The sequence below is a fragment of the Hordeum vulgare genome, chromosome 2H (assembly GCF_904849725.1).
Source record: "Hordeum vulgare subsp. vulgare chromosome 2H, MorexV3_pseudomolecules_assembly, whole genome shotgun sequence".
In the NCBI taxonomy this organism is placed as follows: domain Eukaryota; kingdom Viridiplantae; phylum Streptophyta; class Magnoliopsida; order Poales; family Poaceae; genus Hordeum; species Hordeum vulgare.
The window spans coordinates 19131673-19203761 of record NC_058519.1 but is presented as its reverse complement, the minus strand read 5'-3'; the positions used below and the strand labels follow the sequence as shown (position 1 = coordinate 19203761).

The window sequence follows — 72089 nt, the reverse complement described above, 5'->3', positions numbered from 1 at the left end:
GATCTGCTAGATAAAGGCATCGTACCTGAACCACTCCGTGATGAGTGGGAATTGAGAGCAAGAAATTGGTTCCTTACGCATGGTGGTTCGTACGACGAAGAAATAGGGGACCTCATCTGCAGTGACGGTCTTAGGATACCCAGTGAGAATTGGAAAAGGATAGTGAAAGAAATTAAGGAGGGAAAAAGAAAGTTCACTGCAGATAGAGATAAAGATTTGCTCACACTGGTCCTCGGCAATGACGAACATGGAGGACGAACGCGAGGCTTCGGTCCTTCTTACCCGTGGTGGCTTGGGTTTGCCAAAGACCAAGACACTTACAGAAGCCGAGAGAGAGCAAAGAAGCGGCAGCAGGATGAGGAGAATGACAAGTTCAACCAGTTGCTTGCCAGGATTAACGAGCAACAGAAGCAGATTGATGAGCTTAGAGGAGTAGCGCGCCAGGAATATCTTGCACTTGATATTACCGGCGCCCCATCTAAGCAGAAAAGCAGCGTGGCTGAATATGAGGCCCCGCCCGACGATGCACGAAGAATGATAGAGGGCGGTCCCGGCTACCCCGTGGATGGAATCAAGGAGTCAACATCATGTGAACTCCATCAGAAATTCAAGAACATATCCATGAAGGTGGCCATCGAACAAGCTTTACCTTCTGGCCCTGATGCACGCTGGCATGGCCGTGAGAATCCAGCTGGCTTTGCTAAAGTCGGGGTGGATGAAATCATGACGGGGTTTCATGATATGGAGCTCGACATAGCTGGACCCGAAGATGAGAGGACACTCGGAGAAGTACTGGGTGGAGTCATCCTATGGGACAAGAACTACATCAAGCTTCCAGGCTCGGCCCCAAGGACAACACCGCCTCCGAGTCGTCGCATGTCACCTACACCTCCATTACCTCCAAGCCCTCCACATGACGTCGGCCAGCACAACACGAGTCCATCTCGATCACCGCCGCCGGACTTGGGTCGTCCGGCTCCGCCGTCGCCCGCTCCGGATACTAAGCGGAAGCGTGCCACCAAGAACGCTCCGCCGACGATTTCTAAGCGACGGAGCCCCCCAAAGCGCAAACGGTCGCCCCTCCCAAAGGTACCTCATGCTAATCTTCCTATCAGACCTTATGATCGTACCCCCGAGGAAAATGCCAGGATAGCAAAGGAACATCATGATGCGCAGATGAAAAAGAAGGGACCCGAGCCCCGCCCGGAATACACCGAGAAGCAAATAGCATTTGCAAAATACTTCACGAACCTTCCATCACAGTATGACTTACACCATAAGCCTGATGACTATACACGCACATTACAGAAGAAAGTGAAAAAGAGCAGATCACGTGCAAGTGCAAGTGGGAGCAAATCAAGTTCAACTACAAGCAAGAAAAAATCAGACGTTCCTCATCTTGGACAACAGGCCAAACAGTCGCCACCCCTCAAGGTGTTAACCGAGAATGTTCCCCCTCAAGATTTGGAATTAGCAAAGAAGTGGGCGGCTGAATGGGGTGTCTCGGTTGAAGATGTTCTGGCTTCCCAAGATGACAGGTTACCCAAGGCTGTGGTAGCCCCTAAACCACAGTTTGTCATGGGAGAGCCTTTGGTCAGCAAAGATGATCTCCCAACAAATATGCGTTACTTGCATACATGGTACTTAAGTGAATCAAAGGATGGGAGAACTATGATCGTGGTGAGTGTCCCACGGGAGTACTACGGCCGCCCCGAAGAAATCCATATCGACTTTGATGAACTCTTCCAGATGTACAATGGCGACGCCCTCGACAAATCGCTTATGAGTTGCTATTGTCTGTAAGTTTTTCAATTCGTTGTCTACATATAACTTGTTTAGTTATTTCAATTCGTTGTCTATATATAACTTGTACTCTATTATGCAGAATGAAGATTCTGGATTGTAAAAGTAAGAACATCCTAAATATTGGGTTTATTGACCCAGATAAAATACATATAGCGATGCTAACTGATAAACCCAAGGAGACGGAGGAAAACCTTCTAAGGTTTCTAACAGATCAAAATTTCTGTGACCACATACTGTTTCCATACAACTTCAGGTGAGGGTCTTTACTCTGTTGTGTCCATTCACTTATAAGTATAATTGATAAGTTACTGACACACACACACATATATATATATACATGTGCAGCTTTCATTGGATTCTGTTGGACATTCAAATTGATAAGGGAAGAGTTCATGCCTTCGACCCATTATCGAGACCCTTGGAACAGTTCCAAAGCCTGCAGGACATGCTCCAAGGGTAATTTCAATCATTCTTGCGCTCTATCGGTCTTTTTCGATGATTTTATGATATATCAATCAATGAAAAACTTAGCAAATCATTATCATTGTCGGGCAGGGTTTGGAAGCGGTTCAAGTGCGTGACTCCCGGTAACTTTCCTGAGAAGCTGACCTTTAGAGCGGCTCAGGTAAGTAGTAGTATGATATACTTCTATTTTCAATACATTTATGATGCTAGATTGTTATTTTGATTATATATATTCTATTCTCGTAAAGTGCGACCAGCAGCCACGGGGAACCCATCTATGCGGATACTATGTTTGCGAGACCATTCGCACGTTTACCTCTGAGCACAAGGATCACAGATTCGACGTAAGCAATGAACATTCACACCTCTATTTTTACCCGTCATTCTTTGTTATCATGATTGATATTCATATTCATCTCCTCTTCTTATATAGTACACGGCCATGAGGACGAAGGTCCTACCAGAGCAACGCGCGATTGCTGTTGCAGAGGAGCTTGCGACCTTTCTGAGGACGGAAGCTATAGATGACAAAGGACGATTTAGTGTAGCTAGGGGCCATTACTGATGTCCGTCCATGTAATCGAATAGACGGGCTCTAGTCCCGATAATTCAGATCTCCATATAATTATATATATATGCTCGCTTGTAAGATAAGTTAATCTTATATATATATATATATGCATAATTATTTCTATTTAAATTATATGAGAACTAATTCCCGAACACCAAACGAGGCATCACGTTAATCTCCCGAACACCTAAACCCTAAAACCCTAAAACCCAAAAATAATTTCATTCAAAAGAAAACCAAAAATAAATCTGAAACTCTTTAGTCCCGGTCCGTATAACGAACCGGGACTAAAGGGCCTGCCCCTGAGGGCGCAACGAGGCGGCCACGTGGAGCACCTTTGGTCCCGGCTTGGAACAGGGCCGGGGCTATAGGCCATGTCCCCACTAGTGACATGTACGCTGATCTGTTTGGATGCGGGTTGGGCCAGTTTTTGATCACATATTTGGGGATACCGATAAACTATCAGAGGCTCACAAATGATGAATGGAAACACGTCGAGGAGAGGCTGCAAAAAAGGCTTAGCAGTTGGAAGGGTAAACTGTTGTCTCTGGACGGAAGATTGGTCCTCATAAATTTAGTACTAAGTAATATGGCACTATATATGATTTCCTTCTTCCAGCTGCCAAAAGGAGTTTTACATAGATTGGATTATTTCCGATCAAGATTCTTTTGGCAAGGAGATAGGGAGAGAAAGAAATATCGACTGTCTAAATGAGTGTCGTTTGTCGTCCCAAAGAGCAAGGTGGGTCGGGCATTCATGACCTTGAGGTTAAGAATAGGGCCCTACTTGGTAAATGGTTGATTAAATTACTCACGGAAGATGGTGTATGGCAAACCCTCCTCCGGAGGAAATATGTGGGCTCCAAGGCTTTATCCCAAGTATACTGGAAGCCTGGGGATTCTCACTTTTGGGCAGGTCTAATGGCTACGAAGAAATATTTCTTCTGCCACAGATCTTTCTCGATTAAGGACGGCTCGGAAATTAGATTCTCGGAGGATAAGTGGCTAGGAAATGCCACTCTCTGGGAACAATATCCGTCTCTATACAATATTGTGCATCACAAGGGTGATACTATCGCCACCGTAATGGAATCATTTCCTCTAAATGTGACGTTCAGAAGAGATTTAATTGGACCCAGACTCCAATCCTGAAACAACTTGCTCCAACGGTTGTCCACGATGCAATTGGCACATGGGTCCGATGTTTTTCGATGGAACCTACATGAGAATGGTCAGTTCTCGGTGGAGTCTATGTATAGAGCGTTAATCCAACCTGATGTGCTAGATGATAATAACGAGAAGATCTGAAAGATGAAGATGCCACTTAAGAATAAAATATTTGCATAGTATCTTCGTTGCGGAGTCATTCTTACTAAAGATAATCTTATTAAGAGGAATTGGCATGGAAATCCACAGTGTGTTTTTTGTCACCATGATGAGACAATAAAACATTTATTCTTCCATTGCAAATTTGCTCGTTCTATATGGTCGGTCATCCAAATAGCTTATGGCTTGTATCCCCATTCTAGCATTTCTAATGTATTTGGCAATTGGCTACATGGGGTTGATCACAGGTGTAGAACTCTTCTCAGGATGGGAGCGCTTGCCGTTATTTGGTCGCTTTGGCTATGTAGAAATGATAAGTTTTTTAACGATAAAAGTAATTCTCTTATGCAGGTTATCTACAGATGTAGCGGGACTCTTTGTTTATGGTCTTCTCTACAACGCGTGGAGAATCGATACCTGTTTACGGAGGTGTCGATACCTGTTTACGGAGGTGTGTACACGATTGGAGGTTACGGCAGGGATACTTTTATCCAACATGGGTGGCAACATGATCTTAGGATTGGCCCCCCTCCGCTTTAGGCATTATACATATTCTACATGTTTCATTATATTTCGCCTTTTTATTTTTTGTTTTAGAGGAAGAGGACATTGTTTGGCTGTGTGCATTTTAACTATGCAGAGGCTGGGTGTAATGCTTAAATATTTTAAGTAATAAAGTGCCCCTTTTCAAAAAAAATAGCAATAGCATGTTTCAAGCTCAATACAACCGAAGAAAGGAACATTTCTCATAGCGGGTAACCAGTGGCTCTCCTTTTTTTTAGTGAAATGTGTCTTCGTCCTCGGGGAGTCGCCTGAGGACCAAATCTGAATGGCTAATAACCTAAATTGCAAGCTATCGGCATTTCCCACAACCTATATAGAAATGCCTCTGGCTGAGTCGAAGATCCTGGCGACGGAGTTTGAGCCCCTAGTTGGTCGGGCGGGCTTTGTGGGCTGAGCCATGGCGAGGCCTGTTTACCTCCAAAGGAAGTAAAACGGTTCTTATTAACGCTAACCTAGTGGGCCTTCCCATGTTTATGATGGAGCTGTATATCCTGCCGGAGAGTGTTCATAGCTCGTTCGATAAGGAACTCACTGGGTTCTTTTGGCAGGCCACTGATAAGTGGGAAGATATCTGCCTGCCCAAGGATCGTGGTGGTTTGGGTATCACGGCCTCCGACGTTATTAATACTGCCATCATGCTCCGCTGGGTATGGCGGATCCTTCGTAACGACGGTGGATTGTGGCTACAACTCCTTCAAGCAAAGAACCTAAGGGGTGATCCGCTCCTCGCTTGTTCCCACACGTGCGGATTCAAATTTTTGCGTGCTATCCAAAAAATAAAGGAGGAGATTCATCTAGGAATCTCCTTTAATATAGGTATGGGGAGGGAGCCCAGTTCTGCACCCATGGGTTAGGGATGAGCCACTCGGAATGGGGTTGCCTATCCTGTTTTCCATCTGCGTAGAACCATCCCTTTTGGTTTTGAACACCGTCCGCCAAGGGCAATGGGATATTAGGTTCAAGCGCTCATTCGGACCAATAGAAATGGCCGAGTGAAACCGCTTGCTAGATGCCTTGCCACACGCGCTCCTAGAGTACCCAGATTCATTGGTTTGGCGTCTATCTCCATCTAGGGAAATTTTGGTTAGTTCAACATATCAAGCCCTCTGCCGCTCCCAACATCATACCTTCGCTCTTGCCTTTATGGAAGGCTCTCCTTCCTCTGAAGATCAAAAATATTGTATGGCGGTTGCGGATCCCCTCGAAGATTGAGGTGCGTAAGCGGCACAGACCGGGAGACGACTTGTACCCTTATGCGCGATCCCAGGGATGATGACTCACGTAATATTTATGTGCACGGCGGCGAGGGCCATGTGGGAATCCATACGCCAGGCTCTGGGCCCCTACTGGGAGGCCCAGGACCTCGCGGAGTTTCTCCAAACAAGGGCCAATTACACTGGGTGGCGCCGACGCCTATTCTGGCTCATCTTTGCCGCTATGGCGTGGATCCTTTAGACGACTCGCGCTAAGTTGGTGATAGAAAGTATCTTCCCGAGGTAGGCATCTGACTCCTTCAAATTTCCTGCTTTTATGCAGCATTGGCACCCCCTCTCTAGGCAGCAAGACCGATATCATCTTGCCTCCATGTAGGACCGAGGCTCTCCTGCAACTTGGTTTTTTTCTTAGTTCTCTTATTTTCTTTGGGCTAGAATGTATCGTTGCCACGACTGCTATCTCTGACTAATCTTGTATGTGACCGTTGCTTTATCTATAAAGCGAGGCAAAAGCCTATTCGAGAGAAGAAGCATGCAAAATCATCAAACTACAATGCACAAACTGGTATCCAATAAATTTATTGATTCGATAAAAATTCTCCATGTCTAAATAGCTAGGTATAACTAACCTATTTCTCTCAACATTCAAGCATTTTCCGAAAAAGGGTTTTCCCCCGCTTTGAATTACAAAGCAACCAACCGATACAGCCAACGATATGAGGTGGGGCAGATGCAACACAGTCACACCCAAAAGAAATGAAAGAGAAAATAAAATAAATAAATGCCGACAACAGCGGATTGACAAAATTGAAGAAGCCTCATGACCACTGCACCCACCGAAGATCTCCCACCAAGCTTCAAGACTTCAAAGCGCCGATATCAATCAACACCTCCAAGAAGGAACGCAACAATGATGCCACTGCTGCCAAGGGTTTCCCGCGGTATGCGACGAGGGGAGAGGAAGGGCAGCCCCTGATGACCTCCACAGGCGCCAGTGCGTCGGTGTCGGCCAAGCCGATAGGGGTTTCCCGCGATCCCAACCTTCACCTCGAACACTCCGGAGCCTGCCAACAAACCGACCACCAACCTGCGTCAACGCAGTCTTGAAGACTCCATGTCATCTCACCATGACATCGTGAGGTGAGGTCTGCAAAGCGACGAAAAGGAGCTGGGACTAGAGGCAGTAGCATCGTTGGCACGCGGTAGGGCTCAACCTTCACCCTCAACGATGGTAGCCAACCTGACACAATATCAAGAGCATACCAGGCCCGTGGGCCCATAGTCTCGGCCGGGACCTCAGACGCCCATAAAGCTCCCGCCATCGCGTTGCAGCAGACACGCCGTCAGCGTCGCCGCCCCCGTCCGAGCTGCTCATCCACCTCACCACACATAAGAGAACGAAGCCACGCCGAGGGCCGGGCCGCTAGAACCCTAATGAGGCATGTATGGCCCACATGTGGGTCGGGGATGCGCCGCCGCCACCCCGCACCACCATGTCGTCCATCACCAAGGGGAAATGCCACCACCTCCCATGCCGTTGGCCACCACCGTTGGGTCGCCGGGCCGCCACCAAACCCAGGAACACCGTCGTCACCCCCTTCCTCGGGGAGGGGAGACATGTGCACGGGCACATGAGGTCCGCTTCCGCCGACCCCACTCGACCTAGGGTCGGGGCGCCCGCCGATTTGGCAGGGGGAAGGGAAGGAGGGGGTGGAGCACGCCGCCGCGACCACCTCCTGAGGAGGCGGCGCTAGGGCAGGACCGGGCGGAGGATGGGGGCTCGGGGGAGGGGATCCGGAGGCGCAAGCGGTGGCGGGCGGGGGGCGGCGGGGAACACTAGTGGGGGGGTCGGGGTAGCGGGGAGCGAGGGACTGGCCTTGTCCAAGATCGTCACATTCAAGCATTCCACCTCAACATGAAACATACATTCTTGGGTGTGTGTGGTGTCGTGTTGTATGCTGGTTTTATATGTTAGTTGTGGCTTCATATATAAAGAGGGGAGAAAGCCTTTTTTGGTAATAGGTCCACCTCAACATGCAATCATACATAGAAAATGCTAGCAAACATGCCCGTGCGTTGCAACGTGAGATTTTTTTTTACTTCACATACACACGCTCGAGACATAAGTAAATCTCTTGAAATCTTGCACAGTGGCACATGAAAATAAACATGATAACCGTTGTTGCGCAAAAACATATAGATGCGATAATTTTTTAAGTGTACTTAAGGTGTTTCTAGTTTATTAGATAGTAAAAATATCCACCAAGTGGCACGTATCTCCTTACGTATTTGTTATCGTTCCTCCTCCGTGATGTCCATATTTGCATTGTGATGAAAATAATAAAGTATGTTTTATTTTATTAATGTTAGCATATGCATAAAAGCATTATTTTTGTCTTGTTGACATATATGTTTGCATTTGTAATCCAAGTAAAGTCTTAATGGGTTTGCAAACATATTAAATAGCTCCATCGAAAACAATCAATTTGTTAGAACATGCATACCAAATATTCTATGTTGCATTGCATGGGCATCTTTGCTAGTTCTTAAAAAATCATTACAAAAACAATTTAAAACAATATAAAAATCAAAGTTAAATCATTGGTTTATGAAAAGCTTGTATCAGCAACATTGTATATTTTTTATACATCAGAAACATTTTCTATATACACGTTTAATATTTTCCAGTTTTATCGTCAATATTTTTTAGAACACATTAAGTTTTGATGTCTAATTTTTTATAGACATTTAAAAAAAATTGTATACATCATGAACTATTTTTATATACATGTTTGACATTCTCCAAATACATAATTAACATTTTAAAAAACATATATTTTTTATGTCTACTTTGTTATACACATTGTATAATTTTGTACAAATTTTATTATAGATCAGAACATTTTCCTATGGACATTAAAATAAAATAATTGCAATATCCATATTTTTCTAAAAATAAAAAGATCATATTATTTGTTCATACGTGCTGTACTTTTTAAATATTATTTGTTTCATACATGTTGTACCTTTTAAATATAATTTTTTTCAATTCAAGTTTGGCATTTCTTTAATGCATGATTAATATTACTTTTTTCATAGTTTGCATATAGATGATTTTTACTATTAAAATATTCAAAATATATCCAAATGAAACCAAAATATAAAAACCAAAGAAAATGTAGAAAAGTAGACAAAAGAAGTGATGAAGGCCGTGCTTAGGGCAGCCGCCCACTAGCACGAATAGAGAAAAGTCGGTGAAAAAAGAGGTGAGAGGCAGGGGTCGAACTTCGATCCCCAGGGCTAGAAGCGCAAGCTATGCATTGAGGGATCAACGCTTATTGAATCATAAGGATCAGCCGACTTCAAAAGAAAAAAGAAAAACGAATTGTTTTTTCCACTTACCGGTGGCATAGAGGCGTAATTCTTGCGAACTCTAGGGGTAAATTCGGCGACAAACGACCGGAAGCACTATTTGCTTTATTATTATAGCAAAAAAGTCTGTGCGTTGCAATGGAAGAGAAAATAACACACGCTTTGAACGTAATATATTAGTACATTTGTGTTGTCGACGATGGCCTCAGTGCTTACACAACGAAAACGCGTTTGAATGTACAATCACTCGGAATAAGATGAGAAATATGTTGTTTCTCCCCACGAGATTTTCTAAAGATGTGCATGTGTGGTTAACGATGTTTTCTTTCCTCTCAATTTGGTTTTAATTTAATGGATATTTATTACAATTCGTATGGTCGTCGGAAAGGTAGAAAAAAAGACAGTGCATTACAGATTAAGTTTGCACCGAAAATAATATTAAGAAGTATTCAACAGCTAAAAATAACATCCTATTTAGATTCTACACATTTTTTCAATCAAATTTCATATATAACATGTTAAAATCGGAGTTACGGTTTAAAAGATATGGATAATTTTGTTTTAGATAAAATATGGAGTTACGGTTCAGGTTTTTTTTTTCTTAAAACAAAAAAAACGTTTCGGCTGACTTAAATAGGGATGGCGGGTTGATTACCTGAAACATCAAGGAGTTTTCTGTAAAGTGCAAAAAAAGGGTTCGGCACCGACTAAAAGATGGACCGCGGGTTGATTATCTAAAACTGTGAGGACTTTTCTGCAAAAGGACAGAAAACGGTTCGTTCCGACTTAAAGTTGGACTGCGGGTTAATTAACTGAAACTGCGAGGGCTTTTCTGCAAAATAACCGACGACGGGCGACAGAAGCGTTGCGCGCTTTATTATTAGGGGAGATTAGGTAGAGATAAACTTGCTTCAACATGCAAATATGCATGAGAATTTTAATTCTTATGTTTAATAAATATTTCAAAACCATAAATAATCAAACACTATAAATTATACTATGTATTTTAAGTTTTAGGTCTTGTATTGTTACATCAAATATTCATGTTCCATACTATCAAATATCATTGAACTATATTGCAAAGTACTCCCGCAACAAGTGTGGGCCGATAGGCCTAAATTTTTAATCTTTTCACCAAGATGAAAAAACACACAAACAGTAATAAAACATTCAGTCACACCTTGTTCACTGAATGGTACAATACTTGGCTGTAACATTGAAGGGCAATTCGCTCCATGAATGATTCAACATTCGATGGAACACTATATGCCATACCCACCAACTATAGTTAATTTAATTCAAACCAAAACATGAGCATTTTTATTTTGTATGCAAAGGAACCACGCAATTATTTCATATTGTTCATGCATCAATACTGGAAAGGCTTTGACAAAAGTGAGTGTATGCAGGATACTGCAGCCCAGACTTACGGAAGAACGGTGCTCTGCTTGAGGGGACCAGGTTAATCCTGAAAAGAAGAATTGTAAATACTCTCATACACTCATCATAAAAATAAATGGATAACCACTGAATTTTTCCTCTGCACATTTCGCGGGAAGGATTCACATATACGTACATTGGGAAGTATCTCTTAAGTTTATCACACATATCTGTTGCAAGCAGTATCAGTATCGCTAATGTATTTTTATTGAATGTAGGACCATATATGGATATACTGAGCGGGAGGTTCTAGTCAAGTTTCAATTAATGATTGGTAGTATTTTTCTCACCATGAAGGAAGCAATTTTGTGTGTGGATATTCTCTAGCTTTAAGATAATCATAGATCCTAAGTTACTTGATTTATTTATAAGATCTGCTGTTATCAGATAAAAATAAAATGTGCTGTCAAAACCTGTAGACACTAACTAGTTGATGAGTTACTTACATTTCCTTGTCAGCGGCTAATCTTGTGTAGAATACTGCCAACGGATGTGCTGAATCCTAGAACATTCATTCAGCAACACATGGAACTCTTCAGTGATCTGAAGAAAACTTAGACGTTGGAGGGATGCAAGAAACTCAAGGCCAGGTGGAACAACCGTCAATTTTCTGAGGTTTACAAGCTGAAAAATATGGATGCTTGCAAGGGCACCTTCTTCAATCACTAGCTCATTTAGATGAGGCAAGTCCCGCAGTGCTAGAGACTTCAACTTGGAGAACCATTCTTTGCTGAATACTAATTTCCCCCCGTTGTATGCACTTGTAAGATGCATTTCTGTCAGGTTAGACAATCGCGAGATGTATGGGAGGGGATCTTCTCGGAGACACGACCAAACAAGATATAGTCCATGTAGCTTCTGCCCTCCTTCCTGGAAAAGAGGAGACTTTAATGTCCCTTCTGCCAATCTCCCTCTTAGAATGAGTTTTTGAAGGCTGTGGAGTGTCTTCAGCTTATTCAACTTAAGAACTTCATCCTCATCACTCATGCTAATATGTAACTGATTCAAGAGTTGCATCTCTAAGAGGGAGCTGCAAAACTGTTCACAGTGGGTTTCCTTCATGTTACATATCCTCAAACTCCTTAGTTGCCTCAGCTCCCCCAGCTCTTTAATAGAATCATCTTGTGCTTCAATTGTATTTAGCGTCTGCAAATTTGTCAAATTTGATAGACCCTTCCGGATGCGCATACCATGGCGACATATAAAAGATCGATGTGACGGATCTACAATTCTCTCAACAAGTGCCTCAAGTTTTTCAGCTTGACAATCCCATGTGGCAATTCTTGTATCATATTGTTGACAATATCCAATGTCAATAATTTGGAGAGCTTCTCGATAGACTTTGGGAGGATCTTCACCTTTGAATCCCGTAATCCTAAATAGCAAAGATTAAAAAGATATCCAACAGCACTTGGCACCTTCTCAACAGATAAGCCTCGTAGTTCTAGGACTACGATGTACTTAGACTTATCTGCTACAGAATCAAGTATTCTGGATGATGGCATGGCCTCATCAAATATGATGCAGGATCTAAGACGAGGTAGTTGTAAATGTAACCAAATATCATTGCGGCATTTAGATACAGCCAAGCGGCGAGTGTTTGTGTCAAGAATACCATGATTCCCATACTCATATGCAAGACCAAAACTTTCTTTCCGGGATAAATCAATTGCCAACTGACGAACAATATCATGCATTTTGCAAGATCTTATTCTGCGAAATGAGTTGCATTCCTCGGGCTGCAGCATATTTCTGTGGACAAGCTCATTCAAATAGCCTTCTGCCACTTCTTCCAATGTACTATCACCCCTTTCCTCAATGAACCCCTCTGCGATCCATAGTCTGATGAGCACCTTCCTGTGAAGAATGTAGTCCTCTGGAAACAAGGCACAATACAGAAAACAACTCTTCAGGTACGTCGGAAGGTATATGAAGCTCAGATGCAAAATATTCCTCACATGATCAAGCCCTGGGTTATACCCCAGCTCCCAACCTAGCTGGTCGTGGATCCGTTTCCATTCTGTCGGATTCTTCTCGCGCACAAACAAGAGACTTCCAACCGACACAATAGCAAGAGGCAAGCCTTTACACTTTGCCACAATCTGCTCTGAGTGGTACTTCAGCTCTGTAGGGCATTTATAATCTTCCTCCCTCCGAAAAGCTTTCCTATGGAAGAGTTCCTGTGCCTTGTCATCTGGTAAACATTCAATTTTAAGTTCACGTCCTTCAGAAGCCAGCCTAGCTACATCCGCACTGCGTGTCGTGATCACTATGCTGCTTCCTTTAGTATATGGGGCAAATGCTCCTAACAAATCACTGAATGATTCCTGTTTCCAGACATCGTCCAGCACAATCAGGTACTTTTGCGCTAGAAACTTCCTTAGTTCATCTTGAATTCCGGGAATGTCCATTGTATCGATGTCGACCGGAGCAATTGCCTCACCATGAAGAAGGTCCATAAATAGTTTCCTCAAGAGATCCTTTTGCGAATATGTTTGTGAGACAGAGATCCATGCATGGCAGTCATAATTTTTCCTCTCCCCTTTATACACATTTGCAGCTAGAGCAGTTTTGCCAAGGCCTCCCATGCCACTCAGTACTACTACAGAGCAGTCCTTCACATGATCACCTAGCCAGTCCTGTAGTTTTTTTCTGTTTTCGTCGACCCCCACAAGATCTTCGCTGATAGAACGAGAGGTGCTTGCAAGATGTTGGGACCTCTCAACAATAAAGGCAGAGTTATCAGCAGAGCCATTGTTTGGCACTGGAACCCATCGGTCTTTTACTTGGAATAGGTGCACAAGGCTGGCCTCTGCTTCCTTTATCAGGGAGACTATCCGGTTTAGAGAAAGCAAAGCTTCTGGTTGCTTGAATCCTTTGGTCAGATAAAACCTCCATCCAATGACATGTTTCGGCCCTACCAGGTGTAGATACTCATCTACTATGTCCTCAATCCGGTGTGCTACTTTCCTCACTTCCTCCATCCAAATTTCATATGCTTGGTCCTTCCGATTGCGTACATCCATTCTACAAAGAAACTCATGCATCAGCCTGAGCTCGCAACTAATACGGCTCATTCCACCTTGGAGTTCTGCTAGCTGTGCTTTGAAGTTTCTGAACAGCGAACTAGCTTTGTTTATCACTTCATTTCCCAGAGCAGTGCCAATCTTCGTCACCGTTAAAAGAATCACACCCTCTGCCATTATTCTCTATGCCAGTTAATCCACAGAATTTCACTGCTCAAAAAGGGCACATCAGAATATAGCTTGGAATCTGCAGATAGAGTCGGTTTGTGTTAGTGCCTGTTATTTCGTGCAAGAATTTGTGTGCTTCAAAGAGAAATAGAAAAGCCATACTGGCTATCAGTAGAAATCATACGCTGAAACGTTAGAATGACTAGCACAATTCCCATGTGTTGCTACCAAGCCATCCCATAAAAAAGACGAGAAATTAGAACATCAGCTTAGGAGATCGTCAAAAGATTATGGTGTCTTGGGGCTATTGCGTGATTCACAATTAAAAAGGGAGCAAAGAATATAGTAATAAATATTATGGTGCGCTCGCTGGAGAATCTTAAGCGGCCATAGTTGACCCATTGCAAAATTTATAAGTCGGACGACATTTTAAACTTGGAAAGCTGCAACATCAGCAGAAGTTAGTGGTCGTCCAGCCCATCGCGTCGTTCTCTTATTTGTTTTGTTTTTCTGACTGGAGCGTGACAAACAAATATTTAAGTGTGTGCATGTTAGTTACACAGAGGCCGGGTGTAACGCTTACTTTAAGTTGTTAAACCAATTGAGATATTGTATGTAGATAGGATACTTGTGTATCAAGTTAGGATAGATATTCGGTTAGGATCTATCTCTAGTTTAAACCGAATAGCTCTATCTCTATCTCCTTGTATTCAAACTACTTGTATGCATATCTCAGGGTTGCGCCTGCTATATAAACATGAAACCGTCGCCCTAACAGGTACGACGCTTCTAGCCAATTCTACATGGTAATCAGAGCCCATCTCTTCCACCGCATCTAGAGTTTAGCCACAGCTATCATGGCCACCTCCGCCGTCGCCAACTCTGGTCTCTCTGGCCAAGTCACCGAGCGGCTTACCCGAGCCAAACCTTCGTCTCCTTCGGATCCAGCAGCGAGCCAAGAAACGAAACCTACATATATGAGATTGCCATGGGTCTCAACCCAATATGAGTTGAGAAGAACATCCGCAGTAGATATCCAGGCGCCGATTTAGCCATTCCGACGTGGCCAACGGCGGAGACCACCACCCTGCGACGTTCGACCGCGTCTAGCATCAAATCGAGATCTGATCTAAACCCGGCGGCACCCGCAACCACATGTCTGATCCCACCACATAGTTGTCACCACGTCGTGACATGGGATCCCGCCGTTGCCGCCATGCCGTGCACAACATCGGCAAGGGTAGCCTGCCCGCCGTGCCATCAGACCCCACGTAAACACAACGCCTCCTCGGGATCCAGCCGTCCTGCGTCGGTGGAGATGCTTGAAGGGGAAGAAGTCACGCCGCCGCCCTGCTGGCTAGGCTTTGCCTGGTGGCGTTGCGGATGGCGGCGAGGAGGGTGAGAGGGGAGAGGGCTCAAGGAGGAGGGTGTCTAGGGTTTCCTCCCGGGTCACCCACGGGGGTGGCACGGGGGAGGGGGGAGAAAGGACGGTAGGTACGGTGACGGATCAATAACTCATTGTATACATGTTTTGTAGTCATCTTTGAATTACATGCAAGGTTCAAGACATTATATCAATCGTTGTACATGTTCTTAGAATTTACTTCCTTCGTTCTTAAATATAAATATTTTTAAAGATTTTGCTGCGGACTACGTATGGATGTATATAAATATATTTTAAAGTATAGATTTACTCATTTTGCTCCGTATGTAGTCTATAATGAAATCTTAAAAAAAAACTATATTTAGGAAATGAGTGAGTCGATGAGACGTTGTTACGATATATATACTAACTCCTCCATGGATGGGATCTACAAGTGGATCAAACCTTTGAATAGGAGTATCATCTTTCCTGGTTGCATCGCTGGAATGCCGGATTCGTATTCGGATTCCGCACACCAGACAACACTAGCCGAGGCTGCATCGGAGCTCTGCGGCCTGCACCACGCCAGCTTGGTCGATCTTTGCCATGTTCCAGCTCTGGTCAACGACGTACGTATAGAAGTTCTGGGGCGCGCATCCGTGCATGGAATGGATTGCTGCTTCCCCTATTGTCCACCTTCTTCGGGTCCTGGATTTGGGCATATATATAGGGCTTTCTTTGTTCTCCAGGGGCGACTGGAACCAGTATTGGTTTGGGATCTGGTTTTCCTTCTCGATGGGGCCGATTAGATCTGGTTGGAAAATTTCTCTCTTGGAGCAAGCCGCGATGTCGGTTGAACTTGCACGCAGAACTTGCAGAACCTGGCTCTGCATGAATACCGAATCGCCCCATAGATCGAGCACTAGATCTGCACTAAATACTACAGTAGTACGTGTACGTAGTACATCTCTAGAAGCACTATGTCTGTATAAATTTCCGATTTTCCTATAACTAAATAGTGCACATAAGTTGCACACCTTACAATTGCAGACTAACATCATTCCAGGTGATTAAGACTTGATTGAGTGATTGGATTGTACAATAATTATGATAAGCTGGATATATACCTGCTGCTGTATCCAAGTTTGATGGATAATCTTTCGTCTAATCAGGAACTCAAGGACTCAAGTCGTAGTGAAGACCTCCAAGCTGAAACAAAACCCCACGAAACACAATCCAAACAAGATTAAGCACGGAGCCGATTTATACAAAGTGAAGAAAGAATTATTCATGGGCAGCTTGGTGGGTAACAATACCTCCAATAAATTGCGGGATGAGACCAAATAATGGAACTGTTTCCATCCTTCTTGCGTGCCTCTAGAACTATGGCTGGTTAAGACTTGGGAACTCGCCTTCTCACATGGTTTGCGGGGCAGCAGGTCACTACGGAACATTAATCAATCATTTGTTTTTATTTAATAGTAGATGCTTCGTTGGTTCCTTCTTCCAAGTGGCAACCACTATCATTGGATTTAAGTCTTGTAAGATAATGGGATTTCAATCGTTTGTCATACCAACCACGTTACACAACGACAACGATCATTGGGAGTAATAGATTAAATAAATGTTTAATGTCAAATTGCCTCTTTCTGACATCTGTGCAGATGCATTTTTTTAAAGGAAGATGGTCCCGGCCGGGCCTATGCATCTGGATGATGCGTGCAACCATTTTATTAATTATTCATAAAGACTTTACAAATTAATACATCAGATATTCTGAAGCCACCATCTTGATAACATCTATTGTTATCCATATCCCCTTGAAGAAGGGGGTGTCGATTGTATGAGACGAATACCAAACAGACATCACATCAAAGCCTTGTTAGATAAAACGAGATCAACCAGACACGAGAGACATGGATTTTTACGTGAAAACCCTTGCGGGAGAAAACCACGGACGCACGAAGGCGCAATCACTATGAGGAGGAGTATTACAAGCACGAGACGACAGACCGTCCTTAGGTGCGACTACATGGAGTATATATGAGGGGCAATACATGAGAGTCCTTGGAGGACAAGTAAACGAGTTGTACTCGTACGCGTCGGTACCAACGCAAAGGCCCACACCGTTTGTACTACGTCTAGTCCAATACGGTAGAATTTGAATCATAATTTAACAATCTCCACCTTGAGCCAAATTCCCTCCAGTAGTCGAAGAAAGTGAATAACTCCATCCAAATCAGCTTAAACACCTTGTGCGTCAAAGTCCATAGACTAGTGAGAAATACCAACTAAGCCTGAGCAAAGCTCAAACTTATTGGTAGGAACTGGCTTTGTCATCATATCAGCTGGATTATCATGAGTACTTATCTTGCATACCTTCAAATCACCTTTAGCAACAACATCTCGAACATAGTGAAATCTGACATCAATGTGTTTTGTTCTCTCATGATACATTGGATTCTTTGTAAGATATATAGCACTTTGACTGGCAGAAAATATGGTAGAACAAGATGAATCTCCACAAAGCTCAGTGTACAAACCTCTCAACCAGATAGCTTCTTTGCATGCCTCAGAAATAGCCATATACTCGACATCAGTAGTGGAACAAGCCACAATGGACTGCAAAGTTGCTCTCCAACTCACAGCACAACCACCAATGGTGAAAACATAACCTGTGAGCGATCTTCTCTTATCCAAATCACCAGCAAAATCAGAATCAACAAAACCAACAAGTCCATCTCCAGTTTTCCCAAACTGTAAATAGGCATTAGAAGTACCTCGCAGGTATCTGAAAATCCACTGAACTGCATTCCAATGCTCTTTTCCAGGATTAGCCATGTATCTACTAACAACACTCAGTGCATAAGATAAATCCGGACGAGAACAAACCATGGCATACATAAGTGAACCAACTGCACTCGAATAGGGAACTCTAGACATGTACTCAATATCTGCATCTGACTCAGGACATAAGGCTGATGATAATTTGAAGTGTGCAGCTAACGGAGTACTTACTGGCTTGGCATTATGCATATTAAAACGACGAAGAACTTTATCAATATATCCCTTCTGACTGAGATATAATTTTTCAGACGGTCTATCTCTGGATATTTCCATGCCAAGTATTTTCTTTGCTGCACCCAAATCCTTCATCTCAAATTCATTACTCAATTGCTTCTTTAGTTCATCAATCTCTGACATGCTCTTTGCAGCCATTCTTTTCAAGTGATTCCATCTCATCATGCATAGCAGTCATCCACTTATTACTATCACCAGAAATAATAGCTTCGGAATATGAAGAAGGCTCAGCATTACCTTCAATTTCTTCTGCAACAGATAAAGCAAAAGAAACAATATTGCACTCCTCAATTAACCTCTCAGGTGCATTAATACCCCGCCTAACTCTGTCACGTGCGAGATTCCAACTGGGTGGAACAATAGGCTGATTTGGAGTGACATGTTCATCATCAAAGACGGGTTCATCATGTGCATCAACATTTTCCTTATCAGAAGTATCACCTGAATCAATAAGATGCTCCACCTGAACAGTAGGCTGCTGAACAGTAGACTGCTGTTCACTCTCAATTGGAACATTAGTAGATGCAACATCATGTAACATAGCAGATTCATTAAAGATAACGTTCCTGCAAATAACAATCTTTTGTGTTTCAGGATTCCACAATTTAAAACCTTTAACACCAGATTTGTAACCAAGAAAGATGCACTTAACAGCCCTAGGCTCCAACTTTCCATTATCAACATGAGCATAAGCAGTGCAACCAAAAACTCTCAACTGTGAATAATCAGCAGGTGAACCAGACCATACCTCGATTGGAGTTTTCTTATTAAGAGGAATAGATGGTGAACGGTTGATGAGCGGCCTCAGCCCAAAAACGCCTATGCAAACCTGCATTGGACAACATGCAACGGGCTCTGGAAATAATGGTCCTGTTCATACGCTCAGCAACACCGTTTTGTTGAGGAGTATAAGGAACGGTGTGGTGTCTGACAATGCCTTCAGACTTGCAATAATTCCCAAATTGCTTAGAACAGAATTTCATACCATTATCAGTGCGAAGTATTTTTTACCTTATTTTCAGTTTGTCTCTCAATCATAATCTTCCACTCCTTAAAGGCTGAGAAAGCTTGCCATTTATGCTTCAAGAAATAAGGCCAAACCTTTCTCGAATAATCATCAATAATAGTCAACATGTAACGAGCACCACCTAATGACCTTTTGCGAGATGGTCCCCATAAATCAGAATGCACATAATCAAGAATACCTTCAGTTGTATGAGTCGAAGTGTTGAACTTCACCCTCTTGTGCTCGCCGAAGATACAATGCTCACAAAATTTCAATTTACCAGTTTGGTATCCTTTAAGAAGACCTCTCTTATTTAACTCTGCCAAACCAAGTTCACTCATATGTTCAAGACGCATATGCCAAAGGTTAGAAGCATCACAACCAGAATTCTTTGAAATAACTGGAGTAGCGTTACCTGAAATGGTAGAACCTCGAAGGTAATAAAGACCATTGGTCGAACTTAAGTCACCTTTCATCACAATGAGAGAACCTTTGGTGACCTTCAAAACGCTATCTCCACCTGAATACTTGTACCCCTTTGCATCAAGGGCACTCACAAAGATAAGATTTCTCTTCATCTTCGGAATATACCGAACATCTGTCAAAGTTCTGATTGTGCCATCAAACATCTTGATTCGAATGGAACCAATGCCTTCAATCTTGCATGGTGAATTATCAAAACCCAAAACGGAACCAGCAGCAGTAGTAGAATCAAAAGTAGTAAACCAATCTCTATGCAGGCACATATGAAAAGTACACGCAGTGTCAAGTACCCACTCATCATTGGTCTCAGCACATCCAGCAATAACAACAAGAGCATCATCGGAACTTTCATCATGAGCAACATTAGCAGAATTTTCACCTTGTTTGTTACCTTTCGGTTTATACGTACCATTCCTTTTTTCCTTATTCTGCAACTTGAAACATTCTGAGATGTCATGCCCGTCTCTCTTGCAATACCTGCAAGACTGCTTCTTGTCTCTGGATTGCGACCGGCCCCTCTGGCCGTTCTTACTTTTGCCACGGTTTCCATTATGTGAGTTCTTCTCCTTTGTCCTGCCACGAACAGATAATCCCTCGGCTTGGGATGAACTCGAACCATCATGAGGCACCATTAATTTCATCTTCTCCTTAGAGTTCAAAGCTTCATAAACTTCATTAAGCGTGAGAGTATCACGACTGTATAATATGGTGTCTCGAAAATTGGTATAAGAACTTGGCAGCGAACAAAGTAACATTAAAGCAGTATCTTCTTCATCATACGTAACCTCCATTGCAGCTAGATCGGATATGATCTCTTTAAATTCTGAAATATGATTCAAAACGTTACCTCCCTCGGGTAACCTGTGTATGAATAATTTTTGCTTCAGATGCATCTTGCTGGTGAGATCTTTAGTCATGCAAACCCCTTCCAGCTTTAACCATACAGCGGCGGCAGTTTTCTCGCTCAAAACTTCCTGCAAAATATTATTATGCAAATGGAGTTGAATTTGTGACAAAGCCTTACGGTCCCTTCTTTTCTCCTCAGCAGTCCAATCCTCAATTCTATTTTTCCCAAAACTATCCAGTGCATCATCATAGTCGGCCTGCGCCAACAACGCCCGCATCTTGACTTGCCATAGGGTAAACCTTGTGTCACGGTCCAACAACGGAAGATCGTACTTCATGGATGCCATAATTAGATAAATCTGTGTACACAAAGTAGTACAAACCGGTAGAGAAAATTCTTGGCGGAATTAATATGCGGAGCAAAGAACTAGAAACAATATCACCTGGTAGCTTGGGTTGTGGATGTAGCAATTGAAGATGACAAAGTCAAACTAGAGCCTTGGCCAGTAGCTTCACGGGCCAAGTTGTCCAGTACGATCGGTGAATGGATGTAGCAGCGGCAACTCAGCAGCAGCAACTTGCAGACGTACTAGTAGTTTGTACTAGCACCTTCACGTGTTGATGGATGGATAAATTGAAAAATCGCCAGCAGCAGCATAGTGCACAGATCGCCTCGGGAGCGGAACTCGGCGACAACTGCTATTACTCGGCGAAACAGCGGAATAGCGCACGGCGGCACCGATTTGGACTCGAACTATACTGCCTCGGGACACAGCGAAACAGCGCACGGCTTCGGCCAAGTCGACGCAGCACGCAGCAACAACTCGACGGATTGATCGGCTGGATCGGTGGAATAGTCGCAGCAGCCAGCGGACAGTAGATTTAACAGCGGTGGCTTGTCGAACTCGGATCCGTACAGCGACACACGAAATCGATCCGGCTTCGGATCGGCGGATCGCCGACGCGGCGGCTGCGTGGAAAAGCCTAGCTCTCGTCTGAAATCTCGTATACGTAGAACCTCAGCTCTGTATACCACTTGTTAGATAAAACGAGATCAACCAGACACGAGAGACATGGATTTTTACGTGAAAAACCTTGCGGGAGAAAACCACGGACGCACGAAGGCGCAATCACTATGAGGAGGAGTATTACAAGCACGAGACGACAGACCGTCCTTAGGTGCGACTACATGGAGTATATATGAGGGGCAATACATGAGAGTCCTTGGAGGACAAGTAAACGAGTTGTACTCGTACGCGTCGGTACCAACGCAAAGGCCCACACCGTTCGTACTACGTCTAGTCCAATACGGTAGAATTTGGATCACAATTTAACAAGCCTAACATCTAAAGCCGAAGGTCCGGCCAAGTCACGTTCCTGGTTCTGGGGCACACACTGGACTGGTGCACTCTCAGAGACCGACACCGTCGTCTTCCACTGATCCATCTTCAGAGTAGTTACTGACGCATCGACCTTGTCAGACCTATCGTCGATGCCATCACGGTGCCGGACAACGCCATCATCCTGCACGTATCCGTCCATACGCATACATCAAAGCCTAATATAGCCAGAATCAATTTTTTATAATTACGTATTGATCATAACTAGAAATACCAACCACTAATAAGTATAATTCATATGAGAAATAAAATACTAATGTAAAGCATAAATTTGAGATGTTGTTTTCGATCGTTTTCGAACATGCATCTATGATATTAAGTTCATAATAAACAATGTTCAAAAAATCGTCCGATTCAGCGATTTATCGTCCGATTTATCGCTACTCGTGGGGTGAGCGATAAGATTATACCTTATCTTCACTGTTTATCTTCTAGGCCGATTTATCGCTCTCACAAGCGATTTATCAGGAATCTTCTGATAAATCAGTCCTATTCCTAGCACTATGTTTGAAAAAATTATGTTTATTTGTGTTTGTGTGGACATTGTTAAGCAATATGTACTATTTCCCGATTTTGTTTGTCATTATATGCGGATTTGGAGGCTAGTAATCAAGGTAACACTTCTGTCCAATATATTTGTTGGTGTTAAATATATCATATTTCAAGGTTGGGAACCTAGGACTTGCAAAAAATGACCGACTAATAGTCGACCGATAAAATCGATTAATCGTCTGATTTCTGATTAATCTTTAATCCCGAGCTAACCGAGACGATAATGATAAGCGATATCCTCAACATTGTAATAAACACAGTAAATTTTAGAGCAAGATGGCATAATGTAGACAAAGTAAGAGCAACTAATATGTTCACACCCCGTTGTTTTATCCTTAGCAGTAACAATACAAATACGTGCATTGCTACTCTTCCTGTCACAGAGTAAGGACACCACAAGATTGAACATACTAGCACCACTTCCTCTGAAGATCTACTGATCTACTTGGCCAAAGCAAACTTATAGATCGCAGAGCATACATAGCTATATGAAATCACACATAATAAATCTCAGATTGGATCAATTACTTTCAACGCATAATCTAAACATGAACTAACAACTCATCGGATCCCAACAAACACGCCGCAAAGATTCCATCGAATAGGTCTCAACTCACTGGATCCCAACAAACATGCTGCAAAGATTCCGTCGAATAGGTCTCACAACGAGAGAGAGAGAGAGAGGGAGGGAGGGAGAGAGAGACGGAGGGAGGGAGGGAGAGATAGATAGATTGTTTGGGTGATCCCCTAATGTTTTTAAAATATATGTGAATTTACAAGCCAGAGAAACGGTCGATCGGAGCCACAAGGGGCCACAAGGGGGAGAGCACACCCCGCCCCTCACGGCGTGCCCCATGGCCTTGTCGCCTCCTCGTGTAGCATCTGGACTCCCTAAGAAGATTCCATGACCTGTTTTGGTCCAGAAAAATCATCAAAACTTTCATCGTATTTGGACTCCGTTTGATATAGATTTTCTGAAAAGGAAAAAAACACGCAGAAAACTACAACTAACACTTGGCACTAGCTTAATAGGTTAGTTTGAAAATTTATATAAAATGATGTATAAAGCATACGAGATTGATAAGATCATAGTATTACACCATAAAAAATTAGAGATACGTTGGAGACTTATCATCATCCCCATGCTTAATACCCACTCGTCTTCGAGTAGATGAATGATAAAAAAAAGATGTTTTTTATATGTTAAATGTTATCTAGCATGTCTATCATGTATCATTTTAGGTATAAATGTTGATAAATGATGACTTAGTAAATATTAAAATGATAATATAGATGAATACCAGCAAATAATCATTGCCTTTCAAAATAACAACACTAAAGAATGTTATGCCCTACTCACCTAATTGTCTAAGCAATGACATAACTCCATCCTCCTAATGTAAAGCATAAATTTGAGATGTTTTCTAATTTGAGGTGTTGTGTAACTAATTCATATGGAATTAATTTGAGATGTTGTTTCCTACAATCATGGAAAATTAAAAGTATGGTATGCTGTATTTGTACAGTCATGTGGCAAAATCATGTTATATATAATGGCAAATTAGTGTGCTAATTTTCATCCCCTGATGTGTGTTTGCATTTATTTTTCTGACACTACTAGTGTTATACATCATGGTGATTTTTGGCACATTTTCTATTTATTTTTCCCATTTCATCTATAAAGCATGGTACCTTTTTGGCACTAGATCCAGGGCCTTTTCGCTCAGGGGGGTACGTCCCAGCAAACGATTTCCTTCGTTCGTTCCAAGGAGGCTCCAAATCTGACGTTCCCCAAATATTGGAGTCCTACTATTATTATTATTACATAAACTTTGAAAAACAAACTAATCCCTTTCAATCTCTAGATAACTGTTTCATGGTGAGTCCTTTCGATTTACCATTTTCTAAGAAAAAGAAAGTAGCAATAACAGGTTGGAAACAGGTCCTGGCGGTACTACAACATCGTTCTGCTCTTCCTTGATGCCGGGTGCCCTTATTCTTGGTAACGCCCATATTTTCAACATCATTCTGGCCATACAACTCTTCATAACGTCCTTGTTCTTCGTATGACAGTTCTCTTGGGACTAGAAAGAAAAAATAAATTAAAGAATCAGGAGAAAGAAGATTATCAAGCATGAGAAGGTAAGAATCAAATAGATATAATACGGATGTTCCAGCGTATATTATGTGGAGACCACAAGAGGAACCACAAGAAGGTGCAACAGTACTCAAATATTATGTGGAAACCACAAGTCAATATGATACATATGTTCTAGCATAGAGATTAAATGACAAGTTACAGAACAGAAATATCTGCCTTCATAATTTATCAATCAAAACGTTGCCACCCAGAGTTCTATATAGCCTATGGAATCAATCATTTCGTACGGACACTGGAATTCCCAAAATAGCCTACTGATTACTGAATCAATCATATAGTACCCGACGCATTCAACAGCTCTACGAAACAGTGCAATGGAAGATGAGATGAACTACTTATAAAGTAAGCATGATCAGTGCAGCCTATTATATCCTGAAACATTTTTTTTATGATTACATATTGATCATAACTACAAATCCCAACCATTAATGAGTATAATGCATATGAGAAACAAAATACTAATAGAACGCACATCGCAAATGTTGGTTATCTCAAGTTGTCAACACGTATAGATCACCCAAAGGCTAAAGACAAACCTTGCAGGATCATTCTTGAGCACAGGGAATGTGGGTGGCCATGTCATCATAAAAGGATAAATCCGTTCTAAAGTTCGGTCATCTTCTGTCACCTCATACACTTTACGCATCTCCCTGTGTTTAATATCCAAGTAAAGTGCACATTGGCCCATCTTCAAGAACACAAACTGGAGATCATCCCCCATTTGGCTGGTGTTGATAAGAGTTGGCTTCTCACCATCTGCCATCCCCAAAGCATCCAACATATCACGCAAGCAGATGGTATCGAAAACCAACCAGTTTCTCATGCTGCCACTGCTGTCCCCCTTGTGGAGCCAGATGCGAAGCTGCAGTTTCTCAAGATATATGAGATAAATCCCAGAATCATTAGCCTGTGACATCATCATATCTTCACAAACATACCGTTCCATTCCTTCCGGGAGCGGAATAGTGGAGAAGTTTGAGGTTGTCAAATCCAATGCAGCAATGCTCGAGGAGTGCTCCATATAGATCTTATTGCCAGACAGCAAAGGATGTGGATCCGATCGCGGAGAAGGGAGCACTGCCTTCGCTGAGGAACGCCAGTGCCAAAGACCATCTTGCAGCATATATATGTGCGCCTTGTATTTCATAGAATTATCTGTACCATTTATGAGATAACCCATTGACAACTTTATGAAGGTCAGGCTCTTACCGTCACCTTCTTCCTTTAAGAGGAAGTTGGCACAAGCGCATGCAGCTGAAGCGACATCTAATTGTTCATATGGTGTCATGGGTGGTTCAACGCCTCTGTCTGGGCAGAGCGGCCAGTGCACTCCAAACAAGGTTTTCTTGCCTTGAAGGCCATAGAAAAGGATGGTGTCGTTCTGGCAGTCAAAAATGCATGCGAGTTCTTCGTCGTACGCGTCCAGACTGTAGGCCTCGACCAGGCAGATAGCGGTGCCGAGCTCCGGAGGCTGAGGCAGCATGGGGACAAAGCGCGGGCGGAGGAGGACCGGAAAGAGCTCGTTAGTGGACCTGGTGGAGACATAGAAGCCGAGGAGACGGGGCGGGTGGAGGCTGCGGAAGCGGCGGAGAAAGGCCTTGTCGGATACAAGGAAGAACCAGCGCTTGCAAACAAGGATGGCTCGGACGAGGGTGGTGGGCAGGCCGAGTCGGACAATGATCTCGACGAGGAGGTCGTCGTCATCGAGCACCCTGGATATGGTGTCCACTGCCTGCGGTGGCGGCACGGATTGGGAATGCTTCTGCATCTTGTCATCCGTACATGGTGTTTTGGAGAAGGGATCCATCCTGAAATTAGCAGCATCGAGAATCAGTACGATCGAAGTGAACCTGAATGCAAAGTACTCCCTTCGTTCGTTCCTAAATATATATAAGTCATTTTAAAGATTTTATTAATATGAACTACGTACAAAACTCCTTGTTAATCGGGGTCGGGGCAGCCGTTCGTTGGTGATCAACAAACCCCGTTCTCTGGCTTGGCCGTCGTGGAGGCGCGCGGGTCGGCAACAAACTCCTTGTTAACCTCAACAGTAAGTAAAAAACAGATCCGATTCACTCCCCTGCTGGATAAGAAAAGCTTTCCCCAGACATTCTTCAGGTGTATAAGAGGAAGTTGGAGATCTTCCTGAAGCGCTGCATCTGTTATCTAGTTTCTTCCTCCTATCTTAGGGCTGCAGAACCAAACTAGGCTCTTAATTAGAATGGTCAACATGATTCGTGCGCGGAAGAGAGAGTTGTGAACAAGCAAAGCAAGGTTCAGTCCGGCAGTAGTTTCTCGAGAATTAGTCTGAGGAACCTCGCAGGGTTTCAACATAAGCGACTTTACCAACCACCGCATGCATGGGACATACATGCATGCAGATCCCCCGATTTCCCACAACAGATCCAACGCTTGTAACAATCAAAAGTGATGTAAAAAACGCGGAATTATCGTCCTACACGGGAAGGGCTAGAGAAGGGCTACATAGGAAGCAACCTTGGAGATGTAGGGGGGCGTTCTCGCAGAGGTAGATCACAAGCTGCGCCGCAGACGATCACCTGGAGAGTGGAGAGGGAGGAGGGAGACGGGGGGAGATGATGCTATGTTTTTTTGTTATCCTCGTGCGGCTCGCTCGGGGAGGACAGAGAAGATGCCGCAAGGCCGAAACGCTTTTTTCCCCTTTTTTTTTCCTTTTTGTGTGCGGCAAAATCGGTGTGAAAACTACTCTTTTTTTTCTTTTGGGCGAGAAACGTTTTCAGATAACACATCCCTCCAGGGTCATTGGATCTCTCTTGGAGGAGATAACACGTCGTTGCCGATTTTGGAGTACCTCGTTGCCGATTTTGCAGAAAACCCCATTATTTATTCTAAATCAACTCGTAGTCCTTTTGTAAGTGGGAAAAACGTTTCATTTTTTGTAAAAAAAAAACATGTGTGTTACCGGACCGTACACCGCTCGAGCTCCCTCCTTGTCGAGCTCTCATCGCTCCCTTCGCGTCCTAGATCCTCCTCGTCGCCGACCCTGCATCTCCGCCACGCCCCGCCGCCGGACCTCCGGTCGCTCCGCCACCTCGCCCCTCTCCCTTCTCCTCCTTCCTCTCGATCTCCTCTCACATCTCTTTCTCTTTCTCGCTGTCAGGGACCTCCACGAGGACAATGGTGCCGCCGTTCCTCGATCTCGCCAGATTCGGCCGCCTCGCTCGGCACCGGCGGCAGGCCACCTTGCTGCTCCGTTGATGGCAATGGCGGCTCCTTCTGGCTGGATTGACCGCCGCATCCCCATCCCCGCCCCCGTCCTCCCGGACCTGCCCGCCCTCCATCTCGCTGCATGCGGACAAGCTCCCCGCCGACGGGGTCCGGACGGTGGAGCTGCCGTGCGGGCTGGCAATGGGGTCGCACGTGACGGTGGTGGCGCGCCCGAGGCCCGCTCGGCCCGAGTACGATCCCAAGATCGCTCAGCGCAAGGACTGCTGGAAGACGCCCCTCATGGTGTCGCAGTTCATGGTGGAGCTGATGGGCACCAAGGTGGTGGACGGCGAGGCGTCGCCCAGGATCCTGCACTTCAACCCCAAGATCTGCGGCGACTACAGCGGCAAGCTGGTGATTGAGATGAACAGCTGCTACCGGATGCAATGGGCGCGCTCGCATCGCTGCGAGGGCTTCGCCTCCCGCCCCGCCGAAGAAACTCGTGAGTCGAGCTCCAGATTTGCTTACTTATTGATTCATTTAGCTTAGGTTGAATCCATGTTGATTTAATTTGAATTCATCTTGCAATCTCTCGTTCTTCCGTTATTTAGTGATCTAACTTTTTTAGAAAAGGATTTAGTGATCTATCTGACTTAAAAGAGTATTGGATTGAGGTTGGTAGGAACTAGGAAGGGATGGTTGTCGTCAATTTCAGTGGTCTGATTGTGTGTACTAACAGAGTAGAAAAAAAGTGCAAACTTTGGCAAGAAATTTCCAGAGAGGGTTGGATTTCTTTTGCTTTATGGAGAATGTTCCTGATGGTGATTGTGCTTAATTTGTCAAATTAGTGGAATATTATTTATAAGATTACAACAATGATGTGAGTTTGACGTTAACATGGCGGTGGGTACTTGAAATCCCTGTTCCCATTTCTTCTTGGCCAATCAGTGAAGGAAGGTCACAAATAATTGTGTGCTTAATTCCATGTATGCATTGCTATTATTGGTGAATAAGTTAATGAACAAATAAAACAGGAAGATCATGTGATAGATTTTCTCCTGAGCATTTTTTTCTTCAATCTTCGTATTTCCTGTGCTAGAAAATGTGAGGACTAATCTTTTGATCCATTTTCTGTCAATGAGTAAATAATGTGTATAGAAAATCGATGCTCGAGATTACGATTGCTTCATACATACTCCGTAACTAACTTGCTACATGAAGCAGATTTGGGGCTGCGCTCAACTTGTGAACCCTGATCCAAATCTTGGTGTGTGTGAATTCTGAATCAAGAGCATGCAACCAGTCTTTCTGAATGAAGGCACCGAGAGAGAGAGAGAGAGAGAGAGAGAGAGAGAGAGAGAAGAGAGAGAGAGAGAGAGAGAGAGAGAGAGAGAGAGAGAGAGAGAGGAGAGAGAGAGAGAGAGAGAGAGAGAGAGAGAGAGAGAGAGAGAGAGAGAGAGAGAGAGAGAGAGAGAGAGAGAGAGAGTGACGTAGCTGGTCTGCTTTTCAGATGGCTTCAGGGCAGAGGAGCTCCTCTCCCACGCGGTCGGAGGAGGCAGGGGAAGCAGTAACAGAGGTAGGAGAGAGCCAAAGAGGAGAAAAGAAACAAAGATAACATAGACTCGGCCTCAAAAAGAACAAGGGACTTCTGGCACGCTAGTAGAAGTAGGGATGATCCCTTCACCGAATAAACATCTCGAGTATGTACACGTGTATTTTGCTACCCCAACCTACACATTGTAAGATTTGATGTTAGATTTTTTTTAGGTTGGTCATTCGTCGGTAAATCAAAGGTATTGGCTCGTCTAGAAAGAAAGTAATGGCTCTCAGCACTAAAACCAATATGCATCATGTTTTTGAAACATCACTGCATTTCTTACAAAATGTGTTTTGCTTATTCACAACACTTATCAAAATGATTTTTAGTAAGAAAAGAGAACCCAATTTTTCGGATTATATTTCTCCCGTTACAACGCACGGGCCTTTTTGCTAGTGAGGAAAATAAAAGGCACACATATGAACGCACACAACCCAACCCCACACTCCACGCGGTCAACCCCCACAAACAACCTCTTTACTGTTTGCATCTTCCTTGGGCAACATCTGCCCCGAGCGTATGACCGTGTGGGCTACATCGTCCTTAGCTTTTTTTGTTCCGCATCCCGGAGCATGCGGAAGAAAGGCGTCATCCTCGTTTTCAGGACGGGACATGGCAGGGAAGGACACTGGATTTGATGCAAAGGGGGCGAGAGGGGAGGGCGAGATGATAAGGTCGAGCTCCTCGTCGCCGTGATAGATTCCAACAAAAGGTGGCTCTCTCGGATGGTCTTCGGACGGTGCACAGCCATCGAGCGGCTGAGGCGTGCACCCTGACTACCTACGCAAAGCAAAGTGAACATAAATGCAAAGTACTCTCTCCATTCCTAAATATAAATATAAGCCTTTTTTAAGATTTTTTTCGAAATTTGTTCTGGAATTTGAAAAATGTTTCGAAATTTGAAAAAAACAATGTTCCTGTATTTGAAAAACTGTTCTCGAATTTGAAAAAATGTTCCAGATTTTCAAAAAAAAAATCCCGATTTTGCAAAAAGTTACGGAATTTGAAACAATGTTCCGGAATTTCAAAAAAAGTTCCGTAATTTTGAAAAATTGTTCTGGAATTTGAAAAAAAATCCCGATTCTGAAAAATGTTTCAAATATTGAAAAAATTGTTCCAGAAATGTTATCTAAATATTTCGTATTTATGAATAAAATGTTACGAAATTTGAAAAAATGTTCTGAAATTCTTATCTAAATGTTTTTTATTTTATATGAATTTTTTCGCAAAATGTTCTGGAATTTGAAAAAATGTTCTGAAATTTGAAAAAACAATGTTCCTGTATTTGAAAAACTGTTCTGGAATTTGAAAAGTGTTCCAGAATTTGAAAAAATGTTCCACATTTTCAAAAAATCATCCCGATTTTGATAAATATTCCGGAATTTGAAACAATGTTGCAGAATTTCAAAAAAAGTTCCGGAATTTTCAGAAATTGTTCTGGAATTTGAAACATTGTTGCAAAATTTGAAAAAAGTTCCAGAATTGTTATCTAAATGTTTCGTATTTTTGAATAAAATGTTACGAAATTTGAAAAATGTTCTGAAATTTTTATCTAAATGTTTTTGATTTTATCCTTTGTTTTCAGCTAGTGGGCTGTCCATTCATGATTCCTCTGTGCGTCCGCGCGCTGCTGGACGCAAAGAGAGTCCAATTGGAGCTCCCGAACGATCTTGCCTCCCTCGAGGGCGAACCACTATTGGGCTGGAGACCGAGTTTTATTTACCTTTTTCATAAAACTGCCATCAACAACAAAAAAGACCCCCTAAACTACCATGATCAAACTAAACTGTCATGCAATTTATAAAACATGACATGTCTCTAATTTTATAAAAATAAAACGAGTATGGTTGAAAAAAATTGTATGAACTGCAAAAATAAAAATGTCATGCTAAAGAACTTTAAACTGCCATCCTAGGGATAATAATGTCATGAACAAAAAAGAGCCAACTCTCTTAATAAAAAAGACATATAAAAATTTTGTATGAACTCTCCTATTTGACGTGTTCTGCGTCAAATTGGGATCATACAGCAAGCCTCGAATGGGCTGGCCCATTAGCGTGCTCGCGCGTTTGCCCTGCTCGTACTGTGTCGTAACGTAAAAAAATCAAAATAACAAGCTTCCTCACCAGGAATCGAACCGCATACCATCAGGTTACAATGCGCTGTCACTAACCAAGGCACTGGACGATAATACATTGGTAAAAAGCAGCGCTAAACAATAAAAACTAACCACAGCGCCAGATATAAACACCTTTTCAAATTCAGAACATTTCTTCAAATTACGAAACATTTTTCAAATTCCAAAATATTGCCTAAAAATCTGAAACATTTTTATAAAAATTCCTGAACATTTTTCAAATTCGAGAATATTATTTTGAAAATTCAAAACATTTTTATAAATTTTCAGAACAATTTTTGAGATTCCGGAACATTTTCTCAAATTCCAGAATATTTTTGAAACAGAAACAGGAAAAAAGAAACGGAAAAGAACAAAGAAAAAAGAAAACGAAAAAAAAGAAAAAACGATTCACGAAATCTTCTAGAAAGTTTTCAAAACCGGAGAAAAACGGCCAGGAAAGTCCTAGAAGGTTTCCAAAACCGGTATCTTCGTAACAGTTGATGGGTTGGCCCAGATCATCATCTCTCGTGTTTCTCCTGTGTGTTTGCCCCGACAATTCAACTCAAAGAGTGTCAAATAGGATATTCCGCTTCAGGGACCTATTTGTTCGGACAGGAGCTCCCATTAGCATATTGATGTTGAATTTGTCATTCTTTTTTTATCTCGAGCAATGTTTAGAATCTTGATTTGGTTTTTTTAGAAACTTACATTAATATTATGTTAGTGCACTAATTCATTTTGGGATTTTTTCAAACATTTTAAAATATGCAATGGGTCCGATGCACCGTTTGCACCAATTGCCCAGGTACATCATGTACATCCCCGGTTATGCACGTACCTGAGGGCAACAACTCGAGTTCGAATCCTGGAGAGAGACACTTTATTTTGCTGTTCTTTTCACTCTTGTAAGTTCACTCCGCAGCCCGTTCGTGGGCCTGCCCAACTAGCCGCTGCAGGGACCTGTTCGTCGGGACAGGAGCTCCCCAGGCCTACTATCTCATCAAAATCCACAACGGCCCAGACAACGGCCCACTCTACTTCTCCGCGACGCCCTGACCTATAAAAACAAACTCCGCACACCTTCCGACCAAAACCCTACCCCTCGAGCAACCTCGCCGCCGCCGCCGCCGCCCCCCAGCGTCCGGGTTGCTCGCCGCCGGCCAGCTCGCGCCGCCACTCCACCATGAAGGTACGCGCTCCTCTTCACCTCCCGACGCGTGCAGATGTGATCTCTGCCCGTCCGGCGCCTGATTCGTGTGGTTCTTGCGTTGGTTTCAGTTGAACATCGCGAACCCCACCACGGGGTGCCAGAAGAAGGTCGAGATCGATGACGACCAGAAGCTGTGAGTCTTCCTCATCCCCCCCCCCCCCCTTCGCCCTCTAGATCCGCGTCGTGGAATCACCATGCTTGATTTCTTTTGGGAAATAGCGTTCCTATTTAGCCTATCTGTTTGCACGGTGGTGGACAAGTGAATGCTTTCAGTCTTGTGCATCTAGTCCTTTTATTTTGATACATAAATTGGGTGGTGCGTTAATAGGATGCTCTTATAAATGTTATGATGCGACTAGAATCATGTTAATTGAAGTTCTTTGTGCGCTATGAACAGTGTTCTTATATAACAGTAATAACACAGAGGTTACTACGTTGTGTAGATGTTTGAATGTTGTTTCGAGTTGCATTTTCCTACTTTGACCGACAGATCAATGCACATTTAGGCTGCTCCGAGTTAGCAAGTGCACAACAGTAGTCAATATTGTTGGACGGCTAAGCACACTACCAGGGTGTTTGGTTGGGCTTCCAGCCAGCTTCCGTCTACCGGCTTCTAAGCCAAAAGCTCCTATTTAGGGGCTTCCGGCTGCAGTTGTGGCTTTCGGCCTTGTCACAGCCGTAGCCGAAAGCCACAGCTGCAGCCGGAAGCCCCTAAATAGGAGCTTTTGGCTTCGAAGCCGAAAGCTGGCTGGAAGCCCAACCAAACACCCATTACAACCATCCCACATTCTTAACAAATTGATTGACAAAACAGTGGTTTAAAAAGACTTCTGATGCTCAATATGGATTAGTTTTCGGTGAAACATAGGAAACTATGGACCCTGTAATGCCATGAACAAGGCTGAACTGGTTTTCAACTGGTTAAAAAATATGACAGATGGCGCCATGCCATGATGCAATTAGCTGTTTTGGTGGACAAATGTTGGTACAGAACAAAGTAGTTTACCTGTGCAACTACCATAAGAACGATGTAGTGGTTAATGATCAGTATATTCGAGTTTGTTGACTGACCAAAATTTCCAGTTAGAATTTACTCTTTCCAGTTTTTGTTTCGATGTCTAACATATTGGTATGAACTACAGGCGGAACCTTTATGACAAGAGAATCTCCCAGGAGGTAGTTGGTGATCTTCTGGGTGAGGTAGTTTACTAGCAACATATTTCATGCCAACTTATTTCATGATCCATAACCCCTCAGCTGATGTTTTGATAATTTTGATCAAAGATATCTGTCATTTCTTGTATTTTCAGGAATTCAAGGGTTATATCTTCAAGATCATGGGTGGCTGTGATAAGCAGGGTTTCCCGATGAAGCAAGGAGTGCTAACTTCTGGGCGTGTCCGCCTTCTGCTTCACAGGGGTATAACTTTATTTCCATGATACTTCTGAACTACAATCTTTCCCTCTTGAATCAAACTCTTACCTGTGTTTCTTTTGCCTCTATTCTGCAGGCACACCTTGCTTCCGTGGTTTTGGCAGGCGTAATGGTGAGCGCAGGAGAAAGTCCGTCCGTGGTTGCATTGTCAGCCAAGACCTGTCTGTTATCAACTTGGTGATTGTCAAGAAGGGTGAGAATGATCTACCAGGCCTTACTGACACTGAGAAGCCCAGGATGAGGGGACCCAAGAGGGCTTCGAAGATCAAGAAGCTCTTCAACCTTGGCAAGGATGATGATGTCCGCAGCTATGTCAACACATACCGCAGGACCTTCCTTAACAAGAAGGGTGAGCTCTCAACTGTGTTAGCTTACTGCATTAGCCCTATCCTTCTTCCATTGTGGATCCTGCTGTGTTATTTTGCCCTCTTTCATTTTTCGTAAGGAAAAATATTTTTTCCTTGTATCATATTGCTTGTCTGAGCAGTTTTGTGTCTCTCATTTACTTCTTTCTTACGTAGATGATATTGTTTGTTATTTACAGGAAAGAAGGTGAGCAAGGCCCCCAAGATCCAGCGTCTTGTGACTCCCTTGACCCTCCAGAGGAAGCGTGCCAGAATTGCCGACAAGAAGAAGAGGATCGCCAAGAAGAAGTCAGAGGCTGCAGAGTACCAGAAGCTGCTTGCACAGAGGCTGAAGGAGCAGAGGGATCGCCGGAGTGAGAGCATGGCCAAGAGGAGGTCGAAGCTGTCTGCTGCCACCAAGGCTCCGGCTGTCTCTGCTTAAGATGTTTACAGTCTTTCGTTATTAATTATAATGGCGAAAGAGTTTCAAGCACTTTGTTGGATGATATGAATCTAGCTGCTACTTTGAGCGTTGTTGAGTTGTAATTGATGCTGTTTTGCGTGAACATGGTACCTTATCGTCGGGACTTTGTTACTGAATGGACAAATTTGCATGAACTTGGTAATTGATGCAGTTTTGTGTCAACATGGAACCTTGTCAACACTTACTTGTTACTCGAGTTGTATGGTGGTTCAGGTATTAGAGACCCAGTCTTATCAGCCACTTAACATGGTTCAGTAATTTAATTGGTTCCATTTAAATTCTTAATTTATTAATTTACTAGTGATTTTCATACATCGTGACTGAAATTTGTCCTAGATGATTCCTACAGGTGACGAAGGTGTGAAGAGAAAGCAAAGATTCACACCATATCATAAGACTTGCGTTTCTGCAAATCGGCATTTTTTATTCGCAGTATACAAGTGTGGCTTGGATCTTCGATTGAGCCATTATTATTATTTTGAAATGGAATTGGGATTCGTGTTCTAGAGGTTACAAAGCCAGGTGATTGCATTTGTTCGCACTAGTTCATCTCGTTTCCTCCTCCCCTAAGAGCAACTCCAACATATATCATGTAAAAAGAACTACCGTTCAATGAAAGTTTCGACCAGAAATGTCTCCAACATATAATGTAAAGGTGGAATAAATTTAGAGGATCATATAGAGTTGACCCTAACTTCTCTCAAGTTTACGGAAGTTTCCGTTTTTTTAAGAAAAGCAAAGCTTTATAGATCAACGACGTCTGGTCATATCGCCCAATACGCAAGCAGCCACACTGGGCGGAACAATAGTATCCCACTCGACACACATATTTGGGGAACATTTACCACCGATTTGGGCTAGCTCGTGCGCAGCCGTATTCGGGGTTCTTCTACACGCACTTACACTTCATTTGGAGAACCACAACCTCAATTGAAACTTAATATCTTCAATGATTGCTACATATGGCGAGGCACCAACGCGCCGAATATCCATTGCATCAGCAAGCAACTCAGAAACCGCCTCAAAACTCACTTTGGTGGCTCCTAGTTCAGCAGATGTCGTCATCGCCGTCGCCAAGGCGTTGACCTCTGCACCGAAGGCATCATGAACCTGCTCTTGTCGTCCTGCCCGCATGATGATAACCTGCCCTAAGCTGTCGCGAGCCACAACACCCCACCCATTGAAGGAGTTGCTTGGGGTGAAGGCGCCATCGAGGTTGAATTTAGTGATCTCGGCTCTAGGCGGCTACCACTGCTCTGGGGGTCTCTTAGGCTTAGCCGGCGAGAAAACCTACTCATATTCGAGTGCATCACAGCACGCCCGCCTCACAATCTGTGTCGCATGCACACGGAGTTCTCCTTCTATGACTTTGTTTCGGTTGTTCCACCACTGCCATCAGAAGGATATGATTAGCACCCTTTTTTCTCATCTAGACCCCATAAAGAGTCGAGCATTGCATGCACGCTCCCGATCCCCTCGAGCCGACTCCGCTCTACCTCCAGTCCCGGGTGCTTCCAAGCCTCATGCCTTACATTTTATGAACAGGTGGCCACCATCCTCCTCCCCCCTGCCGCATAGGAAGCACGTCGACGACTCGAGCTTCATACCTCATCTCACCAAGTTTGTGCATAGGGCTAGGGACTCATGACGGATCAGCAAGACAAACATTTGTAGCTTTGCTGGGCATGGGATCTTCCAGATCCACTTCGAGGTCTGGTCCGGCCAACTATCAAGTTGGCTAGTGCCCGCACAGCTCGTGCTTGGTGCCCTGCTTCTTTTCTGCTTGTTCAATTCCACTAGCAGCTTGTAGGCACTCTTAACTGAATGAACGCCCTTAGAACCAAAGTGTCAAGCGATGAAGTCCTCAACCCCCTCTCGCAACGGGATCTGGAGTATGTAGCGGGCATCCTCCGCACAGAAAGTGTCCCTAATTAGGCGTTCATCCCATCCACCTGTGATCGGGCAAAGTTGCCTCGACGAGGGCCTAGGGAGCCAAGGATCCAGCCATATATTGATTCGTGCGTCGTCTTCGACCCTCCAGATGTGGCCCTCTTTCACAACATCCAGCCCTTGGAGAATACTACGCCAAGAATATGAAATACCATCGTGTGCCACAGCCTGCAAAGCCGAACAGGAAGGAAAATAGAGGGCCTTTAGAACCCTTGCACACAAGCTTAAAGGATTCTACACAATCCTCCAGCCTTGTCTCGACAACATGGCTAAGTTGAACCTGTGCATGTCCCGAAAACCGAGTCCACTCATGGCCCTGGGTTGTGAAAGTTTCTCCCAACTAAGCCAGTGCATGGTGTTCCTCTTATGCTGCTGGCTCCACCAGAAGTTACCAAGGAGTGTGTTCAACTCCGTGCAGAATGTTTTAGTCAGATCAAAGCATGACATAGCATAGGTGGGGATAGCCTGCCCTACATCTTTAACAAGACCTCCTTGCTTTCCTTTGCCAACAACTTCTCCTGCCATCCATACACATGCCCACACATGTTCCATTTGATATAATTGAAGGCTATCTTCCTTGAACACCCAACGTGGACAGGTAGCCCAAGATATTTTTCATTCGAGTTCCCACTAAGAATCCCTAGCTCGGTCTTCACTTAATTCCTATCATTATCACATGTATTGGGACTAAACATGATGGTTGACTTCTCCATGTTAATGCATTGCCCTGAACAGGCTTCATGCAGCTGCAAAGCTTCATGAAGTGTTGCTGCTTCCTGCTGTTCAGCTTTGATGAGGAGCATGGAATCGTCCGCAAACAGAAGATGTGAAACACAAGGTGCTCTCGGGTAGATCTTCACACCATCCATGATACCTTTCTCCTCTGCATCTAGCAACAAGGTCGACAATCCCTCGGCACAGATGACAAAAAAGTAGGGGGAGATGGGGTCCCCCTGCCTTAGGCCTCGCGACGGGCTAAACTGATGGGTCAAGGCACCATTAACCTTAATCTCATAGATTCATACCATACGGTCTTAACACGCTTCATGACGAGAGCAATCCATCCCGTGCTGAATCACAATTTGACTAGCATGGCCTCCAAGAAGCTCCACTCAACCCTATCATATGCTTTACTCATATCTGCCTTAACTGCCGCAACTCCATTCTTCCGAGTCCTTTTGTTCATCAGGTAGTAAGATATCTCATAGGCTATGAGCACATTATCTCTGATAAGCCTTCCTGTCATGAACGCACTTTGGTTTTCGGAAATCACCTCGGGGAGAACCAATTTGAGTCTATTGGCAATGACCTTAGAGACAAGTTTGTACAAGACATTGCATAAGCTGATGGGGCGGAGATCTCTGATCCTTCTTGGATTCTTAACCTTGGGGATAAGCACCACCATGGTGTCATTCCACCCTTCTGGGAAAGCTCCTCCATTCAGCACATTTAGAACCTTTTCCACAACTCGGTCTCCCAAGAAATGCCAGTGGCGTTTGAAAACAACCGCCGGCATACCATCAGGTCCAAGGGCTTTAAGGTCACCGGTATGGTCAAGTGCAGCTTTCACTTCTTCTCTAGTGTGGTCATCCTCGAGGACTGTGTTCATAGCGGTTGAGACTCGCGGCTGCACCTTGTCGATCAGCTCATCGAGACGATGCGGGTAAGATGAGGTGAACAGGTCCTCGAAAAAATGAGCACACATAATTAGTTAGGGCCTCCCCTTCCTCCACCACCGTGCCATCCTCCCTTCGGATCTCCTTTATTCTATTAGATCTCTTCCTTGCTGAGGCTACATATTGCAGATACTTGATGTTTTTGTTTCCACCACACAACCACCAAATATGTACCCTTTGTTTTAGTTGGGTATACTTCTTCTCCTTCAGTTCCTCTAGCGCACCTCTCAGTCTTGCTTCCTCCCTGATTTTTTCTTCAGAAACCGGAGCTTTCATGCATCTCTCCAGGTCACCACGAGCCTTCTTGATCCTCCCATCTAACTCTCCCACAACATCTCTACTCCATCTGCTCATATCCCTGACAACGCTTCCGTGATCTCGGGAGACACCACTCCCTTCGTCTTGATAGTATCTCTCACAGGTTGTCTTTACGATCTCCTCACACCCTTCCTCTTGCAGCCATAGTGCTTCAAACTGGAAATTTCGGTCCCCCCTATTCCACCCACTATCCGTGCCCTCAGGGTGAACAACCACTCGTCTGTGATCCGAGTGTCGCGGCTCACCATTCACCACCACATAATTGGGGAAGGCAACACACCATTCACTGTTGGAAGTGGCACGGTCCAGCCTTTCACATATATATGATCGCATCTCCTTACTATGATTCCTCCATGTGTATATGTCGCCTTCAAACCCTACGTCTCTCACCTCACAGTAGTCCAATGCATGCCGAAAATCATCCAGAAAATGTTGCGGGCGATCAACACCTCCTAGCTTCTCATTCCTTGTCAAAATTTCATTGAAGTCGCCAAGGCACAGCCACGGGCGCCCACTCTGGTGTTGTTGCTTCAAAATGTGTAGCATCTTCCATGTCTCTTTTATCCTCTCCATGGACGATTCTCCATAGACCCTCGTAAGACACCACACCAGCCCGTCCTCTCTAGATATGTCCACATCCACGTGTCTCCTTCCATAGGATCTAAGAGAAACATCCATGTCGGGCCATTCCCGAATCCCCGACAGTTCCAACTGATGATTTTCATTGCTCCTGGCGGGGCTACTTTGGCAGCCCAACCGATATATCTGAAGAAGTGTGTTCACTTGTCCTGTCAATGTTCCCCACCTGCGTATTATGTACCCTCATTTGGTCGGTATTCCCCTCCCCACGGCCTTTCTTTGCACTAATTCCTTCATCAACATCCATTTCCTCCCCTTCTCTCTTCCCCAGCTTCACCCCCAGGATCTCCAACGTACTTTGCTTCTCCGAGCGACTCTTCCATTTGAACTTCTTGCCACTCTTCCCCTTCGCCAGAGGATCATCCGCCACCAGTCCTACTGCCTGCATTGCAGCTCCTAGCTCCACGGCTTCATTTACCATTGTGTCTCGTTCCCCCGTCAGTGCTGCTAGATCCTCTTCTTCCTGATCTTTATCTACAGGGCCATGATCGACGGCCATATTATTCTGCTCGGAAACTAGTTGTTCATTTGGTGAATCCGTGAAGTGGATGCATTTGGTCGTCTTGTTTACTTTTGGTTCCCCTCCCTTGGCAGCAATCTTAAGCGGGCTTGTTACCTCCGTCTCCTCTCCACCCTTGTCCTTGCCACTGCTTTTGGTCGCTGCATCATCCTTCCTTCATGATGTTTCATTACTACATGATCCCCTCGAACCCTTTCCCCAACCGTACATCCTTCTCCCTTCTTGGCTACCTTCGCTCCCACAGAAGCTTCTGCTACCCTGGCCTCTTCCGTAGGCGACGACTTCAGTCCTCCTATTGCTCACCTCCGCCCTCAGCCATGTCCAATACTGTGGCGCTTCACCCTTCGGAGGTTTCATTCTACATTCCTTTTCCCCATGCTCGATCACACCGCAGGTATAGCAAAAATGTTCATATTCAAACCGGCACCATAATAGCCCCTTCTTCTTCTAGAACTTCTCCCCCATCCCACAGCCTCCCTTCCCGTCTTCTCCTCCTCATTATTGTCCCGATCCAGGACAAAGCCTCTCATTAGCGGTTCTGTGATGTTCAGTTTTACCTTCACCCTCACGTATTTCCCTACAGCCTTCCCATCGGGCCCGACATCCATATCCACCAGTTCATGGAAGTCAGCTCGGATTCGCTCTCCTGTTGCTCTGTTCATTTGACCAAGGGGAAGTCTGAAGACACGGATCCACATTGGAATTAACTTAAATACATATTCATCCACCTTCTTATCCGAATCAAATTCCTCCATTACAAACAGCTCCTTGTCAAACCACCATGGCCCCTCCTCCAGTGCTCCCCTCCATCCGGCCGCTTGCCGAAACGTGAACAGGAAGACGTTTGCCTCCAGCTCCTTGCACCCCAAACCTTTGATCGGACACCAGATTCTTCCCAAAGTTTGTCCTACCACCCCTGCATGCACCGGCTTCTCCGAGAAGAGCTTTCCAACCGCTTGAGGATCATCCAGAGCCCCTACACACGCCTTCGCCTTCTCCGTTTCCCCGATCTTGAGCCCTCTTCTCTCCGCCGCCGAGAGCTTCAATCCTCTCATCAGCCCCTCCACATCCTCCATCGCTCCTAACCCCTGACTTGTGAAATTAGCCAGAACCCTAGGGACTGACCGTCGTGTACGATTGCGATCCCTAGCTCACGGAAGGCTTATGGTGGCTGGGATGGATCGTGGTGACGGTTTGGTGCTACAATCTGCACACGAATTGTTCTATGAGTGCGAGATCGGCAGAGGGCAGCAATCAGCACCCCCAACACGGGGAGGAACCCTAGCGAGAACGGGATCGCCTAACCATGACTTACGCTAACCGCCACCGTGAGGGGCGGACCAGGCCTGTAATGTAGTTTTCATAATTTTTTGGCGCACAAGAACAACATGAAACTTGTCCGTTAGAAGGGTGTGAGGTCGTGCGCCCCCTGTTTAGCCGTCTCTATGCCACCGCACGGCCTTGTGTCGCCCTAGCCGGAGACTGCCATGTGTGTCACTGGTTGGCGGCCCATGGGCCATTGTCTAATTTTGCTCAATGAAAAATAAAGTAAAAAACAGATGTAGGAGAAGAAGTTTACGGGATCTGACAAAAGTAGCTCTCAGGAAAGTTTCTCTAAAATTCACAGACGTCCTCTAAAAGCATTTTTACAAGAAGTTTTTTGGATGGATGGTTGGAGCTGCTCTAAACCTAGGTGGCTTGGCAAAAATTTCCCCTACAGACCTCATCAGCGAGCCCATGGATTCGCATGGGGAATCCCGATGGCTCCGTACGGATAGTAGTTTAAGTTATGGTTCCTCGCAGGTGCGGTTCTCGGACGAATGGCGGCGTTTCTTCTTTGAATTTGTCTTCCGGGCTTTGATCACATCGAGTTCGTCCGTTTGGACGTAGTCGACGAAGCTCCGGAGTATATTTCTATGTCTCCTTAAGGCAGTGAGGTTTGCGATTCTCGTCATGTGTCGACATTTGGTGTTACGTGCTTCAGATCTATACAAGGGTTCAACGACAACAACTGCGGTTCCAAGGTACTGGTCCTTACTGACACGTGCATAAAGTATTCCGAGCTGTCATCAAGAAGGTCAACCCGGCTTCGGTAGACGAGCACCGGCAGTAGTGGTCGTTCGGTGGCCTCTGAATCTCGATGTAACTTTTATTAAATTTGAGATGATTTGTACTTTTCATGAATTTTTATAATATACGTGATTCTTTCCGGAAAAAGAAAATTAGACAAAGTTTTGGTAGGATAGTGCCAACAGTCTGATGCTAGGGAGAATTTCTTCGTGTTTGTTGTGTATGATTCTTTTCCCTTACTCTTATGAATTTATGCCAACTATCAAGGAATTCCTATGTTGCAAGTTTCTCCTCTGACTCGTATGTGTAGTCTTCTCTAAAGCAACCGGAAGTACAAAAGCTAAAACTTGTTCATGAAAAGCTGGTTTTTTATTAATGTATATTCACCTTCTCCTCTTGTAGATCATATATTTGACCCTACACCGTCCTTAACTGAGTCATCTTCCTCCTTCTCATGACAGTTTAACTATGCAATCATCTTGAATTTTCCTAAGGGGCGGTACATTCTTCCATTACACCTTTGTCTTGGTACAAGCTACCTGATTTCCTTCCTTTCTTCTTCCGCATTTCTTTGTCGGATTATGATCAGTTCTAATCAATCCAACTTCGAAGGACAAACCCCAAAGATGGTAAAACATATGTGTGGACACAAGATCAAAGACAAGTAATCACACATTATTAAGAAATTGAAAAAACGAGATGTGATTAACACTTCAGACTAGTTTACGTTTTTCATGATACCGGGCAAGTCTACAAAAACAACCACAACTAGATGCCACAATAGGGCATAGTTATTCGAATCACTCCGCTCTTTCCCCCAACCGCACGAGAGGCGATTTGGGATTCCGTCGGCACAGCCACAAGTCCCCACCTCCATCTGCTAGCATCTGCAGCAGTGCCCCCAACAGCCCTCCCCCCCCCCCCCCCCCCTCCTCCCAGGACATTTTTTATCGGTGGCGTGAAAATATGGCTCAATCGCACCCTTAGGAGCCCGTTTTTTACCGGTTAGGGCTGAAATTGGCCCCGGCGGTTGTAGGCCGAACCCGGCGCGTTCGGGGCTGCCCGAGGGCGTCAGCGAAAATGCTTTTTCGCGTGAAACAGTTGTGGACCCGCCGAGGCAGCGACTAGCGCGCGGTCGTTGTCCTTATCGCCTCGTTTCTCACGGGAATCAATGCAAAGGCTGCACCGCCAGTCAGCCTTCCATTGATTCTTCACGGACGGCGCAGTGAAGGCGCGGCGACGCGCGTCCGGCGATGCACGTCCGTCCGCTTCCGCCATGCGTTCACACGGTTGTCGTCCACCCACGGCTATATAAGCCACCCCTACCCTCGCCGATGGCCACACACCTCTTTCGCCAGACCCTCGACATCGACGCCCTCTTCTCTTTTCGTCCTTTCATTGTCGGCACCTCCTCTCCCTCTCTCCCCCAAATGGCCAAGCGCTAGGAACACGAGCCCCCACCCCGACCTTTTTCTCCCGGTTACCCCCAAGCGGCACTATTTCAGAGATGCTCTTAGGCTTCGGCCGAGGTGTTGGCATCATTTCTCGTTGGGGCATCGATCCAATGAACCCAACATGACGTTTGCTACCCTCCCCCATTTTGGCGGTGCTCCAACCGGTGCCAACAAGGAGCATATGGCTGCTGGGGTGTCTTGGTGGAGCATAGGTGTCGGTGTCGACGCTAGTGGCATTGTCGAGATCTGACGGACACATGGATGATTCCCAGTCGTCGTTCCACAACGAGCGGCAAACAAACTCAACAGCTCGTTAAGCAGGTCCGTATGCGAAGGTGCCATTCAAGATCTGGGCCTAATGGACTCATCTCTCGGTTTCCGGCGACGACAGTAATCGGCAATGGAAGATGGTTCAGCAAGGCTCCAGCCATGGACTCCATGGATCAGTTTGTGTTCGTGTGTTGTGTTTTCTTCGGGTCTTGAAAATTCGCTGTTGTTTTTAAAGAGGAAAAGAAACTACTACCAGCTGACGAATTATGATATCTGCGTGCAGTTAAACGTTCAATCTAGCAAGCCAATTAAACTGCTTATAACAAGCTATTTAATCACACAAATGCCAAACAAGTCAACCATCAAAATTAACCTCAAGGATAATATTCTTGAAGGACTTGAATTAGGAAATAACAAGGAGCAAAAAAAATAGTGAGCAGATTAAATGGCCGATAAGACTGGTGGCTCACACCTCTACTTGAGTAGAAACCAACATAGAACTCTAACATACTCATGACGATAGAGTACTCACCATGTTCATGGTAAATTGCATCAAGTACAAACACAAGAAAGCTACTCCAGTAACAAAACTTCCGACAATAAAGTAGCCATGTTCACGCAAAACTGCATCAATTACCAACCCAAGAAAACTGAAAGTAGAGGGTAGATTTTTCCAACAAAGTGCGAAGGGACGGTAACAATCTTAAGCAGAGGCAGCAGGAGCCTTTGTAGCAGCAGACAGCTTTGACCTCCTCTTGGCCATGCTCTCACTGCGGCGGTCTCTCTGCTCCTTCAGCCTTTGCGCAAGCAGCTTCTGGTACTCTGCAGCCTCTGACTTCTTCTTGGCGATCCTCTTCTTCTTGTCGGCGATTCTGGCACGCTTCCTCTGGAGGGTCAAGGGAGTCACAAGACGCTGGATCTTGGGAGCCTTGCTCACCTTCTTGCCTGGAAATAACAAACAATATGATCAGTAAATGAGAGACACAAAACTACTCAGACAAGTTTTATGAGAAAATAATATTTTTCCTTACGAAAAATGAAAGAGGGCAAAATAACACAGCAGGATCCACAATGGAACAAGGATAGGGCTAATGCAGTAAGCTAACACAGTTGAGAGCTCACCCTTCTTGTTAAGGAAGGTCCTGCGGTATGTGTTGACATAGCTGCGGACATCATCATCCTTGCCAAGGTTGAAGAGCTTCTTGATCTTGGAAGCCCTCTTGGGTCCCCTCATCCTGGGCTTCTCAGTGTCAGTAAGGCCTGGCAGATCATTCTCACCCTTCTTGACAATCACCAAGTTGATAACAGACAGGTCTTGGCTGACAATGCAACCACGGACGGACTTTCTCCTGCGCTCACCATTACGCCTGCCAAAACCACGGAAGCAAGGTGTGCCTGCATCATTGACACAAAAGTGACACTGGTAAGAGTTCAATCCAAGAGGGAAAACATAGGTAAGAAGTGCAATGGAAATAAATATATACCCCTGTGAAGCAGAAGGCGGACACGCCCAGAAGTTAGCACTCCTTGCTTCATCGGGAAGCCCTGCTTATCACAGCCACCCATGATCTTGAAGATATAACCCTTGAATTCCTGAAAATAGAGGAAATGACAGATATCTTTGGTCAAAACTATCAAAACATCACGTGAAGGTTTATGTATCATGAAATAAGTTGCCTGTAGATTACCTCACCCAGAAGATAACCAACTACCTCCTGGGAGATTCTCTTGTCATAAAGGTTCCGCCTATAGTTCATAACATAATGTTAGATAACCAGACAATAATTGGGAAGAGTAAACTCAAACGGGTATATTTTGTCAATCAACATACATTAATATACTAATCATTAGCCCGCTAAAAGCCTGCTTACGGTGATTTCAGAAGCAAACTACTTTGTAGTATCATATTGTCCACAAAATAGTTAAAACAGCTAAATACATTATGTCATGGCATCATCTGTCATAATTTTGGAAGCAGCTGAAAAACAATTCAACCTTTACATGGCATCACAGGGTCCATTGTATCCTATGTTTAGTCAAAAACTAAAGTACTGAGCATCACAAGACATTTGAAGCCATTTGCTATTAATCAACTTGTTAGAATGCAGGAGGGGTTGGATATGCCTAGCCATCTAATAATGATGTGCGTTCGCTAATTCAAAAACATTTATACGATTTAAGAGTAAACAATCTGAATACACATTATCTGCAGCTCAAAGTAAGAAAAAAAAGTGTGCGCAATGCAACTTGAAACCACATTTGTTGAACATAAACAATAGCAACATCCTTGATAGAGTATTACTGTCAATTCAACATAGCAACATCATAGCTAACGGTTCCAAATCATCCAATTCAACAGAGCAACAGGACTAGATGCACAAGATTACTGCATTCACGAGCCCGCAAAAGTGGAAACAGATACACTAAACAGAAACGCGATTTCCCGAACGCAATCAAGTATGGTGATTCCACGACGCGGATCTAAATCGGAGAGGAGGAAGACTCACAGCTTCTGGTCGTCATCGATCTCGACCTTCTTCTGGCACCCCGTGGTGGGGTTCGCGATGTTCAGCTGAAAGCAGCGCAAAAACCACACGAATCAGGCATCGCACGGGCACAGATCGCATCTGCGCGCGTTGGGCGGTGAAGAGCAGCGCAGTCACGGATCACATATGCGCGCATCGGGAGGAGGAGAGCAGCGCGTACCTTCATGGTGGAGTTGCGGCACGAGCTCGCCGGCGGCGAGCAACCCGAACGCTGGGTGGAGCGGCGGCGGCGGCGCGGCGCGGTTGCTCGAGGGGTAGGGTTTTGGGCGAAGCGGGTGCGGCGGAAATGTGTGGAGCGTATTATATAGGTGGAGGCGTTTAGTGGGCCGCTATTGTCCAGCCAAGAACTCCGAAGTTGATATGGGCCTGAAGCGCAAAATGGGCTTGTGCCCGCATATATATGCTATTAAAAATGATTGTTTGTTGTTTATATTTGTTGCTCAATATTTTTGAATAAATAAATGATATCCGTGTGTCGGTGCGGTAATTGGTTGCAGTATATTTTATTGAATTTTGATTATGTGAAATATAAATATTTAGATTATAACACGTGAACCAAAATATGAATCGGCTGCCCCGGCGTGCCTCATACAGTACTTCCTAAGTAGTGATCTAAGCGCTTTTATTTTTCCCTATGGAGGGAGTAACTTTTTGTACACACATGGTAAAACTGAAACAAGTTTGTTGACGAAACAAGAATGCACTACACAGCAAAATTGCAAAAAGAACGGAGTAATGTCCACGTGAAAGATTGGCATTTCAACATATACCACAATGCTTCGCAACCCTAATTTTCAGAAGAAGAAAAAATGCAGCCTCTTTTATGTCGATGCCAGAATTCTAGAGCTACCATGGCAAAATTAAAAGTGCACCTTGGAAATCTAAGCTACGCAATAGTTCTAGCACGCAAAGGTTGAACGAATGAGTACCCATGGACGGTGCAAAGCCAATGCAGGTGAAATTAAACTTGACAAATGATATGACATAGCGACACACTCTCCTGGTTCAAACATAGTTGTATAAAAACGAAACCATCAATCGACATCAACCCGGAGGTGTTGTTCACATAACCATGAGGCTTTGACATCTAGTTAGAAAAGGTTACAGTAACACTCCATCATCAGCTTCAAGAGCTGGAAACAACCCTGCTGTCTGATTCATAAGGACCAAAAACAAAAATCCACCGCCAACTGTAGGCTCAACTGCTCCATCCTGTTAGATATGTAACATAACTTGAGCTTTTAACTAATATGTATCCTTTCAGATATGTGAAGTTAACCTAGCTGTAACTTCACGACCCATCTAACTGTGATTTTGTAACAGAAAGCAGAATCGGCACTTGACGTCAAGACATGGTTTCTTGCATTGAGCAGAGTCAGCACTTATCCTCAAGATATGGTCTCTTGCACTTGTCAACCGTGCATCCAAAGTGGTGATTTTGCTCACGAGTGAACTTTTCTCATCCTCAACAGAGAAAAAGGCTCGTGTCTCAGCAATATTTGCTTCATCATCCTTAATCAAAGCTTCTTTGAAAGATTGCAATGCTGTGATAAGGATGGAAGCAGGCTCGTCTTTGCCCACATGACCATCATCTGCAACACAGTTTTCAGTAACTTCGGCTTCTGAACCATCCTGTCAAAAATAAAAATAAGAGAGTGTACATAAGAATTCAAGTGTTTATGCAAGGCTATAGATTCTAATGATACATCAACCTTTTATCTTTTTGAAGGAACAAAAATAAAACGCTCCACAATAGCCATCTCATAGGGGTTAGCAGTTATCATGGAGTCTTTTAGTGCACAATTTTTCCAAACACAAATGTCAGCAGTGGAGAGCTTTATAACCCTGTGCTCCATCTGCGGAAAACCTTGTGGTAAAAATATATATGAAAATACACTAATGGTGATAACAAATCAGACGTGCCATGTATCTGAAACTAAGTGTTTGATAACAGATTTAACAAGACTGTGGTAATCCAATGCTCTGAAGTAACATACAATCATAATCTAGAGACCAACCCAGTAGGAAAATAACTTCACCGACAACATTTCACATAAGCGTGGGCTCACCTTGCTGTGTACCAAACAAGGAGGCCACTGGATGACATAGGGATGGACGAAAACATAACTCTGATACTGGCCCTCATAGAGCTGATGCAGCTCTGCTGTTTCCAGGCAAAAAGATAAGAACCACTCTGGAGAAGTGCTATAGTTCTGACACCCATCATACACATGACAGTAGACCGACAGGTACACAAAGCCATCAATGACAGCCAAAATTGTTGCTTCAGCATGAACTACCATTGAACAAGTGATGGCCTCAACGATCCTGCGCAATGGAAACGACTTGTCCAGCATCCATCGCTCCACGCCATCAACATCTTTTCCCCACAACCAAACAAAAATATTGTGTTCCTCGAGCTTCCCTTCCTTGGTCTGGCCAAGCTTGAATGTAGTAAAGATCATCGGACTTTCTTTCAAGGGCGGCGGCACATCCATTTGGTGGAACTGAGATGTTGCTGTATTGAGCACGAGCATACCGGAGGCTCCATTCCCAAATGTCCAGTACACAAATCTATCAACCACCTTGCCAAGTTTGAAGGAGCTGGCGTCCTTGGGCACCAGGCCCCTTGTTTCAACCCAAGGAAAAATCTGCCACTCCATGGTGTGCGACAAGAACACGGCGACGCGCGCCCGCGTCCACGAGCTGTCGCGACGGGCGCAGACCACGCGCTGCAACCCATGTTCCTCCTGGTGGGAGAGCGTGTGGAACTCAAGGTAGCTGCCGTCCCGCAGAATCTGGGTGTCGGGGAAGAGGGCCAGCGCCCGCGTCAGAGGGCTGTAGCTGGCCCACTGCTTCCGGTGGGCGATGAGGATCTCGCCGTTCAAGCTGTAGTCGAACTCCCATCCAGGGTGGTCGGCGGCAGGGCAGCGCATGCCGCGGGTCTGGAGGAAATCGGCGTCCCGGAAGGCGGCGGCGAGGCCCGGGTCGGTGGGACGCCAAGGGGATGGGTAGACCGGGACCGCGTCCATCTCGCGCTCGACGAAGAACGCGAGGAGGGGCGGCGCGCGGAGCGAGCGGAAACGGCGCCGAAAGGCGGGGGACGAGCGGACGGCGCGGAGGAAGGTGTGGCATGTGAAGGCGGCGCGGGCGAGGTTCGGGAGGTCGGTGAGGCGGGCGAAGATCTCGCGGAGCAGGTCGTCGCCGAGGGCGCATATGGTGGTTCGACCGGGTAGCGGGGGTCTCGCCGGCGGCGGCGATGGTGGCGAGGACATGGCTGGTTCGAATGGGAGCTCTTTTTTTTTCAGACGAGAAATGGGGGCCTTAGGGTTGGGAAGAGCACAATAACTATGGGCCGGCCCAATTGCTAACGACATTCCGGAAAATTCGAGAAAACAAATTAGAAAAAAATATTCCGAAAATACTCAAAAAAGAAAGTACTCCGAAAAAGTTTGTTTCCTGCAAGAATATGTGAAGTACTAGAAATTATTCCCATGTTTCCTAAATTTTTTCTAATCATTTATTTGCAAACTTTACTAATTGCTTTGCTAGAAATATATTTTTCATGTGTTCTAGCATTCTATATTTCCACTTTCAATTATTTTATTATAGTTATTATTGTTTTCCCCAAGTAATTTGATTTTCTTATACTTATGTTCACAACAACTTTGGCTCTTCCACAAAATTTATTTTCAGACCAACGTTACCTACTCATTAGTTTGGTGAAGTATTTATTTATGACAACAAAAATTGTTCCACGCACTTCCATATGTTCTCGGCAGAGTCCTCTTTTGCTCCTTAGATACTTGTTTGTAGAAATAAATCAAATCTCCCCGCAAAAGAAAAGAAATAAAGCACATCAAGATTTGTGTTTTTGTATTAGTCGTTTTTATTTTTCATGGATAATTTTTTTTTCCGGTAGATGCATAATTTTTTGTTTTGCGAGATGAGATGCATAGTTGTTGAAACAACAAAAATATATTCATATGTTCAGTGTGTCCGTATTTTTTGTTCAATACTTGTAAAAGAATCCACGTGATAATTTCGTATATGAAAAGTTAGTAGGGATCTAGAAAATAGTTTGTGTTGGGATGAAATTGAGACTTTTTTTAGTCGAGGGTGATAATAGGACGAAATTGACATTTTCCAATTAATCATACGCCCATGAAAGAGCGATATTCCAGCACACATCACTAGGCCTCTAACCCATAATTTTCAGCAAACAAAAATTTCCGGCTCATGTGACACAAACTCATGTAGATGTTAGAATTCTAGCGTTGCAATGGGGAGATAAAACTGCACCATAAAGTTCAACACCCATAGATGGTAGAAATCTTCTTTTTTCAAAGACGAAAATTCATTCATTCCAACCTGTGCATAGTTTGAATCACAAACCGTGTCGTTCAGTACGTATGTAAGAAGGCGTCAAAGTGCAACAAACAGAAGAAGAAGAAAAAACACAGGACGTATGTAAGAAAAGGTACTACACGCCATCCTTTGGTTAGAGAAGACCAGTTCACTGAAAATAATTCAAAACGGCGCCCAGACTAAACCTGGCCAAACGGGCCGTGTAAACCGGGCCGGCCCGACAGCCCGTGTGCTTGGCACGACACGGCCTGGGCTCGGCACGGGCTAATCGTGCTCGGGCCCGACACGAAAGCACGCCTCGGGTCGTGTCTGGGCCTGGAGGCTGGGCACGCTGACCGGCACGGCACGGCGCTTATTCTCTCTCTATATATATATAGAGAGAGAGAGAAACTCTATTCATCATCCAGGGTGCAGAATAGGTTATTCATCATCCGAGGTGATCTTACGAGTTTTTCATAAATAAATTACATTTAAAATACAAATAGTTACATTCATATTGACCCACTATGTACAATTTGGCATAAAAAATTAAAAATATAGGTTGTAAGACAAGAAAATATGCATTTTATGTATATTTTACACTATGTTTTTACGTTTGTAATTTTACGTAACAAAAATATTTTTTACGGTGATTATATATTTTCTTACGATCTATTTTACGTATGGAATAAGAAAAAAAAATACGTAACGTAAAATTACAATTAATTGATGTTAAAATAGATGGGGGTGAAGAATAACTATTCCTCACCCAGGGTGACGAATAGCGCGACTCTATATATAAGATCATAAAGCTAAATATATATAAGATCATAATTTTTTTTGGGACGGATCTAAGGGGGGACGAGGGGGGCTAGACCCATCTCAATAAATTGATTCTTCTTCAATGCTCGTAGTTACTTCAGCTAAAATTTTCTAAAATATGAAAGCTTTGCCTAACCTGATCCTACACACTAGCGCACACATACAAAGCATCAACACCAATATGCTTGGTGAGCTCATGCTTCACAGGATCACGTGCAATGCTAATAGCACCTGTACTCTGAGATAAGAGCAGAGTCGGTGTAGTGACAGAAACCCCAAAATTCTGAAGTAACCACCATAACCAAGTCACCTCTGCCGTCAAAAGAGTCATCACTCGCAACTCAACCTCTGCACTCGAACGGAAAACTGCAATATGTTTCTTCGTCTTCCAGGCAATGAGAGAACCACCAAGAAAAACACAGTAAGCAGAAAGTGAACGGCGATCTGAAGGATCACTAGCCCACGTAGCATCCAAATAGGCCTGAAGCTGTAAAGAACTGGAGCGAGGAAAGAATAGACAGTGAGAGATCGTGCACCGAAGATATCGGAGAGCACGAAGGAGATGACTATAGTGAACCGATGTGGGAGCGAAGACGAACTGACTCAGAATATGAACCATATAAGAGATATCCGGACGAGTGACAGCTAGATAGACAAGACTGCCAACAAGATGACGATAACGCGTCAGGTCAGGCAGGGGATCACCATCAGTAGCACGGAGGTGAACATTGAGCTCCATAGGAGTCTCAACAATGCACTCGTCAGTAAGAGCAACACGGGCAAGAAGATCCTGGATATGCTTTTTCCGGGATATAAAAAAGGCATCAGAGGTAGAAGAGACTTCAATCCCAAGAAAGTAGCAAAGAAGTCCAAGATCATACATAAGAAACTGCTCACTAAGACGGGCCTTTACAAAGGCAATATACTCGGGGTCATCCCGAGTGATGATCATGTCATCAACATAGACAAGAAGAGTCCGACCACGAGGATAAAGGTGAATAAACAATGATGGATCATGAGCACTTGCTGAAAAATCAGCGGCAGTCACCACAGAGGCAAAACCCTCAAACCAGGCGCGGGTGGCTTGCTTAAGGCCATAGAGAGAGCGACGAAGACGACATACCATGCCATCAGGAACATAATGCCCAGGTGGTGGCTGCATGTACACCTCCTCACGCAGCTCACCATTAAGAAATGCATTCTTAACATCAAGCTGAGATATAGACCAGTGGCGTGCAGAGGCCACGACAAGAAGTGTACGAACAGTGGTCATATGGGCCACAGGAACAAAAGTCTCGTCATAATCACGACCATGCTCCTGCTGAAAACCACGAGCCACAAGACGAGCTTTGTGATGCTCAAGAGAACCATCTGAGCGAGTCTTAACCTTGTAGACCCACTTACAAGTGATGGGACAGACTCCGAGAGGAAGGGAAACAAGATCCCACGTACCAGTGCGTTCAAGAGCAACAATCTCGTATGCCATCGCAAACTGCCATTCAGGATGAACAATAACCTGACGATAAGAAGTCGGCTCAAGAACAACAGCACTAGCGGTGGGAAGTCCAAAGCGATCAACAGGCGGACGAGGACGAGGACGCAATCCATAATTAGGCTGAGACGAGGATGATGCCACATACACAGAGACATCCACATGACGTGAACGACGAGTGTAACACTGAGGAAAAGATGGAACAATGGAAGGAGGAATCGCCAAGGTAGAATCGGGAGGTGGCGACGAAGAAGTCATCGGAGATGAAGGTGTAGAATCCGGTGACATGCTAGGCGAGGAGATCGTGGAAGATGGTGGCGACAAATCGACTAGAGGTGGAGAAGCAGAGGGAGCGGAACGAATAGGCAAAGGCTCGACGGGGGTGATAAGTGAGTCAGTAAAAGTGAGGAAAGAGATATCCTCCACTGAAAAGGTCGAGGAAGATAGGCGTGGGTAGAAGGGACGAGACTCATCAAAAGTCACGTCTCGAGAGATACACATCCGACGACCGATAGGATCCCAACAACGATAGCCCTTATGCTCATCATTGTAGCCTAAGAAGACACACTCAACAGACTAAGCGGTCAGTTTGGTGCGTTCGCGAGGGGCAAGAAGAACATAGCAAACACAACCAAACAAGCGAAGCATCGAATAATCGGGAGAACGATTAAAAATACGCTCGAAAGAAACACCACCCTGTAGAGCAGCGGAAGGCTGTAGATTGATGAGATAGGTGGAGGTGGAGACGGCCTCAACCCAAAAATGAGGCGGGAGAGAGGCAGCAATCATCAATGCACGAGCCGTCTCAAGAAGATGACGATGCTTTCGCTCAGCCACACCATTCTGAGCATGAGCACCAGAACAAGAGAATTGAGAGAGAGTCCCTTGCTCAGCAAGAACACCACACAACATCTTAGAGATATACTCGCCAACAGAGTCAACATGAAACACACGAATGGGTGAAGAGAACTGAGTATGAATCATGGCAGCAAAACGCTTATAAATAGACAACACCTCACTACGAGAAGTCATGAAATAAAGTCATGTGTAACGAGAGAAGTCATCTCTGAAAATAATATAGTATTTATGACCCCATTTCGAAGCGAAGGGAGCCGGACCCCATACATCAGAATGGACTAAATCAAAAGGACGCTTAAACACTGACTCACTATGTGAATACCGTAACTGAATCTTCTTGCCAAGACGACAACCCTGACACTCTAAAGAGACATCTCCTGAGACACACCCGAGAAGACCTCGATGAACTAAAGACGACAAACGAGAACCACACAGATGACCAAGTCGATGATGCCACTGCTGGAAGGAACCAGTAGCGGAGGCGACCAAAGCGGAGGAACTGGCGATAATGGTGGCAGCGGAAGGAACATGAAGCTAGTCCAACTCCCAAAGACCCTGAGAATCACGACGGCGAGGGCCATCCCCAACCAGAGTGTGCGTGCGACGGTCCTCGGCAGAACTCGTACTGCTCTGGGGAAAACCCTAGGATCTGGTCTTCCTGATCGGACGATGACGGTACTGCAGTGGCGTTTCTCTCTTGGGAGCATCGTTTGTGGAGCAGTGCTGGTGGTCAGAGGCAGGAGCTGGAGCAGCTTCGTCTTGCACGGAGCTTCGGTGGAGATGACTGTTGGGGAACGTCGCATGGGAAACAAAAAATTTCCTACGCGCACGAAGACCTATCATGGTGATGTCCATCTATGAGAGGGGATTTCCGATCTACGTACCCTTGTAGATCGCACAGCAGAAGCGTTAGTGAACGCGGTTGATGTAGTGGAACATCCTCACGTCCCTCGATCCTCCCCGCGAACCGTCCCACGATCCGCTTCGATCTAGTGCCGAACGGACGGCACCTCCGCGTTCAGCACACGTACAACTCGACGATGATCTCGGCCTTCTTGATCCAGCAAGAGAGACGAAGAAGTAGATGAGTTCTCCGGCAGCGTGGCTGCGCTCCGGAGGTTGGTGGTGATCTAATCTCAGCAGGGCTCCGCCCGAGCTCCGCAGAAACGCGATCTAGAGGAAAAACCGTGGAGGTATGTGGTCGGGTTGCCGTGGAAAAAGTTGTCTCAAATCAGCCCTAATAGCTCCATATATATATAGGAGGAGGGGAGGGTGTTGGAAATATGCCCTAGAGGCAATAATAAATTAGTTATTATTATATTTCTTTGTTCATGATAATCGTTTATTATCCATGCTATAATTGTATTGATTGAAAACACAGTGCATGTGTGGATACATAGACAAAACACTGTCCCTAGTAAGCCTCTAGTTGACTAGCTCGTTGATCAAAGATGGTCAAGGTTTCCTGACCATAGGCAAGTGTTGTCACTTGATAACGGAATCACATCATTAGGAGAATCATGTGATGGACTAGACCCAAACTAATAGACGTAGCATGTTGATCGTGTCATTTTGTTGCTACTGTTTTCTGCGTGTCAAGTATTTGTTCCTATGACCATGAGATCATATAACTCACTGACACCGGAGGAATGCTTTGTGTGTATCAAACGTCGCAACGTAACTGGGTGACTATAAAGATGCTCTACAGGTATCTCCGAAGGTGTTCGTTGAGTTAGTATGGATCGAGACTGGGATTTGTCACTCCGTGTGACGGAGAGGTATCTCGGGGCCCACTCGGTAATACAACATCACACACAAGCCTTGCAAGCAATGTGACTTAGTGTAAGTTGCGGGATCTTGTATTACGGAACGAGTAAAGAGACTTGCCGGTAAACGAGATTGAAATAGGTATGCGGATACTGACGATCGAATCTCGGGCAAGTAACATACCGAAGGACAAAGGGAATGACATACGGGATTATATGAATCCTTGGCACTGAGGTTCAAACGATAAGATCTTCGTAGAATATGTGGGATCCAATATGGGCATCCAGGTCCCGCTATTGGATATTGACCGAGGAGTCACTCGGGTCATGTCTACATAGTTCTCGAACCCGCAGGGTCTGCACACTTAAGGTTCGACGTTGTTTTATGCGTATTTGAGTTATATGGTTGGTTACCGAATGTTGTTCGGAGTCCCGGATGAGATCACGGACGTCACGAGGGTTTCCGGAATGGTCCGGAAACGAAGATTGATATATAGGATGACTTCATTTGGTTACCGGAAGGTTTTCGGGCATTACCGGTAATGTACCGGGAATGACGAATGGGTTCCGGATCTTCACCGGGAGGGGGGACCACCCACCCGGGAGGGCCCAAGGACCTTGGGGGTGGCACACCAAGTAGGTGGGGTCAGTCCAAGGCTGTATTGCGCAAGAGAAAGAAAAAACCAAAAGAAGAGAAAGAAAAAAAAGGGAAAGGTGGGAAAAGAGAGAAGGACTCCACCTTCCAATCCTAGTTGGACTAGGATTGGAGGAGGACTCCTCCTCCCCTTGGTGGCGCAGCCCTTGGGGCTCCTTGAGCCTCAAGGCAAGCCTCCCCTCCCTCCTCCTATATATATGGAGCAATTAGGGCTGATTTGAGACAACTTTTTCAAGGCAGCCCGACCACATACCTCCACGGTTTTACCTCTAGATCACGTCTCTGCGGAGCTCGGGCGGAGCCCTGCCGAGATTAGATCATCACCAACCTCCGAAACGCCGTCACGCTGCCAGAGAACTCCTCTTCCTCTCCGTCTCTCTTGCTGGATCAAGAAGGCCGAGATCATCGTCGAGCTGTGCATGTGCTGAACGCGGAGGTGTCGTCCGTTCGGCACTAGATCGCGGGACGGTTCGTGGGACGGTTCGCGGGGCGGATCGAGAGACGTGAGGACGTTCCACTACATCAACTAAGTTCACTAACGCTTCTGCTGTGCGATCTACAAGGGTACGTAGATCGGAAATCCCCTCTCGTAGATGGACATCACCATGATAGGTCTTCGTGCGCGTAGGAAAATTTTTGTTTCCCATGCGACGTTCTCCAAAAGTGGCATCATGAGCTAGGTTCATGCGTAGATGTCTTCTCGAGTAGAACACAAAAGTTTTTGTGGGCTGTGATGTGCGTTTTGCTGCCCTCCTTAGTCTTTTCTTGATTCCACGATATTGTTGGATTGAAGCGGCTTGGACCGACATTACTCGTACGCTTACGAGAGACTGGTTTCATCGCTACGAGTAACCCCCTTTGCTCAAAGATGACCGGCAAGTGTCGGTTTCTCCAACTTTAGTTGAATCATATTTGACCGAGGAGGTCCTTGTATAAGGTTAAATAGCAATTCATATATCTCCGTTGTGGTGTTTGCGTAAGTAAGATGCGATCCTACTAGATACCCATGGTCACCACGTAAAACATGCAACAACAAAATTAGAGGACGTCTAACTTGTTTTTGCAGGGTATGCTTGTGATGTGATATGGCCAACGATGTGATGTGATATATTGGATGTATGAGATGATCATGTTGTAATAGATAATATCGACTTGCAAGTCGATGGTACGGCAACCGGCAGGAGCCATAGGGTTGTCTTTAAACTAACATTTGTGCTTGCAGATGCGTTCACTATATTGCTAGGACGTAGCTTTAGTAGTAATAGCATGAGTAGAACGACAACCCCGATGGCGACACGTTGATGGAGATCATGATGATGGAGATCATGGTGTGACGCCGGTGACAAGAAGATCGTGCCGGTGCTTTGGTGATGGAGATCAAGAAGCACATGATGATGGCCATATCATGTCGCTTATGAATTGCATGTGATGTTAATCCTTTATGAAACTTATCTTGCTTAGAACGACGGTAGCATTATCAGGTGATCTCTCACTAAAATTTCAAGACGAAATTGTGTTCTCCCCGACTGTGCACCGTTGCGACAGTTCTTCGTTTCGAGACACCACGTGATGATCGGGTGTGGTAGACTCAACGTTCACATACAACGGGTGCAAAACAGTTGCACACGTGGAACACTCGAGTTAAGCTTGACGAGCCTAGCATGTGCAGACATGGCCTCGGAACACATGAGACCGAAAGGTCGAGCATGAATCGTATAGTTGATATGATTAGCATAGAAATGCTTACCACTGAAACTATTCTCGACTCACGTGATGATCGGACTTGAGATAGTGGATTTGGATCATGTACCACTCAAATGACTAGAGAGATGTACTTTTTGAGTGGGAGTTCTTAAGTAATATGATTAATTGAACTAATTGTCATGAACATAGTCTAATGGTCTTTCCGAATTACGATGTAGCTTGCGCTATAGCTCTACTGTTTTTATATGTTCCTAGAGAAAATTTAGTTGAAAGTTGATAGTAGCAAACTTTGCAGAGGATTGTCCTCGTTGCTGCGCAGAAGGCTTATGTCCTTAATGCACCACTCGGTGTGCTGCACCTCGAGCGTCGTCTGTGGATTCTGTGAACATCCGACATACACGTTTCTGATGACTACACAATAGTTCAGTGTAAAATACTTAATGGCTTAGAAGCAAGGCGCCGAAGACGTTTTGAAACGTCACGGAACATAAGTGATGTTCTAAAGAGATGAAATTGTGATTTCATGCTTGTGCCCTTGTTAAGAGGTACGAGACCTCCGACAAGATTCTTTGTCCACAAAGTAAAGGAGAAAAGCTCAATCGTTGAGCATGTGCTCAGATTGTCTGAGTACGACAATTGCTTGAATCAAGTGGGAGTTAATCTTCCAGATGAGATAGTGATGGTTCTCCAAAGTCACTGCCACCAAGCTGTGAGAGCTTCGTGATGAACTATAACATATCAAGGATAGATACAATGATCCTTGAGCGATTCGCGATGTTTGACACTGCGAAAGTAGAAATCAAGAAGGAGCATCAATAGTTGATGGTTAGTAAAACCACTAAGTTTCAAGAAAGGCAAGGGCTAGAAGGAATACTTCGTGAAACGGCAAAACAGTTGTTGCACTAATGAAGAGACCCAAGATTAAACCCAAACCCGAGACTAAGTGCTTCTGTAATGAGGGGAACAGTCACTGAGGCGGAGCAACTCTAGATACTTGGTAGATAAAAAGGCTGGCAAAAGTCGAAAGAAGTATATTTGATATACATGATGTTGATGTGTACTTTACTAGTACTCCTAGTAGCACGAGGTATTAGATACCGGTTCGGTTGCTAAGTGATTAGTGACACGAAATAAAAGCTACGGCATAAACGGAGACTAGCTAAAGGCGAGGTGACGATACGTGTTGGAAGTGTTTCCAAGGTTGATATGATCAAAAGTCGCACACTCCATCTACCATCGGGATTGGTGTTAAACCTAAATAATTGTTATTTGGTACTTGCGTTAAGCATGAACATGATTGGATCGTGTTTATTGCAATACGATTATTCATTTAAAAAGAATAATGGTTACTCTATTTGCTTGAATAAATCACCTTCAATGGTTTATTGAATCTCGATCGTAGTGTTACACATGTTCATAATATTGGTGCCAAAAGATACGAGGTAATGATGATAGTACCACTTACTTGTGGCACTGCCGCTTGAGTCATGTTGGTATAAATTGCATGAAGAGGCTCCATGCTGATGGATCTTTATACTCACTTGATTTTGAATCACTAGTGACATGCAAATCATACCACATGAGCAAGGCCTTGTTTTCATTGAGATGAAACAAGATAGTAACTTGTTGGAAGTGATACATTTTGATGTATGCAGTCCAATGGGTGCTGAGGCACGCAGTGGATATCATTATGTTCTTACTTCAATGACGATTTGAGTGGATACAAGAGTATTTACTTAAGGAATCACAAGTCTGAAATATTGAAAAGTTCAATTCAGTTTCGGAGTGAAGTTCGTCGTAATAAGAGGATAAACTGTCTACGATATGATCATAGAAATGAATATCTAAGTTACGAGTTTTGGTACGCAGTTAAGACAATATGGAAATTGTTTTGCAGTTCATGCCACCCGCAACATCGTAGTGTGATGATGTGTCTGAACGTCATAGCCACACACTATTTGGTATGGTGCATGCTATGATGTTTCTTATCGAATTACCACTATCGTTTATGGGTTATGCATTAGAGACAACCGCATTCACTTTAAAAAGGGCACCACGTATTTCCGTTGAGATGACACAGTATAGACTGAGGTTTAGAGAAATCTAAGCTGTCGTTTCTTGAAAGTTTGGGGCTTCGACACTTATGTGAAAAAGTTTCAGTCTGATAAGCTCGAACCCAAAGCGGATAAATGCATCTTCATAGGATATCCAAAACAGTTGGGTACATCTCCTATCTCAGATCCGAAAGCAAAGTGTTTGTTTCTAGAAACGGATCCTTTCTCGAGGAAAGGTTTCTCTCGAAAGAATTGAGTGGGAGGGTGGTAGAACTTGATGAGGTTATTGAACCATCACTTCAACCAGTGTGTACCAGGGCGCAGGAAGTTGTTCTTGTGGCGCCTACACCAATTGAAGTGAAAGCTGATGATGGTGATCATCGACCATCAGATCAAGTTACTGCAAACCTCGTAGGTTGACAAGGTCGCGTACTACTGCAGAGTGGTACGGTAACCCTGTCTTGGAGGTCATGTCGTTGAGCAACAGTGAACCTACGAGTTATGGAGAAAGCAATGGTGGGCCCGGATTCCGACAAATGGCTGGAAGCCATGAAATCCGAGAGAGGATCCATGTATGAAAACAAAGTGTAGACTTTGGAAGAACTACTTGATGGTCATAGGACTATTGAGTAAAGATGGATCTTTAAAAGGAAGACAGACGATGATGGTGATAAGTCACTATTAAGAAAATCTCGACTTGTCGCAAAGATGTTTCCGACAAGATCAAACAGTTGACTATGATGAGACTTTCTCACTCGTAGCGATGCTAAAATTCTGTTAGAATTATGTTAGTAGTTGCTGCATTATTTATGAAATATTGCACATAGGATGTCAAAACATTGTTTCCTTGATGGTTTCCTTGAGCAAACATTGTATGTGATACAACCAGGAGGTTTTGTCGATCCTAAAGATACTAGCAAGTATGCAAGCTCCGGCGATCCTTCAATGGACTGGTGCAAGCAACTCGGAGTTGAAATATACACTTTGATGAGATGATCAAAGATTTTGGGTTTGTACAAGGTTTATGAGAAACTTGTATTTCCAAAGAAGTGAGTGGGAGCACTATAGAATTTCTGATAAGTATATGTGGTTGACATATTGTGGATCAGAAGTAATGTAGAATTTCTGTAAAGCATACAAGGTTGTTTGAAAGGAGTTTTCAAAGGAGTACCTGGATTGCGCTACTTGAACGTTGAGCATCAAAGATCTATGGAGATAGATCGAAAGCGCTTAATAGAAGTTTCAACAAGATGCATGCCTTGACAAGTTTTTCAAGGAGTTCAAAATAGATCAGCAAAAAGGAGTTCTTGGTTGCGTTGTGAGGTGTGCCTTGAGGCTCAAGGAGCCCCAAGGGCTGCGCCACCAAGGGGAGGAGGAGTCCTCCTCCAATCCTAGTCCAACTAGGATTGGAAAGTGGAGTCCTTCTCTCCTTTCCCACCTCTTTTTTTTTCTTTTCTCTTTGATTTTCTATCCTTGGCGCATAGGGCCTTCTTGGGCTGTCCCACCAGCCCACCAAGGGCTGGTGCGCCACCCCTAAGGCCTATGGGCTTCCCCGGGGTGGGTTGCCCCCCCCCCCCCGGTGAACACCCGGAACCCATTCGTCATTCCCGGTAACTCCGAAAACCTTCCGGTAATCAAATGTGGTCATCCTATATATCAATCTTCATTTCCGGACCATTCCGGAAACCCTCGTGACGTCCGTGATCTCATCCGGGACTCCGAACAACATTCGGTAACCAACCATATAACTCAAATACGCATAAAACAACGTCGAACCTTAAGTGTGCAGACCCCGCGGGTTCGAGAACTATGTAGACATGACCCGAGTGACTCCTCGGTCAATATCCAATAGCGGGACCTGGATGCCCATATTGGATCCTACATATTCTATGAAGATCTTATCGTTTGAACCTCAGTGCCAAGGATTCATATAATCCCGTATGTCATTCCCTTTGTCCTTTGGTATGTTACTTGCCCGAGATTCGATCGTCAGTATCCGCATACCTATTTCAATCTCGTTTACCGGCAAGTCTCTTTACTCGTTCCGTAATACAAGATCCCGCAACTTACACTAAGTCACATTGCTTGCAAGGCTTGTGTGTGATGTTGTATTACTGAGTGGGCCCTGAGATACCTCTCCGTCACACGGAGTGACAAATCCCAGTCTCGATCCATACTAACTCAACGAACACCTTCGGAGATACCTGTAGAGCATCTTTATAGTCACCCAGTTACGTTGCGATGTTTGATACACACAAAGCATTCCTCCGGTGTCAGTGAGTTATATGATCTCATGGTCATAGGAACAAATACTTGACACGCAGAAAACAGTAGCAACAAAATGACACGATCAACATGCTACGTCTATTAGTTTGGGTCTAGTCCATCACATGATTCTCCTAATGATGTGATCCCGTTATCAAGTGACAACACTTGCCTATGGTCAGGAAACCTTGACCATCTTTGATCAACGAGCTAGTCAACTAGAGGCTTACTAGGGACAGTGTTTTGTCTATGTATCCACACATGCACTGTGTTTCCAATCAATACAATTATATCATGGATAATAAACGATTATCATGAACAAAGAAATATAATAATAACTAATTTATTATTTCCTCTAGGGCATATTTCAACAATGTCAAGTCATGCCTGGCCGGCAGGTGCTACGCACGACAGATCTTCCATAGAGTTCAAGCTGTGTCGGCTGGTGGTACTTGGAGGCATGGAGCTGAGGTGTACCGGCGGCGACCGCGACGTGCTTAGTAGTTCGCGCTCCGGGTGGTGCTGTCGTTGGGCGCCGTGGTGGCGTTGACGGCAGATAGACCAGGCAAGGATGATGTGGCAGTACAACTTTGAAGATGGAGTAGTGGCAGTTGGCGACGGCGGCTTCTGAGAGCGTGCCGGACCGGTGGGTGCCCCATACTCGACAAATGACTTGGTTGGGGCCTCAGGTCTTAGGTGTTAGGCTTAGCTGCGAGATTTGTGGTATTAGGTCCGGACTATCAGCGTCCCTTCATCAGATGGATAGGAGTAGCGACGGTTGTCGCGTAGACGGTGGTTTCAGACTTATTGTTGTATTTCTTTGTAAGGTCTTTTGTGAGTAATTAATAAAATGGTTGCATGCATCGCCTGCAGAGGTCGGGGGCGATCCTCCTTTTCTAAAAAAATGAGCAAATTTGCCCCCTTCATGCGTTCATCCTGGCTCCGTCCGTGTCTAGAACTCAACTAGCATAAATGCACGTGCGTTGCACCGGGTAAAAAAGCATAACCGATTCATGTGTCATTGTGCACCAGTTTTTATATTTGATTTTACTAAACATCTATGTTAAAATGAAAAATGCAAATTTTCATCAAATGCAGGTAAACACAGCGAGCACATACACATGAAGTGTAAGATAGAGGCATAAAAAAAAGGAAAAGATAATTTAAAGATTATATATATTCTATTTTCTCACTTGACATCACAAAGAACGCAAGTCAAAGATATTGTGATACATCTTACCCTTTTATAAATTGACTGCAAGGCACAATCCCTAGCAAAATATCCAGAAAGAATTGCTCCTATGGTTCAAGTATCGCGTAAATAGTTATATACAGATTATTCAATCTGTGAGCATAAACATGGCATGTACTACCGAACTTCCTTTGCTATGGAGCTTAGCCTGCATATCTATTCGTCTTGTCTATAAATCAATGATGGCCAAGATGTGTTGACAGCTCACCTGCCTCTCCCGTTTACCAATAAATCAATGCAGCTCAAAGCAAAAAAAGAAGATAGATATATCTACCTGATGTAATTGCTTGTAACTCCAGAGTGTTGGTAGAGTCAAGAGGATAGCCCAGTTATAAATTAAATCGGCAAGAGATGGAGAGGCACCGAGAAGCTGAGGGATTTGATGCATCAGAGCAGCCATGGCCCATGGGCAGAGGAGAAGTGCCAGTGGCTGGAGAACTGACGTGTCACAGCCACCATTGGAAGAGGAGAGGCGGCGGCAGATCAAGCCTTGGGCGCGGCAAGCGTCAGCACACTCACCTCTGTCGCACCCTTCCTTCTTCCACATCCTCCTTCTCCTACCTCTCCTCCTCCCCGGGTCCTCCTCTGTCTCTCTTTACTACCAAAAAAATTAAAGCCCCGACATGACCTTAGAGCTCTCTTTGCCAGCCATGGAGGCCCGCCTCCACGTGCAAGAACTTCACGCTGCCGCTTCGGATCCCTCTTTCTCCCGGCCCGCTGGATCTCGTCGTCGCCGTTGTGCATCAAGCAGAGGCGTTGTCCCCGGCCGCTCAAGCCGCCGCGTTGACCTGATCCAGAAGTTGCGCTCGAGCGCCGCGACGGGGGCGGCAAGCGGGCAGAGGTGTGGCCGCGACGGCGGGTGGGTTGAGGTTGGCCGTGGCGGCACACGGGTTGAGGTCGGTCGCGCGCGAGTGGTCTCGCAGCGCCTAGGGGGATTTGGCTCGGTCTAGGCACATGCATGGTCGAGGCGAGGAGGCGTACATTTTTTTTTCCAGCGAACCGTTATTTCATGGCAGATTAGGGATGAAGTGCGGGTTGAATACCTAAAACCTTAAGGGCCTTTGTGCAAAACAGCCACGGCTGATTTTCCAACATAAGCAATAACCTCTTTATTATTATTATTATTATTATTATTATTATTAGGTAGAGATGTATCTTTTAGGCGCAAGGGTTTGCATATGTTGGACTTGTTTTGAGTACCTCATAAGAAGCAAGAGTTCAGGGAAAAAAACTCACAAAAGGTTATGGATAGGTACTGTGCCTCTACAGAAACTAGGCATTTCAGCATAATTAAACCACACGAGTAATCAATTACACAGCTCCAGCAACAGAATATTACCGCGACAAAGCTCCTCAACCCTGTGTTGACTGAATGGCACGCAGGCGTGGAAGTTACAGCTATGCGTTACATTACATGGATGACAGGTTGACAACCAAAGATAAATCTGCATCTTTGCAATGAGCCAAGCATATAATCAGCTCACTTCTTTGGCATTTGTGGCCTCCTCGCTTGTAGTTTCGGTACTGGTCTCCATTTGCATTGTCGGCTCAATGCTGTCGGTACCAACTGCATCTTCAGTGCTACTTGTTTGATCACTTACCCTGCAAGACTCACTTATGCTTTCACAGGAGCTCAGCTGCTCTGCCTCTTTGGTGGAGGTAAAGAAGATGCTTCCCTCGTCTTCACCGCCTCCTTTGCTCACTTCCTGACATTCTAGCCTCCTTAAGAAACCTTCTTCGATATCGCTTAGAGATGGATATTTATCGTCGTCGTCGTCGTTGTCGATGGTGTAAGGCAAACGGAACTCAAATGAGGTGTGCCTCCTGGATGAACCAATCAGCTGTTCACTGTCCATTGTCAGGTTGGTGGCCTTGTCGACATTCTTTGAGCTTTCACTACTGTCATCGCCATATTTCTCAGTCCCACTGTCACTGTTACCACCTTGATCACGATCCACCTCATCAAGTCCATCGGATAAAGTTGGTGATGACGAAAATGTCGAGTACGATCCTTCATCATCCTCACGTTCTCTCAGTGTTTTGAGAACCAGGGTCTTGAGCAAGTTCATCACTTGAACAGCATGCATCAGAGCAGTAAGAGGATCTGACATCTGATTGCAAGAGGAGCATTCGCCTTTGTTAGCACAACTGTGTCAACAAGGAATGTTTTTCAAGCAAGGGAATTGTGGCAAGCAAATCAGTACCTGTGTCATATTGGGTGCGAAAACCATGGCGATATTTCGGGCATTCATCTTGTTTGACCCCTCTTCTTCGACAACATCAGCCATGAGCTCTACAACCCAGCTGAGAAGTGCAGCATATGTTACAGGAATATGGCTCACCAGCTCCACACATTGTTCCTCGGTGTTGCAGTTCAGGACTTGCTCCGGTGAGAGGCTATCAAGCACGCCTTCGGGTAGTTCCCTGAACCAGGCCTGAATAGAATTGCACAACATGATTAACCCCTATGTTTTCGCCGGGCAGAGGTACCAAATGTGTGAAAACCCAAAACATATATAACTTGAAGAGCTAAGGGTGTCAGGAAATTGATGCTAATTATCTCATCAGTATCACAGTAGCATTATTTTCTGTCAGAAAGGTAGTTCATTCGGAGCACAACAGTACACTCTTGGACATAAAATTCATACCAATTGCTCTACCCATGGAAGATGTTGACTAAGAATTTTATTACACACTTCTCTGCAGCACAAATCTCATAAACCTATTTATCGAATTCGTTTGGTTTGCGTAAAATGAATACAAGGCATTCTGGAAAGTCATTGATTACTAAAGAGACTGAAAACAATGAGCTCTGGAACCTCCTACTAGTAAACAATGGGTACCTTAATCAAGCTAGCGAGGCAGTGGACGTCGATGTCGTCAGGCACGACACCCCTGTTCAGCTGCTCCCTGACATGCTCCTCCTGGCTGTTCTCCGGAGTGATGCGGAAGATCCCTTCCGCCTGCATACATATCCACCCACACAGATTAGTCTAGTCTCCAGTGAACAAATTGGATTTTGGCAACGAACACACTCAGCTATTTGCTCAGCTCCAAAATGAAGCTTCAGGAATCATCAGGAGCAAAGAGGAACAGGGTAATAATGTGCTTGCGCAGCGGAGTTGTGCTACCTTGAGGCCATCCTGGGAGTAGAGCCTCTCCTGCATGAGCAGGAGGATCTTGGGGACCGAGTTCCCCCTGTCGTCATACCCGCACTGCATCGACTCCGGCGACACGCCGAAGACGCTGGCGCTGCAGGCCGGAAAGCACGCACATTTATCAGAAATCAGAACCGAATCCTCATCCTCGCGGGGGCACGCACGCACGGCTGAGCAGGCAAGCAAGCAATAATAGACGTGGAGCGTATGTACCTGGCGCTGGGGGCCGGGCAGGGGATCTGGAGCTCGAACTCGACGGGGAGGCCGAGGAAGCCCTGGAGGCGGTCGAAGGTGACGTGCGCGACGTGGCGGACGTCGGTGGGCCAGCCGATGTCCATCCCCCACCCGCCGCCCCCCGCGGCGGCCGGGTCGTCGGCGTCCGCCATCTGGCACGGCAGCGCCACCGACTTGCGCAGCGCGGCGAGCAGCAGCTCCAGCACCTGCCCCTGCTGCTGCCCCTGCCTCTCCTGGTGGTCCGCCGCCTTCCTCTCCCCCCCGCAGCCGGTGCCGGCGCTGGACATGAGCACCACCTCGCCCATCGCGGCCTCCTAGCCGCTGCGCTGTGTCGAGCTGAGCTGGGCTCGAGGAGAGTGACTGGGTGAGTGCGGGCGGTGCTGCGAATTTGAATGGAGGTGGTGGGTGGGAGGGGGGCCGCCTTTTTTGTTTTGCGTCGGTTGTCGTCCCTCCCCGCGATCTCGATTTCGAATTGGGGGAGGGGGGAGACGCACGTGGGGCCGGGAGCCCAGACAGAAGGGCCCCACCTCCAACGGCTGCCGAATTTCAAATGCCAAATGCTCCGACGACATGGCTCATCGTCCGTGTGGGAAAATAGCCAGGCCAAGCCGACGCACGCCGTAATCATGTCATATATTACCTCCTTATTATCAACACATTTTCTTTCTCAACACATTATAGACGACAGACAGACGCTCATACATACGCACACGTATACACCCATTCATGTGGACGTACGCACGCACAACCCATCATTATGAACACGTTCGAAAGACTGAGTCGGCACATTATCTTGAGATTGTCGAAGCCATCACGGACGCCTTTGTGGCCGACGAGAACATCTTCTCTCACTAAACGCACATCATCGAAAGGCACGGAATAAATCCAAGAAAATGCAAGCGTCATTGCCAAGTCTGAGACTAGAGCATACATATCCAACGGCTGTCATAGGAGGGCACTATTGTTGTTTTGGGTATTTGAGATAAAAAAACAATGTTGTTTCGTAACCTGCCCTTGATGTCAACTTTGCTGCAAAGCATCAAGTGCTGCAAATATAGCGCGCTTTGGCTGTTGCCACAAAACCAAATGCGATGCGAGCGCAGCCCCAAAGGTCGCCTGAATGTTTCCCGCGCGTGACCGACTCCATGCCTCCTTCCCTCTCGCCAACGGGCCGTCATGGTTGGCTCCTCGTCGCGACCGCCGACCCTGTCATCGATCTCGCGCTCCTCACAAAGGTTGGCTCCTCCACTACAGTTCCCCCACCGGTCGTTCTCCCGTTGCTGCCATGGCCGCTCCTACTCGTCGCAGCGGTTTTGGTAACTCACAAGCAACCATTACAATCGTAGTGGATGCACCGCCTCATAAGTGTTGAGGAACGTAGCATAAATTCAAAACGCATATTCAGATCTTCCTATGGAGAGACCAGCAACGAGAGAGGGGTGAGCGCATCTTCATACCTTTGAAGATCGCTAAGCGGAAGCGTTGCTAGAACGCGGTTGATGGAGTCGTACTCGCGGCGATTCAGATCGCGGTGTGATTCCGATCTAGTGCCGAACCACGACACCTCCGCGTTCAACACACGTGCAGCCCGGTGACGTCTCCCACACCTTGATCCAGCAATGACGAGGGAGAGGTTGGGGAAGATCTCCGGCAGCACAACGGCATGGTGTCGATGAAGAGACGAGGTCTCCCGGTAGGGCTTCGCCAAGCACCGGCAGAGAGGAGGAGAAAGAAGAGCAGGGCTGCGCCGAGGGAGAGGTAAAACCGTGTCTCCAAAAGCCCAAAAGTGCCCACTATATATAGGAGGAGGGAAGGGGGGTGCCACCCCTAGGGTTCCCACCCTAGGTGGTGCGACAGCCCCCCCAAATGGGAGGTGCGGCGGCCAGGGCAGGGGGAGGGGTGGCGCACCCCTAGGTGGGCCTTAGGCCCACCAGCGCCTAGGGTTTTCCCCCCTCTCCACCTCCTGCGCCTTGGGCTGAATGTGGGGGGCGCACCAGCCCACCTAGGGGCTGGTTCCCTCCCACACTTGGCCCATCTAGCCTCCCGGGGTCGTTGCCCCCTTTCGATGGACCCCCGGGGCCACCTTTGGTGGTCCCGGTGGTCCCGGTACGTTACCGGTGACGCCCGAAACACTTCCGGTGTCCAAAACCATCCGTCCTATATATCAATCTTTACCTCCGGACCATTCCGGAGCTCCTCGTGACGTCCGGGATCTCATCCGGGACTCCGAACAACTTTCAATAACCTCATATAACAATTCCCTATAACCCTAGCGTCATCGAACCTTAAGTGTGTAGACCCTACGGGTTCGGGAGACATGCAGACATGACCGAGACACCTCTCCGGCCAATAACCATCAGCGGGGTCTGGATACCCATGGTGGCTCCCACTTGCTCCACGATGATCTCATCGGATGAACCACGATGTCAAGGATTCAATCAATCCCGTATACAACTCCCTTTGTCTGTCGGTATAGAACTTGCCCGAGATTCGATCGTCGGTATACCTATACCTTGTTCAATCTCGTTACCGATAAGTCTCTTTACTCGTTCCGTAGCACGTCATCGTGTGACTAACTCCTTAGTCACATTGAGCTCATGATGATGTTCTATCGAGTGGGCCCAGATATACCTCTCCGTCACGCGGAGTGACAAATCCCGATCTCGATTCGTACCAACCCAACAGACACTTTCAGAGGTACCCGTAGTGCACCTTTATAGTCACACAGTTACCTTGTGACGTTTGATACACCCAAAGCACTCCTACGGTATCCGGGAGTTGCACAATCTCACGGTCGAAGGAAAAGACACTTGACATTAGAAAAGCTTTAGCATACGAACAATACGATCTAGTGCTACGCTTAGGATTGGGTCTTGTCCATCACATCATTCTCCCAATGATGTGATCCCGTTATCAATGACATCTAATGCCCATGATCAGGAAACCATGATCATCTATTGACTAACGAGCTAGCCAACTAGAGGCTTGCTAGGGACACATTGTGATCTATTTATTCACACATGTATTACTGTTTCCTGTTAACAGAATTATAGCATGAACAATAGACGATTATCATGAACAAGGAAATATGATAATAACCATTTTATTATTGCCTCTAGGGCATATTTCCAACAGTCTCCCACTTGCACTAGAGTCAATAATCTAGTTACATTGCGATGCATCGAACACCCATAGCATTATGGCGTTGATCATGTTTTGCTCGTGAAAGAGGTTTAGTCAACGGGTCTGCAACATTCAGATCCGTGTGTACTTTACAAATCTCTATTACTCCACTCTGGACATGGTCCTGGATGGAGTTGTAGCGGCGTTTGATGTGCTTCGTCTTCCGGTGAAACCTGGGCTCCTTGGCTATGGCAATGGCCCCAGTGTTATCACAGAAGAGTGTCATTGGACCCGAAGAGCTTGCAACCACTCCAAGGTCAGTGATGAGCTCCTTCATCCAAATTCCTTCATGAGCTGCTTCTGAAGCAACTATGTACTCCGCTTCACATGTAGATGCTGCCACGACTTCTTGCTTGCTGCTGCACCAGCTCACTGCCCCACCATTCAAAACATATACGTATACGGTCTGTGACTTAGAGTCATCCGGATCTGTGTCGAAGCTAGCGTCGACGTAGCCCTTTACGACGAGATCTTCGTCACCTCCATAAACGAGAAACATTTACTTAGTCCTTTTCACGTACTTAAGGATATTTTTGAGCGCTGTCGAGTGTTCCATACCGGGATCACTTTGGTACCTCCCTACCAAACTTATGGCAAGGTTTATATCAGGTCTGGTACACAACATGGCATACATTAAAGAGTCTACGGCTGAAGCGTAGGGGACAATACTCATCTTCTCTCTATCTGCTGCCGTGGTCGGTGACTGAGTCTTACTCAATCTCATACCTTGCAAAACTGGCAAGAACCCTTTCTTTGAGTTTTCCATATTGAACTTCTTCAATATCTTGTCAAGGTATGTACTTTGCGAAAGACCTATGAGGCGTCTCGATCTATCTCTATAGATCTTGATGCCTAACATGTATGCAGCTTCTCCAAGGTCCTTCATTGAAAAACTCTTGTTCAAATAGGCCTTTATGCTCTCCAACATCTCTATATCATTCCCCATCAATAATATGTCATCCACATACAGTATGAGGAAAGCTACAGAGCTCCCACTCACTTTCTTGTACAGACAGGCTTCTCCGTAAACCTGTATGAACCCAAATGCTTTAATCACCTCATTAAAGCGAATGTTCCAACTCCGAGATGCTTGCACCAACCCATAGATGGAGCGCTGGAGCTTGCACACTTTGTTAGCACCCTTAGGGTCGACAAAACCTTCTGGTTGCATCATATACAACTCTTCCTTAAGGTTCCCATTAAGGAACGCTGTTTTGACGTCCATTTGCCAAATTTCATAATCATAAAAGGCGGCAATTGCTAACATGATTCGGACTGATTTCAGCTTCTCTATGGGAGAGAAAGTCTCTTCGTAGTCAATTCCTTGAATTTGTCGAAAACCGTTTGCGACAAGTCGAGCTTTATAAACGGTTACATTACCGTTTGCATCAGTCTTCTTCTTGAAGATCCATTTATTTTCTATGGCTCGCCGGTCATCGGGCAAGTCCACCAAAGTCCATACTTTGTTCTCATACATGGATCCTATCTCGGATTTCATAGCTTCAAGCCATTTGTTGAAATCCGGTCCCGCCATCGCTTCTTCATAGTTCGAAGGTTCACCGTTGTCTAACAACATGATTTCCATTACAGGGTTGCCGTACCACTCTGGTGCGGAGCGTACCCTCGTGGACCTTCGCG

General features: G+C 45.2%; 4 protein-coding genes and 1 pseudogene across 4 annotated transcripts; 1 reads left to right on the top strand and 4 right to left on the bottom strand.

Annotated features, from left to right (window-relative positions):
- Nucleotides 1-11905: 11905 nt before the first annotated feature.
- On the bottom strand, nt 11906-16720 carry LOC123429265 (disease resistance protein RPM1-like). Its single transcript, XM_045113322.1, has 3 exons — nt 16632-16720; nt 16443-16524; nt 11906-14031 (listed from the first exon to the last, which is right to left on the bottom strand). The coding sequence occupies exon 3, from the start codon at nt 13959-13961 to the stop codon at nt 11982-11984; it is 1980 nt and encodes a 659-aa protein (XP_044969257.1). The 5' UTR covers nt 13962-14031; nt 16443-16524; nt 16632-16720; the 3' UTR covers nt 11906-11981.
- A 16120-nt stretch (nt 16721-32840) lies between these two features.
- On the top strand, nt 32841-35380 carry LOC123424526 (40S ribosomal protein S6). The gene is made up of 6 exons (XM_045108155.1): nt 32841-32935; nt 33025-33089; nt 34099-34156; nt 34267-34375; nt 34467-34739; nt 34935-35380. The coding sequence occupies exons 1-6, from the start codon at nt 32930-32932 to the stop codon at nt 35174-35176; spliced, it is 753 nt and encodes a 250-aa protein (XP_044964090.1). The 5' UTR covers nt 32841-32929; the 3' UTR covers nt 35177-35380.
- A 9213-nt stretch (nt 35381-44593) lies between these two features.
- Nucleotides 44594-46933, bottom strand: LOC123424525 (40S ribosomal protein S6-like). The gene is made up of 6 exons (XM_045108154.1): nt 46822-46933; nt 46623-46687; nt 45804-45861; nt 45600-45708; nt 45238-45510; nt 44594-45060 (listed from the first exon to the last, which is right to left on the bottom strand). Exons 1-6 carry the CDS (start codon nt 46825-46827, stop codon nt 44819-44821), a joined length of 753 nt encoding a protein of 250 aa, XP_044964089.1. The 5' UTR covers nt 46828-46933; the 3' UTR covers nt 44594-44818.
- Nucleotides 46934-48541: 1608 nt separating this feature from the next.
- LOC123429264 lies at nt 48542-49997 on the bottom strand (annotated as a pseudogene).
- A 15143-nt stretch (nt 49998-65140) lies between these two features.
- LOC123429263 (rho GTPase-activating protein 5-like) lies at nt 65141-67650 on the bottom strand. The gene is made up of 5 exons (XM_045113321.1): nt 67248-67650; nt 67008-67128; nt 66720-66839; nt 66081-66311; nt 65141-65987 (listed from the first exon to the last, which is right to left on the bottom strand). The coding sequence occupies exons 1-5, from the start codon at nt 67571-67573 to the stop codon at nt 65352-65354; spliced, it is 1434 nt and encodes a 477-aa protein (XP_044969256.1). The 5' UTR covers nt 67574-67650; the 3' UTR covers nt 65141-65351.
- Between the last annotated feature and the right edge of the window lie 4439 nt (nt 67651-72089).

Coding starts and splice junctions, on each gene's coding strand:
- LOC123429263 (XM_045113321.1), bottom strand. CDS start 67,573: ATGGGCGAGGTGGTGCTCATGTCCAGCGCCGGCACCGGCTGCGGGGGG. Junction 67,129..67,247: donor TGCCCGGCCCCCAGCGCCAG/GTACATACGCTC, acceptor TCCGGCCTGCAG/CGCCAGCGTCTTCGGCGTGT. Junction 66,840..67,007: donor ACTCCCAGGATGGCCTCAAG/GTAGCACAACTC, acceptor ATATGTATGCAG/GCGGAAGGGATCTTCCGCAT.
- LOC123424525 (XM_045108154.1), bottom strand. Junction 45,709..45,803: donor TTGGTTATCTTCTGGGTGAG/GTAATCTACAGG, acceptor CTCTATTTTCAG/GAATTCAAGGGTTATATCTT. Junction 45,511..45,599: donor CCGCCTTCTGCTTCACAGGG/GTATATATTTAT, acceptor TCAATGATGCAG/GCACACCTTGCTTCCGTGGT.
- LOC123429265 (XM_045113322.1), bottom strand. CDS start 13,961: ATGGCAGAGGGTGTGATTCTTTTAACGGTGACGAAGATTGGCACTGCT.
- LOC123424526 (XM_045108155.1), top strand. Junction 33,090..34,098: donor ATCGATGACGACCAGAAGCT/GTGAGTCTTCCT, acceptor TATGAACTACAG/GCGGAACCTTTATGACAAGA. Junction 34,740..34,934: donor GACCTTCCTTAACAAGAAGG/GTGAGCTCTCAA, acceptor TGTTATTTACAG/GAAAGAAGGTGAGCAAGGCC.